General features: G+C 34.9%; 11 protein-coding genes across 12 annotated transcripts in view; 7 read left to right on the top strand and 4 right to left on the bottom strand.

Moving 5' to 3' along the window:
* LOC125864209 (acyltransferase Pun1-like) overlaps positions 1-8 on the bottom strand; it is a 2,374-nt gene extending 2,366 nt beyond the window's left edge. The window contains exon 1 of the mRNA XM_049544122.1: positions 1-8. This exon is cut by the window's left edge and continues 409 nt beyond it. Within this exon, the coding sequence (XP_049400079.1) occupies positions 1-8 (8 nt within the window).
* A 19,477-nt stretch (positions 9-19,485) lies between these two features.
* On the top strand, positions 19,486-21,705 carry LOC125866090 (uncharacterized protein At5g39865-like). Its single transcript, XM_049546383.1, has one exon. It carries the CDS (start codon positions 20,194-20,196, stop codon positions 21,496-21,498), a length of 1,305 nt encoding a protein of 434 aa, XP_049402340.1. The 5' UTR covers positions 19,486-20,193; the 3' UTR covers positions 21,499-21,705.
* Positions 21,706-22,145: 440 nt separating this feature from the next.
* On the top strand, positions 22,146-27,884 carry LOC125866099 (mitochondrial fission 1 protein A-like). Of its 2 annotated transcripts, none has more exons than XM_049546392.1 (5): positions 22,146-22,380; positions 26,378-26,516; positions 27,094-27,215; positions 27,378-27,441; positions 27,528-27,884. In XM_049546392.1, the coding sequence occupies exons 1-5, from the start codon at positions 22,282-22,284 to the stop codon at positions 27,611-27,613; spliced, it is 510 nt and encodes a 169-aa protein (XP_049402349.1). In that variant the 5' UTR covers positions 22,146-22,281; the 3' UTR covers positions 27,614-27,884. The 2 variants fall into 2 exon arrangements, with proteins under 2 accessions (XP_049402349.1, XP_049402350.1); XM_049546393.1 differs by lacking the exon at positions 22,146-22,380 and adding an exon at positions 24,910-25,107 and having other exon boundaries at positions 27,528-27,880.
* A 763-nt stretch (positions 27,885-28,647) lies between these two features.
* LOC125865680 (probable O-methyltransferase 3) lies at positions 28,648-30,116 on the top strand. The gene is made up of 2 exons (XM_049545886.1): positions 28,648-29,426; positions 29,823-30,116. Exons 1-2 carry the CDS (start codon positions 28,653-28,655, stop codon positions 30,114-30,116), a joined length of 1,068 nt encoding a protein of 355 aa, XP_049401843.1. The 5' UTR covers positions 28,648-28,652.
* A 936-nt stretch (positions 30,117-31,052) lies between these two features.
* On the bottom strand, positions 31,053-32,813 carry LOC125865281 (putative UPF0481 protein At3g02645). Its single transcript, XM_049545488.1, has one exon. It carries the CDS (start codon positions 32,773-32,775, stop codon positions 31,198-31,200), a length of 1,578 nt encoding a protein of 525 aa, XP_049401445.1. The 5' UTR covers positions 32,776-32,813; the 3' UTR covers positions 31,053-31,197.
* Positions 32,814-34,675: 1,862 nt separating this feature from the next.
* LOC125864208 (serine/threonine-protein kinase WNK8-like) lies at positions 34,676-35,692 on the top strand. Its single transcript, XM_049544121.1, has one exon. It carries the CDS (start codon positions 34,676-34,678, stop codon positions 35,690-35,692), a length of 1,017 nt encoding a protein of 338 aa, XP_049400078.1.
* A 338-nt stretch (positions 35,693-36,030) lies between these two features.
* On the top strand, positions 36,031-53,392 carry LOC125865960 (uncharacterized). The gene is made up of 28 exons (XM_049546232.1): positions 36,031-36,421; positions 36,673-36,751; positions 37,361-37,436; positions 41,047-41,111; positions 41,192-41,236; positions 41,320-41,420; positions 41,501-41,642; positions 42,218-42,279; positions 42,398-42,471; positions 42,550-42,620; positions 43,634-43,721; positions 44,030-44,102; positions 44,188-44,283; positions 44,964-45,072; positions 45,421-45,514; positions 45,604-45,687; positions 45,771-45,927; positions 46,125-46,318; positions 46,823-46,867; positions 47,078-47,106; positions 47,186-47,307; positions 48,385-48,432; positions 50,378-50,502; positions 50,588-50,916; positions 51,015-51,960; positions 52,081-52,134; positions 52,763-52,876; positions 53,053-53,392. Exons 1-28 carry the CDS (start codon positions 36,040-36,042, stop codon positions 53,095-53,097), a joined length of 3,849 nt encoding a protein of 1,282 aa, XP_049402189.1. The 5' UTR covers positions 36,031-36,039; the 3' UTR covers positions 53,098-53,392.
* Positions 53,393-53,924: 532 nt separating this feature from the next.
* On the bottom strand, positions 53,925-56,719 carry LOC125864956 (inosine-5'-monophosphate dehydrogenase 2-like). The gene is made up of 4 exons (XM_049545103.1): positions 55,629-56,719; positions 55,183-55,362; positions 54,149-54,406; positions 53,925-54,033 (listed from the first exon to the last, which is right to left on the bottom strand). Exons 1-4 carry the CDS (start codon positions 56,610-56,612, stop codon positions 53,962-53,964), a joined length of 1,494 nt encoding a protein of 497 aa, XP_049401060.1. The 5' UTR covers positions 56,613-56,719; the 3' UTR covers positions 53,925-53,961.
* A 3,696-nt stretch (positions 56,720-60,415) lies between these two features.
* LOC125865927 (beta-glucuronosyltransferase GlcAT14A) lies at positions 60,416-63,578 on the top strand. Its single transcript, XM_049546189.1, has 4 exons — positions 60,416-60,998; positions 61,349-61,424; positions 61,731-61,846; positions 62,945-63,578. Exons 1-4 carry the CDS (start codon positions 60,506-60,508, stop codon positions 63,457-63,459), a joined length of 1,200 nt encoding a protein of 399 aa, XP_049402146.1. The 5' UTR covers positions 60,416-60,505; the 3' UTR covers positions 63,460-63,578.
* Positions 63,579-64,503: 925 nt separating this feature from the next.
* LOC125865518 (lycopene beta cyclase, chloroplastic) lies at positions 64,504-66,386 on the bottom strand. The gene is made up of 2 exons (XM_049545716.1): positions 66,287-66,386; positions 64,504-66,191 (listed from the first exon to the last, which is right to left on the bottom strand). Exon 2 carries the CDS (start codon positions 66,081-66,083, stop codon positions 64,560-64,562), a length of 1,524 nt encoding a protein of 507 aa, XP_049401673.1. The 5' UTR covers positions 66,084-66,191; positions 66,287-66,386; the 3' UTR covers positions 64,504-64,559.
* Positions 66,387-66,468: 82 nt separating this feature from the next.
* LOC125866344 (L-galactono-1,4-lactone dehydrogenase, mitochondrial) overlaps positions 66,469-69,870 on the top strand; it is an 8,012-nt gene continuing 4,610 nt past the window's right edge. The window contains exons 1-2 of the mRNA XM_049546695.1: positions 66,469-67,645; positions 69,192-69,442. Coding sequence (XP_049402652.1) covers positions 67,019-67,645; positions 69,192-69,442 — 878 coding nt within the window. The 5' untranslated portion in view covers positions 66,469-67,018. The remainder of the gene's footprint in view (positions 67,646-69,191; positions 69,443-69,870) is intronic.

Below are 69,870 nucleotides of genomic sequence, written 5' to 3'. Positions count from 1 at the left end.
GACGCCATTATGCTTTCAAGTCTTGAACAACATCAGAGCTACAATTTATAGCATTTTAGTTTTAAAGACGTATTCAAGATTTGGAGATGATGAGTGCTAGATCTAAGATATAAATTTGGCATTTAGGTTCTTATCACTAAAAATCATTAATTTAAAATTATAGGTTCAAAATTATTTTCTTATCGATCCAACCACTTGGAGAGGTGTTACCAATTTTAGAAAGGAAAATAAACAAGATAAATAAAATATTCAAATTTCTAATCTCACTTAGAGACTTGCACCCAATCATCATTGCACGTCATTATATGATACTTTGAGTGTAGGTTCACACATATATATATATTTAAATATATATTTTTTAAAATATAACACTACTATATATGGTTTCGGAATGAGGGCATGGATTCACGTGAACCTGGTGACCTCCTCCTGGATACGCTCCTTCTTAGTTCTCTTGTATCTGTCTAGAGAGAGAGGCAGAGTTAAATTTTTAATTTATAAGTTGTGAAATGTATTTTTTTTAATTTACTAAATGTTGAATAGATTATTTGTACATACCTCTTCTGTTCGGATTTAACTGTCAAATTTTGACTTGTTACACCTATTAAAATATAATAATTGATATACTGAGTTTACCATTTTACCCCTGTTAATCGATAGGGTCCCAAACATATTTACTAATTTCATTTTTCAAAGACATTAACTCAATGTTAATAAATTGATGGCACAATAGGAGGGAAATTGTTCTTTCTTGATTTGTCAAAAATAACAAGTAAAAGTAGAGATCAAATTATGAAATATTTGACAAAGTAAATCTGAACGGAGAGAATATTAAATAATTTTTTTCAACATAAATACAAAATTTGAGCAAAGTTAATGAATTTTGTGGAACTTGTAATTTGTATTGTGGCTCCACCTTTGTATATATTAATGGGTAATGCTAAATGGCCAGAAATTTTAAAAAAAACTATAATATCTTTTTTCTATTTTTTAGTTAAAAAGTATTAAAGTTAAAAGGGTAAAAATGTTTGAAAAGGTAATATAACATAGGTAAAATATCATTTTGGCGAATTTTTCCTAGAGTCTATTCCTATCTTGTTTTTGGAGCTAATTAATTCCATGAAAATTGTAAATTAAGAAAAAAATTTGAATTAAAGAATGGTTAGTTTTGTTACGCAAGCCATTAATCATTATAGGCTGTGGGTCTATTCTATGTGATAATTTCGGTAATAGACATGTGCCTTTGAATGATTGCTACTGCTGCAAGGCTTAAAGCCATTCACTTTTTACTTTTCTATCTTGGTATTTTATCCTGATCAATTTTTGAGTATTCAGTTAAAAACCATTTTGTGGTAAAGTTATAACATGCTAAATTTTGTTGGGATGTTTTAAATAAATAAAAAATTACAAAAAAAAAAAGAAAGAGTAAGAAGCAATATTAAGTAGAAAGAATAATTCATAGACAATATAACTAAGAAAATTGACTATGAAAAAAATTAGAAAATGTGACTAGGTGAGGTGCGTGAAATAAAAGAGTGTTATTTTTTTGAAGTTCATAGTAGTCTTTTTGAGATTACCAAGTGTATGTTTGGTACGAAGGGAAAATGTTTGATTTTCTTAATTCCTTTTTTGTATTGGATTAGAAAAAAAAATATTATTCCAATTTCCAGGAGTACTTAGATATAATCTAAGCAAATAGTATGACATCATACTAGAATTCCCACCCTTCAACACATATTTGAACCATGAGTCAGGGTCAGGATCAAATCTTGGGTTAAGGTTGAGGTCGAATCTTGAATCGGAAGTTTGATAGTAATTGAGCCCCGGGTTAGGATTGGAGATCAGAATTCGGGAGCTGGGTCTCGGGCTTGGGTCCAAAAGTTAGATCTTGGGTCAGGGTCGGGAACATAAGTTGGATTTCAAATCAAGGTAGGGAGTCGAGTCCTAATCCTGACTCGAGGGATCGATCCCAACCCAACTCGGGACTCGAGTTTGGATCCCAGCCCGGCTCAAGACTGGACTCTTGACCCTAACTTGGGACCCTCGATCCAAAGCAAAATGAGGAAGAGAGATATAAAGTGGATTTTAATTTGGTTGGGGAAGGCCCATTAAAATGAGCATGGTAACGATCGAAATATCCAAATAGTACAAAATAACATAAATACAACTATAGTGCCTCGATAAAAAATTATTGAATTCACGTGATACCTATGTTACATGGTAAAGCGGCTTCCTTGGTACAATAAACAACATAAAGCAAACAACTAAAAAACACAACACCTATTGGAGATTACATAAAACAACACAAAAATCAAATACTTTATAATTGAAGACTTGTAATTGGACTAGCAAACTCAAGAAGCTCTGAATCTCTTTCAAATATAGCCATATCTTGTTCATCCAACATGACTATAACTTCAACTCCACCTCCACTTTGGTTATCCAATAAATAAAATATAACGATCCGTTTGGTCGTTTTAAGTACTAGAGCTTTTTATTTCATAAAATACTTTCCGATAGATTCTAAATTGATATTTTGGACTATTTGTAACTATAATTATAGAATTAATGGATAGTTTTAATAATTTATTTAGTTGGTGGTTAAAGAAAATAACATTAAAATTAATAGTGGGTCACTTTTACTACTTTTATAATTAGTTAGGTATACAATTAGGGTAATAAAAGTTAAATCAAATGAAAGGAAGGTTATTATTATTTCTATCCCAATACAACTTATGTGCGAGAGAACTCAACTTTGATGTCGTCAGAATTTGATAAAAACTTCTCGAGGTAATGCATAATTAAGATGGGTTAATCAACTTTGATATTTATATGTTAAAATTGGGAATATTGGGTTCTAGGTGTTTTAATTGTGTTATATTTTGTTTTGGTTTTCCGTGGTTAATTAAGGTTACTGGTGCCTGGCGGTAGAACTCAACTTTAATTTTCAATTCTTTCTATAGTTATCTTATTATAAATTAAGTTTTGATATATTGAGATAGGTGTTTTATTTAAAAATATAAATAAAGGAAAAATGACTGAGTTTTGAAAAAATCGATTAAACTTATAGTTTAAGAGAAATCGAATTTCCCAAAGAACAGAGTCGCCACTTAATTTTTAGTAAAAAATCAAGAAAAAATATAAGATTTTTCAAAAGATTTAAACAGATAAAATCAATTGAAAATAACAGGGTTCGAAGTTCAATGTACATTCCGAGAAGGTGTTAGGCCCTCGGAATGCCCGCTAACTTGCGGTTGACCGGCGATTTGACTAAAAATAATTGACTAATTTTAAAATTTTAGCTAAGTAAAAGAACTTATCATGAATTTAACTAATTTTGAAATTTTAACTAAGTAAAATAATGCATTTAACTAATTATTTTTTGAAATTAACCAAGTACAAGAACTTATTCACTTTAACTAATTTTTTGAAAACTTTAACTAAGTAAAAGAACTTATTTACTTTAACTAATTTTTGAAAACTTTAACTAAATAAAAGAACTCATTTATTTATTACTATTATTTTTTTTTTTTATCAAGGGGAATAATTAAAAGAAACTTTTAAAGGGAAAACCTCAAGTGTTGACGGGACTAATAAAATGAAACTAAGCATGGAACATAAATATATAAAAGAAATCTAGTATTATTTATTATTATTATTATTGTTATTATTATTATTTATTTATTTATCTTAAAAGGGGAATAAACTAAAGAGTGTTTATACTAAAGGGAAGTAATTTCAAGTGACGAGACTAATAAGAAAAAAAAAGAGCTAAGTACGAAATAGTTTAATTCGGATATATATATATATAGATAAAAAAAAAAGAGAAATGGCTATCTTCGGGAATTTAATTAAATTCAACCATAAAAATAAATAAAACGTTAGTATCAACAAATAAATAAGAGCAAGGGAAAGAGTATTGAATTGGGGCCTTTGGCCCAAATTCCCCAAGTTTGTTGAACCTGTCCTATTCTAAAAAAATTCCGACATGATTTTGGACCCATTCGATCAAAATTCTGCTGTCGGGCCATTTTTTGGACCTTTTTTGGGCCCATTTTCGCTCCCAAGCATCTGTATACAGCAAAGGTATATCGATGTATACAAGCCATATTTTGATCCATTTTTGTGTATATCAGACTGTATACCGAGTGTATACAGTCTATATTGACCCCTGCAACCTGCCTTTTATTTTTTTTGAACCTGCATATCGGTGTTTTTTCCATGTATATCAACGTATACGGCTGTATACAGCCTGATCTTAGCTTTCCAAGCCAGTATTTTGCTTCTAATTTTTCAACAATAACCAGGGCTGACTCGGGACAACTCAACGATATGCAAGGGATGAGTCCAAATGGACTCGGACGGAGTTTCACATGCAAATAAAGAGAGAGAAGATTAGCATTCACACTTCAATAAATTCACAAGAATAACATCTATAGTGAAAATATAATAAGACATGGCTAAAACTATTTTCAGCATACACAAAGGGGAAATGGACCGTATGTCCACATATACAAATAGAGGACAACTAGTGAAAAACACATGAACGCTAATTCGGGTGTCATTCTTTCAACATAAACTAGGAGCAATGGAGAAAAATAACAAAAGTGTTGGGAATTTTTCTCCAAGTTTGATTGGTTTTAAAGAAAGTTCTAGACAGGATTTACATCTACCACATAAAGAGAGCAAACTAAGTATAAATTAGTATTGAATAGTCGTATTATCAAACCAAAGCAAACTTGTTCCTTCTAATTTTAAGGATAATAAGCCTAACTTTTAAACACATGTAAAGTAAGCTAAACCATGACAATTTGATCCAAGAAACAAATGAGCTATTGTTTTAACAATTTCAACAAAAAGGAACTAACTCCTACAGTGTATGCAAAATAAACAAATTACATGCCTTAAGGCTACAGAATCTTGACAGACACATACTTAGATTTTACGGGCATACATAAATAATACATACACTTGAAATTTGAAGCATCTTTATGAAGGCTTTACTAACGCAAGCCACAAATAAATACATGTACTGATATATAATGCTAAGAAATTTATTTAGGCTACTACAATTTTTAAAAAAAATTCGAACGTAATACATTGTCATGAATCATGGCTACTACGTGAAATCTATACACCAAACCAACTTCTATATGGCATACATTCAATCCTAGAGACTTGACTACTCAACATACATCAAGACCTTTTGAACTCTAAGAAATCAGAAGCAGGCAAAACAATAATAAACATCATATACACGATTCTTTGCTTAACTATATGAAATCAACACAAGCATGATTCCGAAATTGAAGAGACATATACCCGACGAAATCAAAACCCGAACAAATGAAACCAACCAAACATCATAACGAGGAGAAGGAAAAATAAAGGAGAAGAATAGGACACCATTCGCTACACATTGTGGCACCAGTCAAGACGCACGAAAAAAGCGAAGCTCGGCCTACACGACCTATCTTTAGGAAAAAAAACTAAATTTTTAGGACTCCAAACTCACACACAAGTTATAAGTGACAAGAGGGGTCATGCTTTGGAGTAAGGGGACTTTAGCAGGGGAAAACTTGTATGGAAATTGAAATGAAATCAACCCGACTTTGAGCAAAAGAAAAATCGAGAAGAATCATATTGAGCAAACAAACCAAATGCAGATTGATTAGCAATCGACAGTGAGTCAAGAACAATCTCGAATATTAACACATAGACAGTTCACATAGTAGAGAACCAAACAAACAACATGTTTAAAGCGAAATGCTTGAAAAAAAAAAGAGTATTACCTTCCAAAGTGCAGCGAACAGGGGCTATGAACAGGGGAACAACGACTTTACCACCACAACGGGACTTCGACGACTCCGATGAACAGTAAAGATGTCGCGCTTGGAAAAAAAGAAACCCGAACCTAAACACTCTCTATAATATTTTTAGACTTTGGTCTGTCTTTTCTTTAGAAAAACTTTGTGTTCCTATATATTCTTTTACTTGCACCAATTCAATTTTTCTCAACCCCCTCTTTTCAACTCCAAAAAAATCCCCCCTCTTCACAGTGAACAAAAGCAATTATATAGCAAGGAATTAGGGTTTCGAGTTTTGGAGGGAAGAGCTGAAATTCGGATAGCAACAAGGACCAATTCAAAATTCAAAATCCTTTCACCATTAAGGGAAACCCCTTTTCCTTGCAATTTCGACCCATTCCTAAAAAAGGCAAGGGGAGAAAGAGCGTGCTGCCTTTGCTGCTACAATATTAATGGGGATAGGGACGTTGGAGGAAGAAAACAATGAAGTCGCTGTCCTCTCTTGTTACTGCTGCTGGACCGAATTTTTGGGCTCGATTTGCTCGCGATTTGGATTGGGAATCTGCTGGGATTGCGTTTCTGGGAAGAAGACACTGTACAGGGGTCTTTGGAACTGTTTGTTGTATTGCTATAAGTATTGTATAGGTGGGGTCTTTGTGGGTATTAAATTGTTATTGTTGTATTGTATGGGTTTTAGTGGCTGGAAATGGGCTGCTGAAAAATGCAAATAATAAGGCCCAAAATTGGTCTTAAGGTGGGTTGAAGGTGAAGTGTAAAGAGTGGCTAGATTTGTAATTAGAGAATAGCCAAATAAATTGATGATTTAGCCGATTAAATTAAGAATGTAGCCAAATTGAATTCATTTGGTAAATTCGGCTAGTAATTAAATAGGACAAATTAAATTAACTAACGAGCTTCTTAATTTTAATGGAATAAAATAGTTGACTTAGTTATAAACTAACTATTTCAGAAATACAAGCTATCTTATAACTAAACTAGTTAACCAAATCTTTAAGTAAAACTAAATATTTTTGAGACGATTTTCGAATGTTCCTAAAATATATCAATTATATATATAGACACATAATTATATAATAATTAACTTAGTTATAAACTAATTAACTCGAAATATAAGCTATTAGTTAATTTAAACCAAATAGCCAAATGTTTAAATAAAACTAAAATCCTTTTGAGACAATCTTCGAACGTTCATAAAATATACTAATTAGACACATAACTATATAAAACATCATATTTATTATTTTGAAATTTATAAAAATGACAAAACTACTTAAAATGACTTGAAAATTATTTTGAATTTTATAGAGCCAATTATTTCAAATCGTTTAGAATTTAGGAAGCTCGATGATTAATTTATATTGTGGAGGACCAAAATTGTGTGTCAACAATAGGTACTTAAATTTTAGGTGTATTGAATTATTTAAATTCCATTAAAGTTATGCTAATTGGAAGAATTAAGACCTACCCTTAGGATTGAACTTGAGGAAATTAATTATAGAATTAGGTGAGTTCTTGGGTTTAGGCTAGACATAGAATAATATGAGTGTTTATAGACTCGTTAACTTACAAATTATGCACATATACTTTGTAACACCCCAGAAAATTTTTGAACTAAGACCCGAACCTTTCTTCGTAGTGGGTGAGATTTTTGCAAGGAATTAAAAATTTCTTAAGTGTTAAGGTCATTAGATGTAGCACCTTGAGTTCCAAAAAGAATTAAATTGGAAATAGCAAAATCTGAAATTTTGTAAGTTAAGCTAAGTATGAGTTTTGGGTCGACTTCAAACGACCATAACTCATAGCTCAGGATGATTTAGGTGTACTACTATATACCGTAGGAAAGATATTTGAATTATCTTTCCAACGCCGCCGAGTTTGCTAAGTTTTGAGGTCGGATGAGGGAGATATGACCTTTTGAAGTTAGGCTGTCCAGTTAAGGAAAGTTAGCCGAAAATAAAGAGGGGTATTTTGGTCTTTTCCTTACCCAACCAGATTTAATTAGTTTTTAATAATATTTCAAGGGTCTAATCCTATTAGGTTCAGTGTTTTAATCCTAAAATACGCCTAGGGTTTTAGTTGAGAATTCAAGAAGAGAAAAGAGGAGAAAAGAAAAAGGATGAAAGCGTTCGTCGAGATTCTTGCATCTTGTTGCGGATTTTCGCCATGGGTTTGATCCCTAAGAGGTATGTAAGCTTCCATAGTGTTGGGTTCTTTCACCCACACGCCAATCATGATTTATTCAGCGTAATTTCGTTTTTGAAATTTATGGATTTAAGTTCTTGATGAGTTCTTGATAAGTGTTCTTGAAGTTTATTAAGTTTTGAAGTAAGATTCTGCTTAGGTCAACTTTAAACGACCATATCTCTTAGAATATTAAGAGTTACGTGAGCCATAACCTATCCAATTAAAGGTAATTGAATCTACTTTCCAACCCCACCAATTTCACATCAATCCAATATCTGAGTAAAAAGTTATGACTATTTTAGTAACCTATACAGTGCTGTTACGAATTAGCCGACGGGAAAATATTGAAAATAATCGGTTTTTGTCTTTTTACCTCCAAGAAAACCATCAACGAATTTCTTGACTAATAAAAAGCTCAAAACAATCAGATTTTCATCTTCACTCATGAAAATCATAATTTTTGGCTATAGAGATTTTAAGAAACTAACTCGAGAATCTCAAGAAAGGTCTTCTTGATTGTTTACCTTCAAGCTAGGGTTTCAAGGCTTCTAATCAAGTTCTTCTTCAAGATTCTTAAAGATTCTTCAAGATTCTTCAATAATCTTGTTCTTCTAGGTATGTAAGGCTATCATAGTGTTGGACTAGTTCGTCCTCACACCCTACATCTACTTTCAGATCAGTAAAAGAGTAATCTAGGAAACTTTCCCTAGATTTGAGTATTCTTGAGATAAGTTGATTTTGAGTTCTTGAATTCACGTTTCTTTTAAAAGTTATATTCCTAATTATCGAATAGCTATATTGTTATTGAGATCCTTCATATCATGAATCATAACTCTTGAATTCATAATTCAAATTCAAGAGAGAGTTAAGAGTAGAGTTCAAGGAAGCCTTTGAGTTCAATTGTGAATCCTTTGAGATCAACTATCGATTTGAACTAAGTTTTGAGGAAGTAAGTCAGAGAATGAGAAGAGTCACATACATGAGTTTCATAATGTTATGTAGACCTACGAGTCAAGTCGTTCATGCCCATAAATTCCGCATGAACTCCAGAAGTTGAGTATCTTTGAGAGGAGTAGTATCTTCAAGTTCTAAGTCTTGAGTATTGAGTTCCTAATCCCCTTTGAGATTATATTTCTAAGCATGGGACTATTACATGTTACCCATAAAGTCTTTGAGTTGAATTGTTCATGCCCATAATTCCGCATGAATCCTATAAGTCGAGCAGTCTTGAGAAGAGAAGTATCTTTGAGTCTTTGAGTTGAGTCGTTCATGCTTATAATTCCGCACGAACCCTCTGAGTTGAGCATTCTTGAAATTAGTAATATCATTGAAGTTCTTGAGTTCCAAGTATTTGAGTTCTATCTATGGTTATTGAAAACCTTGCATTGAGTAGTTCATGTCCATAATTCGGTATGAACCATATTTTAAGAAGTCTTTTACAAACGTTTTAACTTTGTTTTAAGACTTAAGTTTTGAGTTCAGTAAAGAGTAAAGAGTAAAGTTTGAAGTCTTTTTCTTCAAAAGTATATGGGGACTAAGTATTCCCAAAGAGTTTATAAATGTTTTCACATTTAAATAAGAACGGAAACTGAGATTTCCAAAGGGCCTTCGGGCTAGTTTTCAGAAAAGAGTAATAGCTTTCTAAATGAAGCAAGCAGGGAAACTGAGATTTCCAAGATAGCCTTTGAGCTAAGTTTTTGAGCAATTATCTCAAATCAGCAGAAAGAAGTATGTTTTTAAAACATAAGAGCTAGTATATTTTTGGGAGTAGTATTGAGCACCGATATGGGGGAGAGTTTAGACAACTCACAGCCTCCATAAACCATGTAGCCACCATGGGTAGAAAAGGGTCATACTTTTTAGATGAACCTTTTTCGAAATAGACTAGTGGATCCATTAGGCAGTTCAGGTCCTATACCTTTGGCCGGGTATAGGATGCGCTGGCAGCGTGAGGTAGATCGCTGTATCATCACTATAGCTCTTATGTGATGGTTGTCGGTTAGAGAAACTCCCACAGAAGTTATTGTATTTTTATATACATCAGTTTATTGTATTTTTATATACATTTCAGAGTTATGTTGTATCCTTGCATACACACAGATTTGACAGCATGTTTTTAAACAGCTTATTTCTTTATATTGCACTTGTTTTAAATTGCTTTATATTGAAATGAGTTCAGTCATATTTAGTTGAGTATTCAAAGTTGAGTATCCAGAGTTGAGTATCCAGAGTCGAATATCATATCTTTGAGTCGAATATTATATCCTTGAGTTGAGTATCTAATCTCGGAGTTGAGTATATTATCCTTGAGTACTTTTGAGTTGAGTAAGTTTGAGTAGTTTTGAGTACCCTTGAGTATTCCTTGAGTTGAGTAAGTTTGAGAAGAGGTAAGTATGTTTCATTTCTAGCAAGTTTCAAGCTTATGTTTATGTTTTAGAATTCCTCTTACATGCTCGTACATTCCACGTACTGAGCCATTTGGCCTGCATCTTTTCATGATGCAGACACATGTATTCAGGATCATCAACAGGAGCTTCGTTGATACATCTGAGAGTTCGAGTTAGCTATGGTGAGCCTCCTTGCTTTCGGAGGATTTCATTTACCTTTCAGTTATATATCAGTTGTTAAAATGTCGTGGGTCTTGTACCGACTTCCATCTTTATCAGTTAGAGGCTTCATAGATAGTCAGTATAGTTGAGAAGTCTGTATCATTTATTTTATTAAATGTTTTAAAGACTAAAGTTGCCTTTTTATGGCGAGTTGTATATATTTTATTATACAGAGTTTTCTTTGGACTTAAAGTTTGTATTTAAGTTTTACGAACTTTTATTTCAGTTTTTAAGCTTTGTATGCTTGAATCAGTTTTCCGCTTGTAGTCAGCCAGGATGAGGGTTCGCTTGGGGACCAGCAATGGTCTTCGAGTGCCGGCCACGTCCAGGGTGTAGGCTCGGGTCGTGACATACTTGATAGATTGGAAATGTTCGGAGGCATTGAGGAAAGGAAAAGCATTGGAGAAGTAGTTTGCTTGACTTCGATTCTTCGGTGGAGGTAGGTTATGGTTTATTCTATTTGATAGATAGACTCTTAATAGTGATTGATATGCATTGAGTGATATTGTGAAGTTCTCTATGTACTTGACTGTGTGGTTGTGTAGCTTGGTTGTGTGGTTTGTGGTTGGTCTGAAATCCTGAGACCGTGGAATTTATAATCTTGAACCCTCTCTATAGAAGTGATGCCTTGAATAAAGAAGGCTTGATGAAATATTGTTAATGAAGTGAAAATTGGTGATAATAAATGATAAATTAACGATATATTGGATCTGATGCCATGAGTCGGCATGGTATCATTGGATCGGAGTGTCACATTCCGACACAGTATTATTGGATCGGAGTGTCACGTTTCGACACGGTATTCTTGGATCGGGGTATCACGTTCCGACACGGTAACATTAAAGAGGAAAACATATTGAATTAACTGAATGTACTCAATCTCAAAGAACTCAATTCCTAAAATAGCTTAGTTTGGAGGCATGAGTCCTCATGTGTGATCTTGATATTGTTGACTGATTACGTACTTACTTTAGTGTTGTTGACACTGGTTCATGTTGTTTGTTGCTCGCCACCTGCTAAGTGTCATAGTTGATTTTATACTATTATTCATTACATATTAGTTTTTATTTTGGGTTGGCCGGTGATATCTACTTAGTACATGTTGCCTTGTACTGAGCCCTACTTGTGTTTTTCTTTGTTTTCTTTTTGTGGAGTGCAGCGAGTGTACCAGTGACTTTGACTCGCTCTCAACTCTATCCAATCTCCAGCACATCGGGTTTCAGGGTGAGCTATTCATTCTAGCTCGTGTTGGATTCTCTTGGTCATGACATGATGTCCTTAGGTTTTGGGCATAAACTATTTTATTCATTTATTTTGGTGTCTTTAATACTCTTAGACTTAGTATTTGAAGATTAAATGTCCTTGATGTGATGACTTTCAGGTTTTGGGGATAATGTATAATAGACTTTAAAGGTTGATTTGATTGGTTACTTTAATAAGTTTTGAGCTTCCGCATTATGATTTGTATTTCATAAGTTTAACAAGTAATATATGTTGGTTCATTAGTTCGCCCACTTAGAAGGTTAAGTGTGGTGCCACTCATGACTCATTTTGGATCGTGACATAAAACCACTTGTTAAAAGGCCTAGTTCCCATACTCACTCTAATGGAGCCTTCCCCAACCAAAGTCCACTTCATAAAGTGGAAATGCAGTCAAACTACTACAAAAATAATTATCAATTTCATTGCTATGAAATGGTGTATTTCCCTTTTCAATTGATTCAATTACTTTTGAGATAATCACATTTTTCTTAGTATGAAGATTCAATTTCTCCTTCCTCATTTCACGTACCAATTTCAAATAATTTACGTCTCTTTCGTTATTTATTTCCACGAAATAACTAGATAAAATATTTCCACATGCGTCATGTGACAAAGGTGTGTTGAGCCTTTGACGCATGTTAGCAAGTTGAAACTAGGAAGACGGTTTAAATGAACCCGAATTATTCACTTTTCTAGCATCTATAACGCATTTGTAAAGAAGAGAGCTCACACCTTCTGAGCGTGGGTAGGATTTTGTACTTTTGATTCATGCGCAATTTTGGCTTTTAGTGCATTTAGTTTATCAATGGGGAATACAAACCTTTTTCCTAAATAAGTTGATTCTTCAGACTTGATAGTTGATACTATTGAAGGATTTAGATTGAGGATAAATAGAGTCTTCAACAAAATGAGAATGAGATGGTGGTATTGCATTTATGTCACGACTCAAAACTCCCCAATTGTAGAAGAAATTACTTGCGGTGCAACCATCTCCAATCTTATGTAATAAGCATCCACTAATTGCTATTCCTCCACAATCAAAATGACTTACCTAATCAACATGTCGTGAATCTGGATTAGTCATGACTCACGAATAGGGAAGGGAACATTATTAACCCATCGATACATGACTCGTCTATTAATAATTCAATCTGTTTTGTTCCGTTTAATTAAGCTCATCCAAAAGTTTGAGCTAAATATATGGTATAAATTGACCTAATAAAATATCATCAAGTATTCTTTAAAAACTTTTGTTTTTGCTAAGCAAAATAGCTATTAAACGATGACTTTGATTTACTAGAAACATCAACATATTGTTTTTAGCTTGGTGGAAACAAAATCCTTTTCCTCAGGATCCTATTAAATAGAAATAGAGAACGAAATAACTAGAAAGGTTGTTAGAATCCCCCTCTTCTAGAAGGATCATCTACAAAGCTATTCGTTTTATCTGTATTCAGACCAAAAGCTGACATAGATGTTATGGGTAGAATTCTTTTTTTTTTCGAATTTTGTTCACATCTTAGATCTATAAATTGACTCATCTCCAAAAAAGAGCCAAATGAAACCAAAGTTTCTTGTTCGGTTTTGAATTAGAGACATTAAAAATAATGAATCGACGTTGATTATAACCCCTAGCCTTCCAAGCTAATGATGCGGGTTCTTAATACGTTATATAGAATCATAATAAAGAGAAAAATATATATATTAGGTAACAAAACAAGTATATATATATATATACTGAATATTGAATAATTAAAATGATTTGTTTTTCAACATTTAAATATGTATAATTTATGTATATGTAAATATAATTAATATACAATTAAAAATTAAAAAATTTATATAAATTTAATAAAATAAAATCATTATTTAAATAAATGAAACTTTTATGTTCGCTAATGATCGTATTGGTGTTAGTGACTAGTAATAGTAGTGATGGCAGTTATGATGATGGAGGTGGTTGATATGTATCATAGGGATTGGTTTGATGGTGACGATAAAGTTGGTTGATGTTAGTAGTTACCTGGGTTGTAGCCAACTTGCCTTCATTGTGGGAATAAAGGTTGATCATCTACCGGAAAAACAACATGTTCAGCATGAGTGTAAGGTTGTCTAAAAATTTGAGACATGGGACAATGCACATGAATATGTGATAACTCAACTCCCATATCATTACAATCAACATAATTATCATCATCCTTATTCAACCTTCCAGCATAAGGATAATATAATGAAAGTGTTGTAGAAAGTGATTTCTCAAGAAGTTGAGATATATGTGTAGGTTCATAATTGCTAATTTTTGGATAGAAAAATGCCATAGAAATAGACACATGAACAACTTGATCAACAAATGAAAGTTTGTGAGATTTCTAATTAGTAGGAGTGAGAATAGAGGGTTTGATTATTTTCTTGGAAATCAATTAAACAAGTGATGACACCATTATGCTTTCTATATTTGGTTAAGTAAAACTATTCACTAGAGCTACCATTTATAGAAACAGAGACTGAAATATAATTATTTTTGTGGACAAGGGTTAAAATTGTCATTAAACTATGCGAAATAGACCACTTATATCATTCGTTACATTTTGGGATAAAAAATGCCCCCACTATTATCCTAAGAGACCACAAATATCTTCAAGAGTTAACAACCCAAAATTTTAGTGACGTGGCAAACCACGTGGGACTAATCCCTCCACCTAAGCATTGCAGACTAGGATTCACTTCAAAAAATTAGGCCTTTAGCGGCGATAAAAAATCGCGGCAAAAGCCCAGAATATCGCCACTGAAGATTTTCACTGATTTTTAGCATTAAATTATAATTTTGTGTTTTTTTTTCTTGATTGTTTTTAAAAAATCACAAATGATATCAATCAAGGAGGAGTTTGAAAACACTATATGTATTATTTTTATGTCATATGTATATGCATGCATAAAATGTACAATAATGCATTATGTAGTACGAGATTTGAGTCGAGAAGTAATTTTGATGATTTTCGTAATAATATTGGATTTTTTAAAATATTGATAGTACATGTTATTTATTTTAGAAAATTAGGTTGCAACCGAAAATTAATTATCATATTTTTTATTGAAAAAATAGGTTTTACTAGTGAATGACGATTGCAGCCTTAGTCACCACTAAAAAATCACTCAAAACCTTTGTGGCAATATTTTGGGATTTTGTGGTGACTTTTATCGCCGCTAAATGTCCAGTTTTTAAAAAGTAAATCCTAGTTGGGAACGCTTAGGTGGAGAGTTTAGTCCCATGTGGTTTGTCACGTCACTAAAAATTTGGGTAGTTAACTGTTGAGCGTATTTGTGGTCTTTTGAGATAATATCGAGGTATTTTTTATCCCAAAATGTAATAGAGGATATAAGTGGTCTATTTCACATAGTTTAGGAGTAATTTTAACCATTTTCCATTATTTTTATAATTTACTGAATGCTGAATATATTATTTGTACATATTAAATATAAAATTTAACACAAATATAAAATTTGAATTAAGTTAGTGAATTTTGTCGAACTCTGCTGCTCCGCCCTCATATATTAATAGAGTTTATTCCTATGAAGCGTGTATTTATTTGACTGATCGAGTATTATTTTATAAGACAAAAATTCAACATATATATAAATAAATTAAGACAAAAAAATTACTCAATTAAAGAATGGTTAAATCTGGTACGCAAGCCATTATGAGTATGGATTGTGGGTCTATTCTATGTGATAATTTTGGTAATAGACATGTGAAAATTCTTTGGCTCCAAAAAAAAAAATTGTAACAAACAAATTTTTATTTTTTTTTCTAGTGTTTTTTCATATATATAAATTTGGAGGTTTTGTTGTAAGAGAGAGTAAGAAGCAATACTGATGTTGATGTAGAAAGAGTAATTCTTAAATAGCTTAGTAAAATAATCCGTGAAAACAAAATAGAAAGTGTGAATAGTATTATAATGAGATATGTGAAATAAAAGAGTGTTATCTCTTTTAAATTTATAGTAGTCTTTGGAAATTTATCAAGGGTGTGTTCAGTAGGAGGAAAATGTTTGATTTTCTTACTTATTTTTTGGTGTTCGATTAGTAAAAAAAATATTATCTCCAAAACATTTAGGTATAATCTAGACAAATAATATGACATTGGATTTGAATTCCTACCCTTTAATAACACATATACGAGCCTCAAGTCAGGGTTGGGGGTAAATCATAGGTCAAGGTCGGAGTCGAGTCCCCATCATGAGTTAGATAATTGAGTCTAGGGCAAGGTCAGGGATCAGAGGGTGAAAAGTTTGGTCTTGGATCTAGGGTTTGGAACTGAAGTCAGGTCTTGGGTTGGTGTTAGGAATAAGAGTTTGTACAAGTCGAGATCGGGGTCAAGAATAAGGTATCAAGTCAAGGTTAGGCCTTAGGTAAAGGTTGGGAGTTGGGTCCAGGTTGAGGTATGGAGTTAGGTTTCGGATCGGGGTAGGAAGTTAGGTCTTCATCCCAACTCAAGACCCTGACCCAACCCGGGACCCAACTCTCTACCCCTACCTCGATCCAAGACCCGACTCCCTACTCCAACTCGGGACCCTCGACCTGAGAGACTTGATTGTCAACCTCAACCAAAGACCCCGACCCTGACCTGGGACCCCATTCCCAACAATTATCTCAAACTATTCTCCTAGAAAATGTAAAGTAGTTAAGAATCTCAACAAATAAAGGATAAACATGGAAAGAACCCCAAACAATTATTTTGAACTTTGAATAATTCACTTACTCTATATTATAAAAAAAATCCAACAATTTATCTATTATCGACTATAGGGAATATTGAACGTATTTTATCTCGTTTGTCAAAAAGAGCCCCACGGCCCCCACCTATCTCTTTGACTTCGGAGAGCCACTAAATAATGAGGTTAGGCACCTACTTGAGCCACTAAAATCATTCATTTGGCTAATTTTTACTTTTTCCATTTTAAAATAATTGTCATTTTAATTTGTTTTAAAGAAAAAAAGGGTCTCAAATAAGTGTTACCTTAATAATTCAAGTTTAAAAAAAATTCCAACTATATTCTTATACTTCATCTTTTGAATAGTGTTTAGTTTTCAGGAGACTTAGTTTTCAAATGGTGTAGTGAGGTTGTTCCTCCCTTAATCAAACGTCCTGAGTGTAAGCTTTGGATATGAAAAAAATCCTTGGTAGAGAGCGTTTTCCCCATAATGGAGCCCTAGCAGGGCAAATCAAGAATAATCAAGCTCCGATATGGATACCAGACACTGAGTGGAAAAAAAATATGTAATGACATGGGACTTTGGTTGGGGCAGGCCCATTAAAGTGAGCATGGAAAATGGGCCTTTCAACAAGTAGTTCTATTTATTGGATAACCAAAGTGGAGGTGGAGTTGAAGTTATAGTCAGGTTGGATGAACAAGATATGGCTATATTTGAAAGAGATCCAGAGCTTCTTTGAGTTTGCTAAGTCCAATTATAAATCTTTAATTATAAAGTATGTGGTATTTAATCTTGTATTATTTTGTAAATTTTATTTTATGTATGTTGTTCAAGTCCAATTTAATCGTTGTTTTCTGTTCTTCAATGTATCAGAGTAATATATATAGGTTTACGTGAATCAAATAGTTTTTGTCTGAACTTTTGTGTATATATAATATATATTTTGCATTAATAATACAATAACTAGTAGTCTAGTACTCATTTTTCCATTTATTAGGTTGATATCTAATCCAATAAAATAGCATATTAGATTAGAAATTAATGATATTCATTAAGCAAGAATGGAGTGGAGAAATGGTCTTCTATTAATTGATAATTAATGAAATCGTGTGCTTATACTCCTTCTATCAAATACTAAAAATAGTTGTTTCATATTAGAGAAATTCAAAAAATTAATTAAATTTTTTTCTATATTATTCTTGTAATTTTTTTAAAAAAGTGTTCACATTTATTTGTAAATATTTCAGGACGTTTTTAAGGGGTTAATTAGTAAAATTATTTTTTTATTCATGATTTCTTAATATACGTGTAAAAAATAAAGTAATCAATTAATATGAGACTGAGAAAGTAATTGGTAGACAATTGAGTTCACATGGTGTTAGCTTAATCATTAATCAATGCTTACTTTTTTCTTCTGACAGTTGCTCAATACTTGTACTATCTTAATTAAGGATTTAGTAATAATTAACATTAAATGAAACGTGGTTATAAACCCCACAGCCATTACTAAATTATATTTTATGAATAATTATGCATTTGATTTTTGTGATATATGATTCAATCCTATTTTTAATCAATTAAATTAGGGAAACTTAGGCAGAATAGCTAATGTTTACGGAAATTCTAATGTGCAGCTATTGTTTCGCCAATTTTGTTATTCATCTAATTTGTATAAATTAGGAATTTGTATGATTCAGTTTATGATTGTATAAATTTAGAATTTTGTATATGATTATCCTAGATATTTGTATACGATATATGAAAAATTCATTAAAAAAATTAACCTATTTGTATATTGGCAAACGAAATATACAAACGGAATTCTGAAAAATTGCTAAATATATAAATACATACTTTATATATACTTATCCTATTTGTATATTCGTAATCGAAATATAAAACAAACAGAAATATACAACCACAATCTCTATAGCAAACAAAACTAGAACAATGAAACCCAATTATCAAAACTATATTTATAGAGCCTTATTATGTCTATTACGTTAGCTCCTGAAATTTTCTCATTAAAATATGATTTTTGGGCTTTAATGTAGGAAGTATGTTATGTTTGACTATTTATATATAAATAAATATATTATCGTTAATATAAAGTGACAAATAACATAACACATATGAACTGTCAGAGAGATGAAAAGTGCACCAACTCAATTAACTAAAGGTTTTGATGTTGTAAGTAAGATATCATTGTAACTAGATCAAATTTTTTTATTAATAATAAATGTCATTAACCCTTATATTTTATACATCTGACATGTTTTTTTTTTTTTTTTTTATTAAATTAACTTATTTTGCAGGGTGATGTTAATATAAAATTTAACAAAATAATGATTCAAGAAAGCGATAATATTTTCATAAAACACTTGACTTTATCCATATATTATAATAGTATTTCCTAAGACTTTTCCTAAATAAGTGCATCTGAATTAGTCATAAGTAGATTGATTAAGCAGTTAAAACAAGAAAATATTCTTTTAATACTTATAATAATCTTCTTCTTCTTTATTATTATTATTATTTTTAAAAATAGGATTTTATTACGTCAGAAATTTCTCATGTAATTTAATATCTAGAACTTTAATCCAAAATTTCTGATTAAGAAGGAAAGAGTACTCATCAATGTTATCTTTCTACCATAACTATTGTTGGTATTTCTAAAATATCATCAAAGTTTTTTATAACAACATCCTTTGTATCGATACTTTTTTAACGAAATATTATTATTAATCATAATTTCTGTAAATTGTTACTCCATTATAGAGAAAGCGTGTTATAAAAAGATTTGACTATATTACTATTCTCATTTAATTAATTAAAGTTTGAAAGGTGGCTGTTAGTATGTTAACTTCCCAAAGCAGACCATAACTTGCATTTATTTTCAATCTTTTCTGTTATTCAATTCATCATCTTCCCAACTGTACTTTGGCATCTATAGCCCCTTTTATCCCAAAAAGAATTTCTTCTTTCTGTCAAAAATATCACTTTTTTCCCTTGTAAAATCTCCTGCTTTCTGCTAAAAGATTTTCATTTTTTTGTCTTTTCACCTCAATGTTTTTCTGCCACAAGATTTAAATGTTTCTGTTACTAAATTCTTGCTTTCTGTTCAAAAAATTCTCTTATTGTTCCTGCTAAAACGACCTCGTTTTTGTCCATTAAGTTCTTTGTTTTCTGCTCATTAAGTTCATTTTTTTCTGTTGAGTTCTTGTTTTGTGCTAAAAAGATTCATTTTTTTTCTGTGGGGTTCTTGTTTTCTGTTTAAAGATTTCATTTTTTTTATGTTAAGGTGTTGTTTTGAGCTAAAAAGATTCATTTTTTTTGCTGTGGGGTTCTTGTTTTTTGTTCAAAGGTTTCATTTTTTTTGTGTTAAGGTGTTGTTTTGAGGTAAAAAGATTCATTTCTTTCTGTGGGGTTCTTGTTTTTTGTTCAAAGATTTCATTTTCTACTGTTAAGTTGTTGTTTTGAGCTAAAAAGATTCATTTTTTTCCTGTGGGTTCTTGATTTCTGTTCAAAGATTTCATTTTTATTTGTGTTGTTTGGATTTAGTTCAAAAGATTCAAGCTTTATTGATTAATCCATTAATGGGGTGTTCAGCTTCTCGTTCCTATGACTTTGTTACGACAGATCCACAAAATCCATGGAATTCTTCATCTTCTTCACATTCACAATCTCCATATTCATACTCAGATTCATCTTCAACTCCAGTTTCAAGAACCCTTTCTCTTCCTACTCCTTTGGTTCATCATCCTGCTATGTGCAAAGGTGACACACATCATTTGGTTTCTCTTACCTCTACTACTTATGGTTCCCTTGTTTTAATTGACCCCCAAATTCCAAACCCTAACCCTAACCCTAATTTCCATGATGGAAATTTCAAGAACCCTACTACCCAAATGACAAAATCCCAAAATGGGACTGAACCACAAGACCCTTTATCTCCTGATTCAGTAATCAACACTTGGGAGCTCATGGAAGGACTTGATGACTTTGATTTCCATATGGTGCAGTCCAAGATTGAGTCCCCTAGAAAGGTTAAGTCTAAGAGTCTTGATATCCATAGTGAATTGGATACAAGTGAGTTGGAAAAAACCTATGAGTTTGTTGAGCACTCGGATTCGAAGCCGTTATGGAAGCATTTGTCTGAGGAACAATTGCTTGCTAAAATGGATCCTAATGTAGCTTCAAGCTATAGACAAGCATTGTCTTCCAAAAGATTTGTGTACAAAGAAACAGAAGATTGTCCAAAGCCCGAAATTGTTAGTTCAATAGAGTTAGAGTCGAGTAACACAAGTTTGTTGGCTGAAAATGATTTCCATTTAAAGGGTAAGGAGGATAAAATACAGCCTGAAATTGTTAGTACGATAGAGCTAGAGTCGAGTAATGCAAGTTTATTGAGCTCATTGTTGCCCAATAATGATGCCCATTTAAAGGGTACAGAGGATAAGATTGTTCTGTATTTTACTAGTTTAAGAGGAATCAGGAAGACTTATGAAGAATGCTGCACAGTGCGAACGATCTTTAGAGGTTTTCGGGTGTGTGTGGATGAAAGAGATGTATCTATGGATTCATCATATAGGAAAGAGTTGCAAAGCGTTTTGGAAGGAAAAGTGGTTAGCTTGCCGCAGGTGTTTATTGGAGGAAAGTACATTGGTGGTGCAGAAGAGATTAAGCAACTTCATGAGGCTGGAGAACTGGCTGAGCTCGTGGAAGGCTTTGCAGTAAAGCATTCTGGTTTTGTTTGTGGAAGCTGTGGCGATGCAAGGTTTGTACCCTGCCCAAATTGCAATGGAAGTCGAAAAGTATTTGAAGAGGAGGAAGGGAAGTTGAGGAGGTGCCCCAGTTGTAATGAAAATGGACTGATTCGATGCACTGGCTGTTGCCCGTGAATATTGATTCACATTTGCCATGTACATGCTTCCACTATTTTATTCGAGGTCTATGAATTTATGTTACTACTTATGTACTGATATTGAAATGTGCAGTGTCCTCTTGTAGACCGATTTCAAGCGTCCATATTCTCTAGCCTTGGAAAATTTCATGTTCATTTTCTTTTTGAACAACTCGAAAGTAATAAAATCTCTGCAGTATGTTCTTCTTTGCTTGCCCAGTTCTGAGCAAATATGTGATATGGTATGCTATTGTTTCTTCTATTTTGAGTGGAAGTATTCGTGGGACTCTTTAAGAGATTTTTCCCTCGGTAAGCTACATTATCAAATATTTCGACATGTTTGTTTTCTCTCTGCAGCATGTAGTTAGTATCAACTGTTTTAAGCTCATGGATTTATGTCGGAAATTCATTCTTTGGTTTACTACCTCTATTTAGATACTGTTAACTTTACATGGTTGATATCATTATTTATGGATTATGACATATGAACTTGATAAGCTGCTTGTTGGAGTGAAAATACCAACATCAATTTACAGTCTTAAGACTATGATGATAACCAACTTCTCTGATTAGGTCTTGAGTTAGTTCAGACAGATTTGGACTGAAATTGAATCACAATATGCTATTCTTAACGGAGAGAAGTATTTATCTGTAGATGTTTGTCATTTACTAACATGGTGCAATTTCATCAGTTTAGAATGACTAATAATATCTGTAGATTTCTTTCTATGATAGAGTGATTTGTCTCTTTGAGTAGATTATTAGCTATTCTCTTTTCCACATGTTCTATCTTGCATGTCAGACCATTTGGCAACCTCAAGTGGTGGTGAAGTCCAAAAGACCTGCAGAAACAAATTCTACGGATAATGTTTTCCGGAAGGTAATGTCCCTTTCTCAGACTGAACTGAATTGGGAGTTTTCTTCTTATGATTTTGAGGATACATACTTCAAACAAGATGACTGTAAAGCTCTTATGCCATAATATTCAGGGCTAGGTGACTTCGTTCTGCTTCTGTATTATCTTCTCTTTTTGTGGTGCAGTTATTTCAATGTTTTGTTTGGTATATCATGAAATTTAATGCTTTTATCCACCATCTGCTTGCTCCATTGGTGCAAGACCTCTTGCAGTGTACAAATTTCTATTAATTTGCTTGTTGCTTTCTCAGACACATAACGACACGTGAGTCCTTTCCATTTGCCTTAGCCTTGGTGGGGATGAGTTATATAATACTTGTGCTAGCTGAATGTTGTAGCATGTATCTGGTGAAATAGTCGAGGTGAACGCAAACCAGTCCAGATGCCTTATCTTTAAAAAATGAATTTGTTTGATGAGTTGCTTTGAAGTTTTCCCATATTTTTGTGGGGTGTATGTAAGCTGGTAGTATATATCAGCAAGTTGGTGTTTTTCGATATAAAAACTTGAAGTTGGTCAGAAGTCAATAGTAACACTGATTCAAGTAGAAGGCACTGTTGTGGTTGAAAGGCTCCCATCCTTTACTGGCTTCTTATGCTCTTCATGGCAAAAACACTAGGTGGTTTCTTTACATCTGTGAAAAACTTCGATAGATAGAATTAGCTAGTACTTGTGATGGTGGGAGGTAGCAGGTACTCGTGAAATTAATCGAAGTACAACAAGTTGAATACATGAACATACACTCAAATTTGGCCTCCAACCGGTATGTAAGCACTCCAACTTTGAGAGTGCACATCTAGACACCTCAACTTTATCTCAACTAGCAACTAAACACTCCAATTCGTTCCTACTGTGTCTTGCGACACTCAATGCTGACATGACACATGAATTTTTCTAGTGTCAAGATGATTATTTTGTAAGTTGGAGTGTTCAGTTGACACAACGGAGACGAGTTGAGGTGTCTAGATGTTTGCGTATTTGTTTAGTCTTAAAACTCAAATTATAAATTTTCAAATTGACAACTGAGAAGATGCTGAACAGTAACCATCACTCTGGACAAGGAAGAAAAAGATGAAAATGAGAGGTGCATAAAGACATCCTAGGGATGGTGGCAATACATTAGAAATCTATCATTATGTCTGGTCCACAAGACCAAAACCTCATTATTGTACCAGAAATTAATTGTTTGGCTAGCATAACTTTGGACAAGATTTGAGCACCTAACTTGTAGGCCAAAATATGTACTTAATGTTCCATTCTAATTGAGGGTAAGGTTTGTCAAAAAGAGAAAATAATGAGTATACAATCCAAAAATTTAAGCCATGAGTGAAGTGGCCCGCGATATTATAAACCCCTTTATGAAAATATTGTACGATCAAGGATAAATGTATTTCTCCAACATCTTTATGGATTACACGTGGGGTTGTTGACTGATTATCTTTGATACATATGAAAGAATCCGAGCATGTTTAGAGAACATAACGAGAAACATATATATGCAAACAAGCTTATCGAAATTTAGCTTTAAGACGTATGAAAGAATCTGAGCGTTCAATCCAAAATTTTGTAAGTAGTTGATGGAATGACCCTAAGACAACATAAACTTACTTTGAAAACTTTGAGACATAAACAATTTCAATGAAGAGCAATTGTACTTCTCTAACAAAAGAGCACTTTATAAAAGAAGAAGAAAAAAAAAAGGCACATTATTAAAAAACTAAAATTTAAAAAAGACATTTTATTAGAATTGAACCTTTTATTCCAACCTGTCTGTAAAAAGGCATACAAGTTTACCAAGCCCCAAAGTTAACTTTTTTTAGCATTTGGTTGATTTATTTCTAAAAGCTTCTACTTTAATTTAAACATTTAAAATTCCCTCTCTATATGTTGGTTCTTTAACAAGGTGAGATAAATGAAAATAATTAATTAATAATGAATGGAAATACACTAGTATCACTTACTATTTCTTAGTTTTAAAGCATTTCTTGATGTTATGTTAAGAGTTTGTTATTGTGTGATATAACTAACGAAATACATGTTAATTAAAAGTCGGATTTTTTTAGACATAATACATAGATGAACATTTTAATTTGATCTTAACTAACAGTTGGATATTTCGACTCTTGTGTCAATTGAACATTCCAACTTACAAGATAATCATCTAAACACCTCTAAAATTTATGTGTCACGCAAGCATCGAATGTTCACGAAATATATTGTAAAAATGAGTTGAGGTGTCTTAATATGCATTCTCAAAATTTGAGCGCTAAGTTGTAACCAAAATGTTTATCTATGTCTTATGCCAAAACTAATCGAAATCTCAAGAAACCAAAACAACTTGGTTGATATTTTACAATAATAAGCAACAAATCTATAAAATTATAATTTTATTATTTGAAATAATTAGTTGAACAAGTATTAACAATTTTACCTACATGATGCTTAAAATTAGAACCAATAAAGTGAACTATAATCCCGAAAATTTAGCAAAATATCAGTTTCTTCCCCAAATATCAGTTTTTTCCATTTTTAGCTCCACCATTAACGCTAATTAGGGCTTTGAAATTGGTGGATTACAATTTACAAACCCCAGAATCGAAAATGGAGGTAAAAATCAACCGATTCTTTGGACCAATTGTTACATTCATCAATGGAGGGGACCAGCTTCCTTGGACCTCACCTGACATTATTGTTGTAAGCTTTCTTGAATAAACCATTCTTATAAATTTCATTAAAGCATTGATCTTTACATTCATATTTCATGTTTTTGATGATTTGGGATTTTGGGGTTCCAGTAATTTGTGGTATCAGGTATATTTACTAGCACTTTCTCCTCTCTACGTGACATGCTTAACAACACAAGGCTTGTATCTATAGTTTAAGATGGTAATATTCAAAAAAAAAAAAAAAAACTTTTTTGAACTCCGTGCCAAGTTAAAGGTAGAGAGTATGATTTTTGTTGATAAGCGGGTGATTGTGGTTGGAGCCAGTGGCGAATTTAGAGCCAAAAAATAGGGCACCGGCACCCATGGTCTCTTCGTAAAATTAGATATTTTATATGTATATTTTTTAAGATTTTGTATAATATTATATTCTGACACCCGTACTACAAGAAGTCTAAATGGTCCACATGGTTAAATGTTGAGCTTTTGACCTTGATGATTAAGAATCAATTCTCACTTCAATACATTTTACTTGGTGCACCCATGTTCAAAAAATCCTAGATTCGCCTCTGGTTGGAGCTAAGATTTTAATTTTATGGTTTTGACATTTAGAATGCCGACTTCAAGGGCTAGTGATTGGATTCTTAATACGTGTACATATTTAATGAATTTTTTAATACGGATATACCGTTTGAGCAAAAGCTAACTGTTTCGACCAAACCGGTATCTTGGCTTTTCTTTGTCATAAACATGCTAGTTGGTAGTTGGACATGCCTTATTTAGTCTTTTGCATGATTTGACTATTTATATAAGAAAACTGTTGCTTTGGGTTGCAGAAACTATGAAGAAAGTTTTGATTTTTACTAACATCAAAAGAATTTGTTATTGAGAATAAAGAGTTGATGAGAAATATGTTGCTTTAGGCTGTAGTAACTTTGGAGAAAGATCTGTTTCTCTAATTAACAGTAGAAAATTGTGTTATTAATAAGGAAGAGTCCATTGGTTGATATTGTTCTTGTTAGTGAATTTGAAGTTTTGCATTGGAGACACTGTGTGTTATTTTAATGTTGTTACTTATAAAGATGAAGTGGTGCTTTTCGTTATATCAGCATGCAGTAGTGGCCTTACTTGTTAGTTCTTATGAATCCCTGAACATATAAAACTTATTTGGTCTAATTTTTGTCTCACAACATAAAATACAAGAGAAAGTTGAATGAATTGGCTTGTATTGAGAAAATGAAGCGATAATTGTACTATGTTGCTTTTGGTGCTTAGTCTCATGTGCCTATGCATATTGATAGGGCTGCGAGAGAGAAGTTGCAGATGCTAACAAAGGTGCCTCAGATGAAGGAAAGAATGAGAGTATTATGAGATTGTCATGGGCACTTGTTCATTCTAAACAACCTGAAGATGTGCAACGAGGGATCGCTATGCTTGAGGGTGAAAATTAGTCAGATCTATTTCCTATTTTATGTTACACATTGTTGCTTGACTTGCTTCTACATATCTAGTAATGTTTGTGAATTGTGATACTACCACCGACGTCTATCTATTTTCATCATTTAACTCCTAGTTTCCTTATTCATGGACATATACGCCTGATGCTCTTCTTTGTCTTTAAAATTCTAAAGCAACACACATTCATGAAGTTTCCATACTTGAAGTACATTGTTGAGACAATTTCTATTGTTTCTCTTGTAGTGTAACAGAATTGTTGTTTAGTAGTAGAAACTATATTATACTGCTCCATATAAATGGTCTTAGGAAGTAAAGTTCATAGAGTCAAGAACATGTAATGGACTACTACAATCATGTTACTGTTGAATCATCGCAAAATTACTCTGGATTTTGTTCATTGGTTCCTGGTACTGTTATTTTCAACTCTTTTGGGCTTTTGTTGCTTAAAATCTTTTTATTTTTGTGTTTGATTGGATGTTTATGTGTCTAATGAATAACGTACTTGAGGATTCGATCAATAGAAACCGTCATCTCTCTGCTTCTTCTTTTTCTTCTCCAGCTTCACTTGCCAACGCAAGTAGTCCACTACAGCAGCGAGAAAAGCTTTATCTTTTAGCTGTTGGATATTACAGAAGTGGGGAATATTCAAGGAGCAGAGAGCTTACAGTTCAATGTCTAGAGGTTTGGTCCTAATCCTTTTACTGTTCTTAGTCGTTTGCTGTGAACTCTCTATTCACTCAGATATCTGACTCCCGAAATCAACTTGTTATTTATCGATCATTTGAGACAATCAGAATTCGACCACCCTGTTTAGTTTTACTTAAGGTTTTTTCTTCCCTTTAGATTGCACCTGATTGGAGACAAGCTTTATCGCTTAAGAAGGCTATCGAAGATAGAATAACTAAAGGTAATGACCCGAGACTTTTTCCCTTGCTTGCTCGATTTTGGATAACAGCATATTAAATTGGATTCATTTGTGTCTATGCAATGCAGATGGTGTCATTGGTATAGGAATTACTGTGACCACTATAGGACTCATTGCTGGTGGGATTATTGCATCGTTGGTCCGAAGAAAATGATCTTCACCAAAACAACTCTCTTGAGGTTATTGACACAAAAACCTGAGTTTCTATTGACAAAAAGAAGATGAACGAACCATACTAGTTCGTTTCTTTTCCATTTCCTTGCCTTCTTCTTCTGTTCAACTCGTTTAAAGGGAGTCAGTAAATGTTCTATAGAATAATGCCAGGCCATATGGCTGAAATTCTTGTGATTTACTGTTTGTTTGGTTAAAGACTCACTTTGGAATTACTAGTTATATGAAATGTCATGTAAATTTGGCTTCGATATTTGTTTAATAACTGTGTGTGAAAAACATACAATGACTTGCCATCTATAAACTATTCATATTAGGAATAGTTTTTAGTCCAAATTTACATTAACAACAAATTCATGAAGGGGTCAAACTATGTATCCTTAGGTATATTCGGATTAAGGAAAAACTCTGAGAGATTGCTTCGAAATAAGATTCGTGCTGGTGGTGGGACGGCTAGTATATTTTATAAAAATGTTGAAGAACCAAATGCAAAAGCCATAAGGGTAAAATAAATATTCTTCTCATGAATGCCAATCACAGTTTAAATATGTATCATTTCTCTCAAGTGGCATTGACTGCTTGGATAATAATAGTTCCAAATACAAATAAACAAAAGGGAGGCACAATAGCATCTTCTACCCCAAACTATGGCATATTTGTCCACTGAATATTCTTTTTCCATGCATACAAATAAACCTGCAAAATATGTTGCTCGGTCTCTTTAAAAATGTTGTTGCATCCATGTCAGATCAATAGATCCGCAATATTTTCTAGAATCCAACATGCTCCCCTTTTGTCATTTTTTAAGAGTCCGAGCGAATAGCTGCAAAGTCTAGATAAACAATGAGTGTATATTACTAGCAAAGCTTACTCTTTGTGCTTGTCAATCAGTATCCCATTCTTCAGGTATAGTTTTTCTCTGATCACGTGATCCGTCCTTCCTCCCTCTTTCATCACAAGGCGTAGTCTGACTCTGAGAAAATTAATTCACAACTTTTTCCACAGATTGTTGAAACATTTACATGGCTGATCAGAATGAGAACCTTACTCCTAGTGAGCTTCGTCAAGCTGAAACACAGTCATGGAACCAACTCTATTTCTTCATAGAACATGCAACATTGAAATGTGCACTTCAATTGGACATACCTAATGTCATCACCAAACATGGCAAACCAATGACAATATCAAAGCTCATGTCTTCCCTCCCTATTAGCCCTTCAAAATTTCCCTATTTTCACCGCCTTACACGAATATTAGTTCATTATGGCTTCTTGATTCTACAAAAACATGATGATAACGACGTTGATGATGATAAAGGGTGTTATTCGCTTGCACCAGCTGATCGTTATGTAGTAAAGGACGGACCATGGAACTCGATGGAAGATCAAGATACTTTTTTCTTTAAAGCATGGAATTGTTTAGGTGATTGGTTCAAGAATGATGATCCAAGTGCATTTTATACAGCATATGGAGACTTATTCTGGAGTAAACTTTCGAGTGATCCGAGTACTGGTAGTTGGTTTAACGAAAACATGTCTAGAGATTCGCGATCATTCATGAACGTGTTGATTGGCAACGAGTTTAAGGATGTGTTCGAAGGATTGACATCTTTAGTGGATGTTGGAGGAGGGACTGGAACCGTCGCAATGTCCATAGCCAAAAGTTTCCCTGACATGAAATGTATTGTTCTTGATCTTCCTCCTGTTGTGGCTAACTTGCAGGGAAGTGAAAACTTGGAGTTTGTAGCAGGGGATATGTTTCAGAAAATCCCCCCTGCTAATGCTGTCTTACTCAAGGTAAATAAACTAAACTTTTCGCTAATAATTCCCCTGTATTACTAGTTTCTCTTAAACAACATATCCAGTGTAATCCCACAAGTGAGGTCTGAGGAGGGTATAGTGTAGAAAAACCTTACCCCTACCTCGTAAAGATAGACCCTCGGATCAAGTAAAACATCTCAAAACAGTTTGAAAAAGAGAATACATAAATGAAAGCAGCATCAACAACGACATATAGCGTTATAAAAAGCAATAGTACATAGAATACAGAGAAAGAACAGTAACAACAACGAACTAATGAAATAACCGAAGCTCATGAAACATAGATAATAGCAGCAATTGACGAACAAGAAACTACGAGAATACTAGTCTTGTCACTTCTCTAATTAACTTTTGAACATGTTAATTTTGTAGTCAATTTTGCATGATTGGAATGATGAAGAATGTGTGAAAATTTTGAAGAACTGCAAGGAAGCAATAAGAGGAAGTGGAAAAGTTATAATTATAGACATGGTGATGGAAAATCCAGAATTGGATGATGCATCTGTCCAAGCACAGCTCTTCATAGACATGTTGATGATGGTTTTTGTGGGTAGCAAAGAGAGGAACAAGAAAGAATGGGAGAAACTTTTCTTAGATTCTAGTTTTACTAGTTACAAAATTACTTTGACTCTTGGTTTGAGATCTATCATTGAGGTCTACCCTTAGATCTCTCATGATTATGTTGTATAAGTGGTCTGTTAGAGGCGGATTCAGGATTTAAATTCTACGAGTTCAATCTTTAAGATTCTTAGCATTGAACTCGGTGTAGTTTTAAAGTTATGGGTTCTGACCTTATATAAATTTATGTTTTGCATCGAAAGTACTGAGTTTAGATGAATTAGATATTCTAAAACGAAGTTTTATCAATAAAATACTAGTCATTTATTAGTGTATAGTTCTAATTTTTTTCTAGGTGGCTTTTCGGATACTTAGAGTGAAAATAGTAGTAGGTATCCTAGAGCTTTTATATTATACTTTTATATAAAGTTTTCTCTGTTATCAAGTCTTGTATATTCTGTTATCTGCAACAAAAAAAAATTCCTGTTCTATACTTGAAGAAAATCATGATGCAGAGGTATCAATCCATATGATGCAGAGGTCTTTAATCAGAGGTATCAATCAAGAAGTCGTTTCTGCGATAAAATGCAGGATTATTTTATCATGTGTTTGGTTAGAGGTATTAGTTAGTCTCGGGATTCGTTTATCCCATCCCCCATACCAAATCAGTTCACTTAGAATACTACTCGGAAATGAGATTGATCTTTCGATTAGTTAGAAGAATATTGTCAACTGGTCTAATGATCATTGTAGTTCTTGATCAGTATATTATTTATCTGAACAGTAATTTAAAGGTCTCAGTAAAACATTTTCATAAAAAAAGCATAATACATAAACAAACACTCAAACTTAGCCTAAACTGACAAGTAAACGCTCCAACTGAGTATGCACATCTAAACATCTTAACTCGTCTTCACTTTGTCAGTTGAACACTCCAACTTACAATATAATCATCTAAACACCTCCAAAATCAAAGCGTTAAAAAAAACAATACTATTCATGTGCTTCAAAGTAGCAAGTTTACACAAGTAAAACAAAAAACAAAAAAAAACAAAATTAGTACTAGTTTGTATGCATAAACAAGAGTACACAGATCAATCAATGCCATAGAGCAACAAGGTGAAAAATAAATGATAAAATTCAACAAACATGACAATCTTGAAGTGGTTGGTTTTGCATCCTATCATTACTAGTTGTTTTTTGGATGGACTGCATAAAAGGTTTGGATGCCTGCTAGAAATGTATCAGTAACTTGCAAACCAATGACAAAAAGTGCTGCAATGAATGCAAAAACAGTCCATGGAGTGTTAAAATGAGTGTTATTCCATTCAGCAATCCATATTTTCCCTTTGCTATTGTAATGTTTCTCAATTTTGTCTTTCACATCAACAAAAGCATGTGGATTCGGCACCAAATCTCTTGCTAACTCATTGAACAGATCTGCTACTTCTTGATCACTTCCAAGAAAGTTAAGTAGTATACCTTTTGATCTCAGCTCCTTCACGTCTTCAGCATGATCGATAAGTGAATCCATGAAACTAACATAAGACGTAATTCCAAAGTCATCTGGTGTATCAGGACATGCTTCATACGCGACTAAGTTTAAAAACTGTGACTTGGTTGAATCATCTATGGTTATAGGTGGAAGTGTTAAAAGAGCTGAGCAATGAAATGAAGTGAACTTAACCTCTGAAAGACGACGACTCTTTCCAGGCCTGAAACGGATTCCTGCTCTACGTAGCTCCATAGCTGAACGATACGAGCACCACTCACCCCTTAGATAGCATCCACCTTCTGAGAAAGCCTTTGTGTTTATGAGATTTGTTTTTAATAGCTCAAGGAGATGAGCCGGAAGCCATGTTTTTTTCGTGCTTTCTTCTTTGCTAAGGGCAGGACATTCTCCTCCACAAATCTTGCTAAGAAAGTTCATAGCTTTTTCAGTACAGCTTTCAGGATGTAGATCACTAAAGAATTCAACAAAGAAATCCTTGATACTTTGAATGAATCCTTTACGTTGAGAAGGGTTTGTATGTGCACTCGAGATGAACGTTGTTATCATCTTCATTCCTACATTGTCCTTGAGCTTACATCTCATTAACACATCCAGGACTTCAAATGGTAACTGATTTTCAAGTAAGAACAGATCACGACGAATGAAAGCTATATCATGGCTCTTCATTTTCAGCTCTTTATAATTACTGGTCACAATGCAGTGAAGGTATTGAAAGATGAAACATCCATCCAGGAACATCATCTGTGCAAACACCTCATCGTTGTAATCTTTGATCGATTCCTCAGCATAACACTCCTTGACAACAGGCATAATGTCCTTGACCTTTCTGTAAAGCTCATCAAGAGACACTGAATTTGTCGAAAGCCATGATAAGTCCCCGACAAATTTTTTTTCATCAGTTAACTGAATAGCAAGTAGCTTCTTGTACTTCTCCATAGGTTGAAGTTCTAGTTTTCCATGGTGAAATGGACCGATAGAAACCACAAGAGGCTCATAACACCTTAAGTTTGATCCAATATCGCGATGCATTTTTGGGACCTTTTGAATTTTTGGATTCTGCAATGAGCCAAGGTAATCTCTGCTCTTCTCCAATGAATTTAGCCATTCTCTCTCATTTTCACTGATTTCATGAGAGTTCGAGTTTGAACCTTGACTAATTGTGATGAGATATTCATCAGGAAATATTTCATCGCCGTGGATACTCCTACCTTCTTCTTTACTAAACATTGTTCCTTTAGAAGATAGTTTGTCCATTTTTTGTGAAATTATGAACCACAATCTTGATAGTATATGATTGAAATTGCTTGAACTTTAATTTTATACACACTTAAACTGAAAAAATGGTCTAATATTTTATGATATAGTTTTACTTTATTGGGCCAGGTGATTTTTCTTCATTGTCAAGTCAGGTATTTTCCACATTCTTATTCCTAAACAGATACATTTTCAGCTTTCTTCTTAAAACAGAAAAAATAAAACAGAATAGGATTAGATAAAGAGAAAAAGCAGTTAGTTTAATTCTTTACCTGCCTGCTAAGAAACATAATCCATGATAAAAAGGGAAAAAGAACAAGGATAACCAATAAATAACTAAAGATGCCCCATCTATAACTGCTTAAGTACTTCTTGGATGTGATAGTTTACTCGAACATGAGACATCTGGTTAAGAGTGAAGAAATATTTAACATTTCATCACATCCTTGATAGTAAAATACCGTCATTAGAATGTCACTTGTAGAACTTATTTTTCCGACTTCCACTAGCAAAGTCATTTTTAACAAACTTGTTTTCCTAGATAGAAATATTTTTAAATGGAGATCAAATAATAAAGGGATAATGCATAAGTACTCTTGAACTATGACCAAAATTTTAGCGACACACTTAACTTAACTACAGTCCTATTACCCCCTCCCCCCCCCCCCCACCAAACTCACTTTTTTCATTTTTTTTTGCGCACCTTTTATGCTGACGTGGCACCTTCAACTAGGTAAGTTGGTTGTGTTTGTACACATGCGTCTGCCATCTTGTATTTAAACTTTTTACGTAATTTTTTTTTACTTTCATTCATTGTTTTTTCTCTTTTATTTTTCTATTGATTTTATTTATTTTTTTTAAAAAAACTGTATTTCCTTTTGAATTGATTTCAAATTTTATTCCAAATGTTTTGTATTTAAAATAAGTTAATTTCGAATGAATATCAAAATAGGTGAAGAAAATCAAATAGAACATAAAAAAAAAATGTTAAAATTAAAGGACATTTATCATTTTTTTTAAAGAATACAATTAATTTTCTAAACATAATTAAAAGTGAAAAGATAAGAAATTAATGAAAGAAAAAAATAAAAAGTGAAAGTGAGGAAGAAATTAAAATAAATATTTTACTTAGAAAGAAATAAAAATAATTAAATATATATCAGTATTAATATCAGTAATTTTGTGTATTGACTAATTATAAAGTTGCCAATTAAAAAAGGACAAGTGCCCAATTTTTTCACTCATCACTTGCCTTCAAGAGAATGTGCAAACTCGATATGTCACGTCAATTTTAATGGTGTATTTATTCCATTTTAAAATAGTTTAGGAAGGATAATATGACTCTAGTTATATTAAGGATAATAGTTAAAGGGATACTTATGCCGTTATGCGTTATCCCAATAATATATAACACTAGTTTAGTCAAGTTACCTTTTTAGTTAATATTTTCTATAGATCCAAACCTGATGAATTTAGTTGGTATTTAGATTAATAATATCTTTATTAGGTGTTTGGCTTAATTGTATAATAACTATACATTTACTAAAATATTCTTAATTACTACACAAAAATAGTCGAAAATCACTTCTTTTTCTTAGTTATCAAAAACTTTTGTTTCCCAAACCTATTCAAAGTAGGATTAATTACTACCCGTTTTTTTTTCTTCTAAATATCCCATATAATAAGTTTCCAAAAATAGTTTTTCCGTAACCTATTCTAATTAAGATTACAACGTATATCTGTGTATATATATAGTATATTACTAACCCTTCAACCATCACTTCCATCATATAACTTTTTTTTAATTACCAAAGTTTTTCAATCAACACAATAAATTGCTAGGTAACTCTGTTTCAATCTCTGTTTTCTTCAACCTTGAATTTCATCCTACTGTATTGCGATGAATTACGAGTCATATAGAGTTGTAGAGAAGTCTCCTTGTGGTAGATACATTAGATACAATCATAAGTTGGGTGTAGGAGCTTCAAAACAAGTCTACATTGGTTGGGATCGCGTTCAAAAACTTGAGTTAGCGTGGAACAAAATTGAAAATGGAAATTTGTTCAATGAAGAAGCTAGTATGTTGAAGTCGTTAAATCATGAAAGGGTTATGAAGTGTTTCTCTTATTGGTTTGATTCTGAGTCCAAAACTATGAACATGATCACAGAGTTATTCCCCTCGGGGAGTTTGAAAAAGTACCTGAATAATGTCGTTGGTGTTTGTGGTGATTTGGAGAGTATCAAGAATTGGGGCAGACAGATTCTTGAAGGGTTGAGGTATTTACATAGTCAGAGTCCGAAAATCATTCATAGAGACATTAAGTGTGATAATGTGCTTGTTGATGATGATGGAAAGAAAGTTAAGCTTGGTGATTTTGGGTTGGCTGTTCGTATTACAGATGGTAGTTTATTCGTGAAAGAGGCGAAAGGTACCCCTGAATTCATGGCTCCAGAGTGCTACGATGGAGAATACAACGAGTTAGTGGATGTATATTCGTTTGGAATGTGTTTACTCGAGATGGTTACTGGTGAGTATCCGTATATGGAATTCAGCACTCAGGTTCATATATTTAAGAAAGTGTATGCTGGTGTAAAGCCTGCGTCTCTCGAGAAGGTGAAGGACTCAAGATTGAATGAGATAATCGAGAAGTGTATGCTTCCTGCATCTGTTAGGCCATCTGCAGAAGAGTTGTTGAAAGATCCATTCTTTATATGTAACGATGGATCATCAACATCGGAGGCTCGTGCTCCTACTGTCAATCGTGTTACTAGTCATCCGTTCAAGGGATTACATTGTTGTGCTAGAGTCGTTGCTTGGACTCTTAGAAAATGTCAACGTATCCGTGTCAAATTCTCCAAAAGCTGTGTATTTCATGCACCTGCTTCGAAAGTGAAGAGTCTGCACAACTTAAGCTAGGGATATTAGGAATTTGTATTTGATGTAATGATCAATATTTAGTCCTATTCTATTTCATATTTCAAATCTTTTTTCTATATTAAACTCCGTGCTTATTAAAAACTAGATAATCAAATCAAAGTAGAGAGAGTAGCTTCTAAGAGAATGGCTAACATTTTAAAATGGCTAATATTGATAACATTTGTAAAAGAGGCTATTTTACTCACTTTTCCTAGAAGCGTACTAAGGAGTCCCGCCAATAATGAAAAATGAAAAATAAAATAAAAAATAAGTCCCGCCAAAGGTAAAAACTCACAAAATTCACAATTATTGCGCCACCGCAGAAGCCATCCATTGCAGTGTCAGTAATGAAGAATTTTAAACGAGCACCACCGCCGCCGCCGCCGTCGGCGGCAACGCTAGGTCCTAAACCGTCAAAGCATGTGGTGCATATAGGTGGTATTCCGGTGGAGTTTCCTTACCAACCCTACGGGACACAGTTAGCTTTCATGAATCGAGTCATTGTGACACTTGATCGAGCACATAGGGATGGACATTCTCATGCGCTGCTTGAGTCTCCTACCGGTACTGGAAAGTCGCTTTCCCTTCTTTGCTCGACTCTTGCTTGGCAGCAGAACTGCAAGTCGAAGAATCGTTATTCTAATTTTACTCACTCTAAACCCGATCCGCAAGCCCTAGCTGATCCTATTGGTCACGGCGGCGGATTTATTCCTGAAACGCAGCCCTCAGGTACTTCATCTCCGTTATTTTGTTACTGATTTGTATGATGATCATCAATTGAAATGTAGGAGCCAATTTTTTTAGCTATGCTTCTGAATAAATAATTTGTATACATTACATGATTTTTTAAAAATAATATGAAGTTTGAGCTAAAGCAATTGCCTCTTTGAAGGTGTATACATTAAATGCCGTGAACCACTTCTGACTTTAAGCTGTTGTAGAGTATCAATTACTAGACATTTCAGTTTCTGTATTTTCAGGCAACCCGGACACAGCGCCACCTGCTGCAAGTAATGGGACGAAAAAGAAAAAAGCGGCACCAACCATCTTTTATGCCTCGTAAGATTCATATTTTTGAAAAAGTTTGTGTGTCAATATTACTGGTCCCTTTATAAAATTGAATCGTTCAAGAGATCCTTACATGTGAACCAAGACATTAGTGTATGAATTTATACCCTTTTTAAGAAGCAGCAAACTATAGGCAAGCAAATTGGTGGAATTTGTGTATTGAAAATCAGGCCATCTTCTTTTTCTTTTTCAAATGTAAATTCTCCATCACACACACACACTAGCTCCAAGTAGGTGTGTCACAAAACTTCACAGAGAATTGCATCTCCAAGGAGGATACAACGCTCAAACAATATACTCGTATGTTTAGCTTGCACCAAAAAGATTTAGGTCTAAATAACCATTCTTCAATTTGTGTACTGCAATGCATTTATCAATAAAGTATCTTTGACTTTCACTGGTCATGTTATGCACATAGGTACAATTCCCCAATGTTTCTTCACTCTTTCCACGCTGCATCCTCTCCATGCTACTAGCTATATCTTTTAATGTTCTTGGCATTACCCACATTATAATTTCATATGTTTAATCATGTGGCCTATCATAATTTTGTGTACTTGGACCATTGTGACTCTTTCTGCAATTGAAAAATATTCTTAGGAGGACACATTCACAAATTTCTCAAGTGATTCGGGAATACAGAAAGACAAGTTATCGGGTGCCAATGGCTATACTGGTAGGTTGCCTGTTTTCTTTCAATAAGTTATTATATTCTTTTCCAATCTTAGTCTTACCCACATTTTAAAGAGTTGGATCACATATATTTCAGTTGGGTAAGTAGGAGGTTTGGTCTATTTTTAACCCATAAAAATATGGACAAGTATGGGTAAAAAATGGGTATCCATATTTTACTAGAAAGCCAACTCAAAAATTGCATTCTAATGTTCTTATGTTGTTTGCTTATATAAGATGATAGAAGAACCTTCCACTATGAAAAGAATTTGCATACAACAGAATAGCCCAGATTTGCAATGAAACTAATAGAGCTTCAAAATCAACAATGTGAAAACTGCAAAAAAAATAAATTAAAACTGTCTAGTGTGTAATTAGTGATTTTGTTCTATCAGAATAACAACAACACAATACTCATAAATATGAAATATGAAAAGGAAATGAAAAAAATAAAGAATGAAAGTTACCGGTGAAACAGACAACAACAACAACAACAACATACCCAGTGAAATCCCACTAGGTGGGGTCTGGGGAGGGTAGAGTGTACGCAGACCTTACCACTACCTCGTGGAGGTAGAGAGGCTGTTTCCGGGAGACCCTCAGCTCAAGTACATCAAATCTAAGTGAAAGGAGAGATATATATAAAACATAACAACCAATACAAAAGATAGTGTATAATCAACAAATGAGGCAATAATATCAAGAAAGAAATGTGAGGAGTGAAACGCAGTAAACAACATAAGGCTAGGACTACTCCAAACGCTAACAACCCATACCCTCGCCAGGGAAGACAACACGCTAACCCTACTAACCTTCAACCTTAATACGCGACCTCCACTTCTTCCTATCTAGAGTCATGTCCTCGGTAATGTGAAGCATAGCCAGGTCTTGTCTAATCACCTCTTCCCAATACTTCTTGGGCCTACCTCTACCCCTCTGCGTACCCTCTACCACCATTACCTCGCACCTCCTCACTTCGGCGTCTGCGCTCCGTCTCTTCACATGTCCAACCCATCTCAGTCTCGCTTCCCTCAGCTTGTCCACTACAGAGGCCACTCCCACTTTCTCCCGGATAACGTCATTCCTAATCTTGTCGCTCCTAGTGTGCCCACACATCCATCTCAACATCCTCATCTCCGCAACATGCATTTTTTGAACATGTGCGTTCTTGACTGGCCAACACTCCGCTCCATACAACAAGGCCGGTCTAGCTACCACTCTGTAGAACTTACCTTTAAGTTTCGGTGGAATTTTCTTATCACACAATACTCCAGAGGCAAGCCTCCATTTCATCCAAGCAACCCCAATGCGATGTGTGACATCATCGTCGATGTCACCACTCCCTTGGATTACAGACCCAAGATACTTAAAACTTTCTTTCTTAGGAATGATCTGTGCGGCAAGTCTCACTTCCACATCTGTCTCATCCAACACATCACTGAATTTGCACCCCAAATATTCTGTTTTGGTCCTACTCAACCTGAACCCTTTGGACTCCAGCGTTTGTCTCCACACCTCCAACCGCGCATTAACTCTGTCCCGCGTCTCATCAATCAGTACTATGTCATCCGCAAATAATATACACCATGGGACCTTCTCCTGAATAGACCGCGTCAACTCATCCATCACCAAAGCAAATAGGAAAGGGCTAAGGACTGATCCCTGGTGCAGCCCCATCTCAACATGGAAATGTTCTGGGTCTTCTCCAACTGTTCTAATCCGAGTCTTGGCTCCACCGTACATGTCCTTTATCGCCCTAATATAAATCATCGGGACTCCTTTAGACTCCAAGCACCTCCAGAGGACATTCCTCGGTACTTTGTCATAGGCCTTTTCAAGGTCAATGAACACCATATGTAGGTCTCTCTTCCTTTCTCTATATTTTTCTACCAGTCTACGCATAAGATGAATGGCTTCGGTAGTCGAATGTCCCGGCATGAATCCAAACTGATTCTCAGAGATGGACACCCTTCTTCTCACCTTCATCTCCACCACTCTCTCCCAAATCTTCATAGTATGGCTCAACAATTTGATATCCCTGTAGTTGTTACAGTTTTGGATATCACCCTTGTTTTTATATAACGGAACCATTGTACTCCACCTCCATTCATCAGGCATTTTTGTTGTCTTAAGGATAACATTAAACAGCCCAGTTAACCACTCTATGCCTGCCTTGTCCATGCTCTTTCAAAATTCTACCGGAATCTCATCGGGTCCAGTCCTCTTCCCCTGCTCATCCTACTAATAGCCCGTATAACCTCCTCGATCCTAACGCACCTACAGTACCCAAAATCCCGAAGTCTTTCAGAGTGCGCTAAATCACCCAACACAATGTCTGCTTCCCCTTTTTCATTTAAAAGTTTGTGAAAGTAGCTTCGCCATCTTTGCTTGATGGAGGTCTCTTCCACTAGTATTTTGCCTTCCTCATCTTTGATACACTTCACTTGGTCCAAGTCGCGCACCTTCCTCTCTCTTGCTTTTGCGAGCCTATACAACTTTTTATCCCCACCTTTGTCCCCCAGCTCGACATAAAAGTGTTCGAAAGTTGCCGTCTTCGCCTTCGTAACAGCTAACTTAGCTTCTGTCTTTGCCTTCTTATAGACTTTCTTAAGCGTCCGCTTCTCTTCCTCGTCTACGCACTCCGCCAATTTTGTGTATGCAGCCTTCTTCGCTTCCACTTTGCCTTGGACTTCCCCATTCCACCACCAATCTCCTTTATGGCCTCCAAATTTACCCCTTGACACCCCTAACACCTTAGAAGCAACTTCCCTAATGCAACTAGCTGCTTTATTCCACATGCTGTCTGCATCCCCCCTACCACTCCAAGCCCCCATCCCCATCAACTCCTCACCCATCTCCCGAGAAAGGGCAGGGGTCAACCCACCCCATTTAATCCTCGGTCGATCCGGTACCATCTTCTTCCTCCTATCCCTCTTAATTTTCATGTCCATCACCAAAAGCTTGTGTTGGGTAGTGAGGTTTTCACTTGGGATGACCTTGCAGTCCTTAAAGAGACCTCTATCACCCTTCCTAAGGAGTAAGTAATCTATCTGGGTCTTAGCTACCGGGCTACGAAAGGTAACCAAGTGGTTCTCCTTCTTCGGAAAGCATGTGTTAGCAATCACCAACTCAAAAGCCTTAGCAAAATCTAGAAGCGAAGTTCCACCTCCATTTCTCTCCCCAAAACCAAAGCCTCCATGAACATCATCAAAGCCCCTAGAAGTTGCCCCGATGTGGCCATTAAAATCTCCACCAATGACAATTTTCTCGGTATTCGGTAGACCTCTAACTACCTCATCCAAATCCTCATAAAAGAGCTTTTTGGCCTCCTCGTCCAAGCCCATCTGTGAAAAAGAGAAGAAATTAAGTTTTTTGTCTTTAGGAGATTAAAGTGGGTTAGGACCATTTTATCCAATCCATTTTTTACCCATATTGATATGGGTTGGTTGCAATTCAATCCATTTTAGCTCAACCCATTTTCAATCCGCCTAAATCCTATCCAATCCGCTCATTTGCCACCCGTAGTTGTTGCTGTTGTTGTTGTTATTGTTATTGTTGTATGTTTCTTTCAGCTTGAGATTTTACTTGTTTCCTTTCTGTTCGTCATCTTTCAGGCTTCACGAAAACACTACTGTACAAATGTGAATGTACGAGGTGCAGACAACATTGATGAAAAATGGTGATTTTTCATATATTCATACAAAATATGCTTTTCTATCTCTTTTGTCCAATGTTGTAATGTTATGACTGAAATTGCAGTAAGTTGTTATTAAAGGATCAGGAGGCTGGATGCTCAGAATTCAAGTTAGTTTGACTTTCAACTGTTTATATCATCTATTCTTCTCTAGATTAAAAATTGAGATGTTAATCATCTAATTTCTGAACAGAAATACTCATAAAGTAAAAGGTCATCCATCCATTCAGAAAGGAGGGTGCCACGAGGCTCATGATATTGAAGATCTTGTTAAAGTTGGACAAATTGTCAAAGGTGACAGCCTCTGTGTAAAGTTTTCCCATTATTTTCCATGCGAGAGTGAACTTATCAGCAAATTATTATTCAATATTCAGGCTGTTCTTACTTTGGAGCACGTTCCATGGCTGATGATGCGGAGTTAGTGTTCTGTCCATACAACTATATCATCAATCCAGTTGTTAGAAGAGCAATGGAAGTAGTTATAAAAGGAGCCATCATTATTCTCGATGAAGCCCAGTATGTATAGATATAAACCACTTGTGGAATGGTCATTGAATTTTGCCTGCTATGAAATGGAAAACTATATTAATTCATCTTTAGGTCTTGGGAATGGTCACTTTGTATATCCTACAATAAAATACTCTTTTTGATCAAAGTTGATAGATCTATTTTGCTTATCAATCATTTTCAGTTTGATCAAATTTTCAGAGTTTCATACACTGTTTCATCTTTTGAAAATAAACTTCAGATATTGAGAACACTATAAGAATTGCTTCAAGTTATAATTCGTTCCAGTTCAACATGATGAAGACACCTGTTAAAAGTTTTACTTACTGATCATTTTGTAGTAGACTCTTAGTGGGCTAATTCATGAATTGAATCAAATGGGGACTTTTTATCAACCAGAAGTGAAACAAAAGAATTATTTCAAGACAGGATGCCTAAAAGCACTGAAAGTATCAGATAAAAGTGATAATGCTTCATGAGAAGTATTGAAAAATTGATGTATCGTAAATTGAAATGAAGTCTATACATATCATTATTTTGACTAATTCTTTGTATATTTGTTTTGTTTGGTGTGCTGTCTGCAGCAATATAGAAGACATTTGTCGTGATGCTGGTAGTGTTGATGTTGAGGAGGATATTTTGCTTCGTAAGCACGGACTAGCTTTTCGTCATGCCCTTTATTAATCTTTCTTTGGGCCAAATTGGAAGAACACTGTACATCATTTATTTTAGTTCATCTCTTATCAGTTCTTGTTTTCTGGAAGAGTTGCAGATGGAACTGGAGCAACTCATACAATCTGATACAATGATTTACCAACCTTTGGTAGAAATGACACAGGTGATTACTGCAAATTTGAAGCTCTGTTGACAGCTTATAGAGCTTTTCCATCAGTTTGTGTATCCATGGTTTTTGCAGGACATAAGGAGTTGGATTTCTAGGAAGAAAAATACTTTAGAAAAGCACGGCTTCCAACACTATGCCTCATGGTGAGTTATGGTTTGGTTACTGTTCCTGCTTCAGATGTTAAGCAGACAGGCAAAAATAAACATGTACTGTGAACAGATCAAGTTTGTTGTCATCATTATCATATGTTGGAGCATTAGATAGCAAAAGGAGTATCCATTACTTCTTTTAATTAGGCTCTTTTGGATAATTGCAAGAGGTAAATTGAGTATACAAGAATTAAATTCTTTCATTTCCCTTGTATTTGGCTGGGAAATACTTGATGTAAACTTGACACATACGATGGTATGCTATGCTTTAGGATGTGGAAGAACTTTATCAATAACTCCATTTATCATCTTAGATAGGGAAATATTTTTTTTCATTTAAAGTGATATTGTGCCTTGATTTGTAGAAACTAAATTTTGCATGACTTTCTTTAGTGTACATCTTAGGATATTGAAAAAAGGGGACTTGGAATCAGTTACTCCCTTTAATTTTGAAAAGCATGACTTTATCAGTGTTTAGATTTTCATTTCTTGCCTGACTTTGGTTATGTCATGTTATAGGACATTGATTTCTAATTGTTCAGTGACTACGAAAGATCTTAGGTTTTTGGCTTACTTGAACATTTATAGCTGCTGAAGTTGAATTATAAATCACAATTGTATATGGTGTAAAGCCTTCAAAGTTGACCTTCAACCACAATTATATATGCGAAAGAAAAGTACTCAAAATTCTACAGTTCGATTACAAATTAGACTAATCATATTTTCAAACAAGATGAAAGCTATTGCAAATACTTATTTAACTTGAAGTTTCTGACTCAAGGTGTTTCATGATCAAACATTTGTCCAGGCAACTATGCTTCTGGACCCCCGGGATTAGTCGGGGCTCAAAGAGACTCGGACACCCGGTGCAAATCAAAAAAAAAAAAAAACTATGCTTCTGGTTGTAACTAGTTCTCCCAATCTACCTGTGCATGTTGTGTGTGTATAGTTACTTTGAGCAGCATATATACATTTATGTATCTCATCTGCTCCAACTTAATTTGTAGTTGGACTGGTGACAAGGCCTTGAAAGAGCTACAAGAAGCCAATGTGACAAAGCAATGCTTTCCAATTTTACAGGATTGTGCCTCGAAGGTAAATTCTTGCTGATGCTGGTCTGTTTAGATTTAAAATATTGAATGTAGATGGCTGGTTTTAAAAGTCCCATGTTGGTTGAGGAAATGGGTTGTGACCTCCTTGTTTGGTCTTGAACAACCCTTCCCCATGAGCAAGCTTTTGAGGTTGAGTAATCATCATCATTCCACGACTTGCTTTTAAGATTGAGTTAGGCCCAAAGTTCATTTCTTCACAGTGGAGTGGTATATGAGGACATGTATAATTATCCTAATCATTGCTCTTGCTCTCACCCTAATCTCTTACCGTTTTTCTTTCTTTCCCTGAAGGCCATCAGAGCTGCCTCTGAAGCTGAGCCAGGGACAGATCATTTGAGTGGCATGGCAGCATCTGTATTAGAAGGCACTGCACCTTATTTTAAATTCTAAATTGCTTATCTTTTAAAGGAACTTTATATATATATATATTGACTATGAGAATCATTCAGGACTAGTCTCCTCACTCAGTTACTTCTTCTCGGGAGATGGGCTTCATGTGTGTGATTATCAGCTAGCTTTACAACGCTATGTCAAGAAAAGTCCTGGTAAGTACTGATATCTGTGAGGAAGATGCTGGTTATTGTTCCTGTCTTCAGGAATACAAGGTCTCCAGTTGATCTTGTTAGACTAAATTGCATAGATCATTTAACCTATTTTGTGATAAATTTACTCAACATCGATTACAGGTATTCGTAATGAATTGTAACAAGAAATGCTTTGCCTGCAATGATAGGTTTTTGTAATAAACATGTTTTTGAAGTGTTCTTTCTTCAAAAGAACTTGGTATTCTAGATGCTTTTGCAGGGCATTAAGGATCTGAGGGTTTATTGAAAATTTTCTTGATCACTAAAACAAGTAGAGATACTTGGTGATTCGTTCTGTTTTGTTCTGGTTCTGTTCAGTTAAAGGAGGTGAAAGCCCTTTCACTCCATCATGGGAACAGACGAGAAGGAGATCTCTATGCTTCAGACATGCCTATATAATGTGAAGTGCCTCAAGCTTCATCCACCATGCAAAAATAATAGGAAGAGAAACAGATGTTTTTGTTTGCTTGTGACATGACGACCAACACTGATGGAAATTCTACGAATATAGTCATAATGCTCTCATCCTTAGGCTAGAGAATCTAATTCATTTCTTGATCTTTGATTTGTTAGGCTAGAGAATCTAATTCATTTCTTAATATTTGATTTGCTTATGCTACTATAACTCTATGAATGTGCAGGAACTGCTGTTGGTAGCTGGACACAAACTTTTAGTTTGTGGTGCCTAAATCCAGCCGTTGTGTTCAGAGAAATTGCTGATTCTTGTCTATCAGTGATCCTAACATCAGGGTATGTTCAATATCATACTGCCTATGGCAACATCATTCAAGCACTAATTATTGGTGGTGTTTTGGACGATTTAGACTATTCCTCCAATTTGAAGCAAACTTAATAACCTGTCAAGCAAAACTTTAAAGTCAGTGGTGTATGGTTAGTTTCATGAATATTTAACATATGCCAAATGTTTCTAGTCTCTGTTTATTTTGCTTGTTTATTATCTATCCTTGCACATCCTTATTTTTGCCTTCTCCTGCCCTTGTACTTGTGGTACCTCTGAATGACAATTTTGAAGAACTGCTGCTGTTGAAGTTTCAGTTTTTTCTACGCTGTTGTTCATCATTACTTCTTTTATTACAGGACTCTATCACCAATGGATTCATTTTCCTCTGAACTTGGTGTTACTTTTGGTACTTCTCTGGAAGCTCCACATGCTATAGACGTTGAATCACAGGTATTTTAACATTTGACATTGTTTTGGGATCTGCTGGAGTTCGGATTTTAGTTTAAAGATAAAACTCAATGGCAGTCTATGAATTACAGTTATGGGCTGCTGTAATCTCGAGAGGACCAAGAAATTATCCGTTGAATGCAAGTTTCAAAACAGCTGATTCATATGCTTTTCAGGTATTATGTGATATTCATGCTAAGTTTTTGTTTGTCAATATGTACTTCCCTCCTTGTCTGACATTGCAGCATTCACCGTGAAGGATGCACTTGGCACATCTTTGGAGGAAATATGCAAGATTGTTCCAGGTGGTTGTCTAGCATTTTTTCCTAGCTATAAGCTGATGGACAAACTAAGCAGTCGCTGGAAAGAAACAGGTCAATGGGCCCGACTTAATGCTCGAAAACCCATTTTCACTGGTAAGAAACATTAAAAGTCCATTCTTTGGACATCAGTAGGATATTTGCCTATAAACAGGCAGCAAGAGTGTAAAGATTATCCAGACTATTCATTGCATGATTTTTCATTGATGCATTAGAAATTGATCATGTTTGTCAATTGTTGATCTTTGCTGGTGCAATTAATTTATTTTTTTAATGGCTTTGTTTTTGTTTAGAGCCAAGAGGGGGTCAAGAAGAATTTGAATCAGTTTTGAAGGGTTACTACAGTTCTATTAACCAAAGGGAGAAACTAGTGATGGGAAGAAAGAAAAAGGCAAAAGGGTCAGCTCTTAGTGACGGTACTCCACTTGAAGTTTCAAATGAAAACAAGAAAGAGGGAGCTGCTTTTCTTGCTGTTTGTCGAGGAAAGGTACATCAGGGTTACTTCCACCTGTCAAGTTGTAAGATTTTTCTACTATTTGAATCATCACAAATGGCTATCTTGTGGAAGTTCAGTCCCATTACACTGTCTGGTCCAACTGCCCACATGGCCAGTTGGCAACATTGATCTGATCACAACCCATCCTGCTCTTCTATGCTCCAAGTCGTTGCAATATGTAATTGCCTTATTTACAATGATCAGCTTACAATATTAAGGGAAATTAGTCTCTTGCATTTGACATGACTTGCAAAATTCCAGTATGACTTGAATACAACTGTTTTAAAAAGTTAAATAATACTTTGCAAGAGACTAAGAAAAGAGCTAGGACTAACAAGAAAGGATTTTTATTTATGAATAAGCTTTTAGGCACTTTGTGCATCTCTTTCTCCACATTGGAAGCAAAGAAAATGAAATTTGGCCACTCACTTTTTTCTGTAAGACTATTGAAGCTTGAAAAGATTGCACATCTGAATATGCAAGTGGGTTCTGCAGGTTTCTGAAGGCATAGACTTTTCTGACGAGAAGGCTCGTGTAGTTGTATCCTTTTTTCTGTCTTTGAATTATGTTACTATTTGTCTCCTAACTCCTGGAATCTGATAGAGGACGGCTGAAATTCTGGAAGCAAATCCTTATATTTCTATGCGAAATCTTATTGGTGGCAATTCTTTTTCATATTGCAAGTATATTTGCATGGGATTTTAGCTCCATAGTGTTCGGTTGTTGTTATTGTTTTCTTAACTAAATTAGATAATTGTTGGGATTCCCTTTCCAAACATGTAAGGAATCTCTCTTCATATGAATTTCTATTGATTCATTTATGTTTTGGTGACTAATATGGAGCTCATTGTCCATCAGAAATGATATAAAAGTCGATCTTAAAAAGAAGTTCAACAATACTTATAAGTCATCCAAAAATCTTCTGAGTGGGAGTGAGTGGTATTGTAATCAAGCCTTCAGAGCTCTTAACCAGGCTACAGGTAGGCAATGCCACTGTTAACTTTCTAAACATTTCCGTGTTGAGAGTTCTTTTTTTAATCACATATATTGCAATTAGCAAGAGAATATTCTTTGACTTAAACAACATTGTTATCACATATATCACAGATTCATCAACTTGGTGTTTGTCATGGACCATCATATCATGGATACTCATACAATCTGTTTCTTTTTGCTTTCATTTCCATCATCATACGGCTTGGTGAATATAATGTCTCACATCAGATTCAGCAAAATCCAGACCCCACTTGAGTATCTGCTAGGCTAATTTTGAGTCATTTTTGCTATCGCAAAACAACTCAGATTCACTTAGTTATTTAAAAGGAAAAGAGTTACCATAATCTGATTGTTGACTTTTACAAAAACTCAGTTTGATCACATTCCTTGTTCTGCACTCATTTTCCCTGAAAAATCCTCTTGATCCGGGACTTATTTCTTTGTGTGAGAGTTTGCCCTTTCTGTACATGTACTCTTGTGGCTTGGTCACGTGTCTATCTCTACGAGTTTGTATTTTCCTGTTGAATGTTATATGTTTAGGATGCTATCTATACAAGTAAAATATTTTGCAATGAATTGCTTCATGTAGGGATGCCTGCCTAACTTCTTTGGATTCAAGTACAATGAAAAGCTACAAAAGTCTCTTTAATGATATATTTTTGTAACAAACAGATAACAAGAAATAGTAGTTTAAGTGAAGAGTGATGTCATATAAGATCATGCATATAGCTTCAAGAGGCAACTAATGTGTGCAATTTATTTCAAAAATGTTATAACACTACATATGGGATATGTAAGTATGGATCAAAATAAAGTTAATGGACATTAAAAAGTTTGGAGTATCACATTCCAAAGTTTTTACAAAAAGATTTCACTTAATTATCACTAACTGAAATTGAGAGAAATTGTGTTCAATCATGCTTATTTTCCTTCCATCCATTTCCAAGATAAAGACTTCCCAATAAAGTTTATCTTTGTTGTATGATTAGTTTGTAATCCACCAAATTCTCTTAATGATGTTAACATATTGGTTATGATATAATTGTTTTTATGCTTTGTAGGTCGTTGCATTCGCCACAGATTTGACTATGGAGCTGTGATCTTTTTAGGTACTTATATTATTCCTTCTTTGATTGCGTAAAAGAAAAAGAAGAGAGATTTTTCTTTGCCAAGTTGGTGAGTGAAAAATGTATTTTTTATTGCAGTATAAAAACTTCTAAGTGCTCATATTTTGTACTTAGAGGACACATTCTAACACTCATATTCAAGTTGGAGCATATAGATCAACAACATACTGCTGAAATCCCACATGTGGGATTTGGGGAGGGTACAATGTAGACCTTATCTTACCTCACAAAGGTAGAGAGGTTGTTCCAGATGGATTCTTGGCTCAAAAGGGAAGTATCCTACACGTGCTTGTAAGAAAGGAGACAACAAAGTAGCAAGACACCAAACAAATGCAGCAATGAATGATAATACACATTGATGAATAAGAAACTATGTGATAACTATGCAACATCGGTTTGTATATTTATCAAAAAAAAAAACTATGCAACATTCGGTTACCTGCTAACTTTCTATCCTAATCCTCAACCTCAATAACTTCCTACCTCAGGTCATGTCCTCAATTAGCTGAAGTTGCGACTTGTCCTATTTAATCACCATGCTTTAATTCTTCTTCTGCCTATAGTTACCTCTCTAATTTCTTGCTGCAACTAACCTCTCTTTACCGACGCTTCGCACCTCCTTTTCACATGCATGAACCATCTCAGTCTCCCTTCCCTCATCTTGTCACTGATGCCACTTCCACTTTACTCTGTATAACTTCGTTCCTAATCATATCTCTCTGAGTATGCACATTCATCTAAACATCCTCATCTCCGCTACCTTTATATTTCTGAGCGTGAGTGATCTTGATTGACTAACACTCTACCCTGTACAACAATATTGGTCTAACCAAGCTCAATTCTCTCTTCTTGCCCATGTACTGCTCCAACAATCTCCTTACAAAATGGATTGTTTATGTAGTTGATCACCGCGGTATGAATCCAAATTGGTTCGCAGAGATAGACATACTCTTCCTCATCTTCATCTCGACCACCCCCTTTCAGACTTTCATAGTGTGCTATAGTAGCTTGATACTGCTAAAGTTATTCTAGTTTTGGATCTCACCCTTGTTCTTGTACAACCTAACCATTCTACTCCACCTCCTTTCCTCTGGCATTTTATCTGTCCTAAATATGACATTGAACAACCCAGTCAGCCACTCCATACCTGCCTCGCTTGCTTTCTTTCAAAAATCCACGGGGTTCTCCTCTGGCCGAGTCTCTCGTCCATTTCTTATCTTACAAATAACCCCCTTACCTTTGCAACCTTTATGCATCTACAATACCCAAAATCTCTACGTCTCTAAGCACCCAATTGTAAGTCTCTTCTTGGAGCATATAGATCATGTGACCCAAATTTGTCAAAAATAATAATAATTGGAATTTGGTCCTTGAGTGCTTTAGTGCACATATTCACCAACTAACCTTTTGAAGTAACAAGATTTAGTGGAGACTAATTAGCAGTCTACTTTCTAGCCTAGTGACAATAATTTTGATATTCTTGACCTTATCATATAACATTGAGTTAGAAGTGATGTGTGTCACAATTTTGACTATTGCAAATCATTATATGACTTTTCCAAACTTCAACTTTTCAAGTATATCTGAATGACTCAACAAAGTTTTCATGGCATGCCATATATGAAACAAGAAATATTACATTTTCTTGAGATAGACTATTTTATGGCTTTGTTTTTTCTTCAGACTGTGCATTTCAATCATTCATCACACGATCTTTTTTTCAGTAATCTCGACTAGAACTCTCTCTCTCTCCACCCTCCTTTTCCACTTTTTTAAGTACTTCTAATTGGTTACAATTTGTTGCAATGTTTTGAGAAAGAATACATTAATGTCTTTGATAGTTTTGAATAATTTGATGATTTTCTCTATCCTTGCTTATTAGTTGTGTTATCTCTATATCCAATATATTTCTTCTTCTTGCATGTAGATGAACGTTTCTGTGAGGCAAGGAATAGAGCTTATATTTCAAAGTGGTTGCGGAATTCAATAAGACACCACAGCGGCTTTGACAAGTCAATGGAAGAGCTGAAATCCTTTTTCAGAGATGTCAAAGTACTCATTGAAGTTTTCCCAATATTTTTCTCTTTTTGATTCTTTTTAGTTATTAATTCAAACCTTTTCTAAAAACTTTAAACAGGAGCGTGTTGGCAAGGCAGCCAGTTCCATACAAAGTTCTGTTGTTGATGTTGAAGAAAATGCTTTTGTCACCAAGAGTATAAGAATCAGGCAGAAAAACCAGGAGTTCAGCACTTCTGATGTGAAAGGGCTTAAGGAGGAAGAAAATGGTGCATTGATTTGTCAAAAAGCTCCGCTCCTATGTCAATCTTCATGTATTGATACCATGTATAATACATCCTCCACTAAAATGAGAATTGATGCCCCTCATTTGATGTTAAGTGATGATGAGGATTCTGATGGTCGCAGAGGTTACATTGATTTGGAATGTGATTCAGCATTTTCATCTAGGTGAATCATGAATCTTTATTGCGTTGTGTCTGCTAATTTCATTCCTTTCATTCAGTTCAAAAAATTCTGCGAGCTCACTACTGAATTCCTATTTGCAGGTTCTCCGGAGATCCATTGATAGTTTCACACGCTGCTGACCCTCAATTAACTATTGTAAAAGAAACTCCTGCTACTGATGACATTATTCACACTTCTAGTCCTCAATCCTTCTCCAAGGATGAATATTCTTCCTCCACCATCATTCAAGCATCTAGTGACCTTTCAGATCACTTGGCAAATCATCCTACAACTCAACAAAAAGCTGAGTTGGGTTGTAAATCTCCCTGTTTGACGATTACTCCTCAAAAAGATGTCTATACAAAAGCAAACATGATATCATTTGATGTTGAATCGCCAATTAACTCGAGCGTCAATTCTCATGTCGGGAAAAGGATAAAACGTCTGGATTTGTCATCCATAGTTCATCTTGATGCAGAAGAATTTGATACTCAGATGACCAAGATTCCTATGCATGATAGTTCTACATGTAGATCAAGGAAGATTAAAGATGCAAACCAGATGATTGATTCTAGTTCCAGAATTAGTCAGTTAGACAAGGAACTGGAGAAGTCCAAATCTCCTTGGTCATCAGTCCTGAATAACTGTGAGATATCAGTCGTGCAGTCTAATCTTGCTATGTACGAAAGACTACAGATATTTTGCTCACTTTGCAACAATCCACTAGGGCTTCCTCAGAATAATTTATTTGTTATGTGCTCACGAACTTTGTCAACAAAAACTCACTTAAAATCTCTTTGGAAAGGTCTACCAGAAACCCCTGATCCGAGCAGACATAGTATACCTATTCTCATAGCTAACTTTTCGTCTGTTGATCAACGCATCTATGAAACAATCAGTGACAATTTATCTGTTCAGGGAATTTGGTGCAAAGAAGATGGCTGTGTTTTCAAAACTATTTTCTGTCCCTTCTGTGTAAATTCCAGACATTGTCTTGGTGTACAAGTCATGGCTTCTGATGCGTCTAATGTCCAGTTACTAAATAAGGTATTTATCTTTCCACCACTACAGTACTGGTTGCAGGGTTTTAACTGGTTCAGTTTCTATCCTAAAACTTGAACATTTTCTTTTGATATTTTCTGTTTTCACCATTTGTTTTCTGTGAAGGTGCTGCTTTATTGTGATTGCTTGGTGATAAAGGAGCCTGAAGCATCAAGAAAGGTCAGTGAGTCCTTTGCTCATTCCTTGGAACAAGTGACCTAGAATGTGTGTGGGAAATAATTAAGCAGAGTTGAGTATCATATAATCTGTCTATTGATAGGTCAATGCATCATGACTTAGATAGTGATCATGCAGATCAAGGGCTAATACATGATGTTGCCTGTGAACTAATGTAGTTCTGAATCATTCACCTCTAAACCTGTAAATAGACCATCCAAGTTTCCGTTTATCTCAATTCTGTTACGGATCTATTTCTTTGACGTCCATGAAGATATTGCGTAGCATATACATTATTTGACCCAGTCTTTACCGGATTCATCCTGTTTCTGCATGCGCATGAAACTTAATTCCTCAACTGCCAGTAAACCTACTGTTTGAGGCTGGATATAAACTCTAGGTAGAAGAATGCTTGATTATTTGCCGCTTAAAATCCCTACACCAGAGATACTAATCTCCATCTAGTTACTTCGGAACTAGGCTGATGTGTTGATATGCTACTTTTTGGTGCTTTCTAACAAATGAAACAAACACCAAAAGTTTCAGTGGATCACTAGATTATTTATCCTGTTAAATTTGTGCCTTTTTTTCCTTCTCTCTTACTGATGTTGCCTTTATGAGCTCAATTTAGGAATTATCTCCATCCAACAATTCAAGCTCTGACAGAGGTCTTAATTCCATTGAGAGTTTCACGTTTACTCCTGAACAGCAGAACCTTGGAGGATGGAGAACTACAAAATCCAAGGTTAGGACATATATTTGGATATAGTTTAACATTGTTAACCTAATGGTCTATCGAAACCAACCTCTCTACTTTGAGGTAGGGGTAAGGTCTACGTACAGACCCCACTTTGTGAGACTACATTTGATATGTTATTGTTAGCCTAATATCTACATTCATTACATAAATTAATCATGCAGATGCGATTACCAAAGAGGAGCATCTCATCTAGTGCACAGAGGTGATGCAGAACGATTTTTGGAGTTCACTAAATAGATGATACTTTATGAAAATGCTACCACATTATAAAGACTAACAATTTCTAGGACAAATCACAAGTTGCCTACAATATGAACTGTTTATGCAGAGTTCGATACAAGATATTAACAGTCAGTGATCACTTTTGTGTTAGGCAAATAATTAGATTCCAGTTTTTCTCCATTTATATTGACAGGAAATAGAGTGTACATATTGATCAGATACAGAAAATTGTGTTCTATATAATTTATTCAAGTTGTGCAAAGATGAGATATCATGTTGAAGGCGAATCACAAACTAAAACAAGTTTTTGTGGATGATCAACATTGATCGTCTTATTGTGACTTGTTCGTTGAAGTAAAGATTGGATTTTGTAATAGATGATGTTCCTTGTATATGTTCCTTTCAATTGGTTTGTCAAGACCTTGACTCTTGTATCAATATTGATATCCCACTTGAAAATGTAATGTAAACTTGACTATGTGAAAAAACACATTATAAAAGATATATGATTAAACATTAGAGATTATTTGACCTTGTGCTTTAAATATAGTCATTGCAAACATAAATGTACCAGAAATTACTTTTGAACGAATTCGAATGCTTATCCTTCATTTTCAAGGAGAAACTTAAGAACTATTTTCATGAGATTTGAAGGCATATTACTCTTCTCAGCAATTTACGAGAGTGACAGATAAATTAAGTTTTAATTTTAGAACAATGGAAGAAGCTTTTTCAAATTCATCTTATGAATTAGGCCATCCATTGCTGAAATTTATGGTTTAATGTTTGACAACAAGATACTTGGATCAAGTAATAACCGTTTACATTATTCTACAACAACAGCTAAATCAGAAGTATTTTTTCTCATAACCGACGAGACCATGAACCCCTCCTTCAACTTGTGCTGCTCCTGTTCGGACCTGAAGAACCAGAAAGAGAGTTAAAAGTTGGATCCCAATGAACTATGAGAGCTAAGATGATTATGCTCTTTCAATTCGTTACAATATAACAATGACCGAGGACGAAGATACAAACCTCTAGCCTCAATGCGCCTGATCTTAAGAGATGATGAGCAGACTGCAGTGAGGAAGCACCTAGATCTTGGAATCCTTGTTTTACAGCTTGCATTGTATAAGGAACGAACTTCAGAACAGAACCCTTATCAGCAACTGAACCAACGACACCCTGAGCAATCTTTAGTTTAGCAGTATCACCCAAGTATCTTGCATCGCTCCCTTTTGTCATTGCTTCCAAGGATCCCATACCTCGATACTTTTTCACACGGAGACCATTCTATCCTTGCCAAAAAGTTGACCAAAGTTAATAATAGCACTAAGGGAACATTTGAGTAGAATACACTTGCAAATATGAACACAGAATGACCAAGGTACATTTAGCCTCGCAATACAAAACTTACAATCAAACTGCTTTGTTGATGAGATAATCAAAACTCTTGACACAGAAAGCCAGATATACAACGATTGCCCCTCAAGTTAGGCATTAAATTCTTGCTTCTGACCAACTGACATTTCGTGCCAACTTTGAGGGGCTATGTATTTGGCCTTAAACACAATCAAGTGAAACACCCCACATCATCTGACATTCATAGTTAATTATTTTTGGGAAGAGAAGAAAGGAATGAGTACAAACAATGATTTCTTAAGATGGAGAAAGTACGATCTTAAGAACCATCAAAAACCATTTCTTAGCTTCTCATTCTATCTTCAACATCTAACTGTTTTCCAAAGACTGGTTTCATTTTGAGTACAAACAATGATTCTTTTTTGGAGAAATGTGACAGTAAACAACAAAGAATAATTCTTAGTCTTCTAGTTTTTTGTTTTTCAGTCTTGCTATGCATTCTTGATTTAACTTTTCAATACATAATTTAAGTGATAATGCCCTGAGTTCTCATACCTCCAACGGAGAATTTTCAATCAAGGGAAGTTGGATAGGCAACAGTATGCTAAGCCTGCAGGTTCTCCAGATACAGCTAAAGCACTCTTTAGGTGTATCCTGAAAGGAACTTTTGCAGACAGAGTATAAAAGGATTGAGAATCCTGTAGTACCTTATTTTCATAAGTGCCAGGAGCTTCATTGCTTCCAGCCAAGAAGCTCCCCATCATGACAGTTGATGCTCCAAGCGACAATGCCTTCACGATATGGCCAGAATTAGAAATCCCACCATCAGCGATAACAGGGACACCATGCTGCTCAGCAATTGATGACACCTTGTAAACAGCAGTCGCCTACAGAAATTGACAGAGAAATAAGTTCCGCGGAAAGAGAGAAAGCAAGTTTAAATTCAGTTGTACAGTCAGCTAGGTTCCTGGATGCTTTCATACTTCATTCCTTCCCAATCGCTTTACTTATGCTCATGTGACATGTCTATATTGATAGTGACTATCTTCGTATTCAGTTACACAGAGGGAAAATTAACAAAGTAAATCAACTACAATGAACTTATACGAAAAACAAACTACAAAACAAAAACCAGCTCCATCCAATAACTCACCTGTCCGCGGCCCACAGCACAAACTTCTTGAGTGGTACAAATGGACCCGGATCCCATCCCAACTCTCAATCCATCTACATCCTGCTTAATCAAGTTCTCTGCTTGGTACTTAGTGACTATATTTCCACCAATTACATCCAAGTCAGGGTAAGTATGTTTCACATACTTGATCATATTAATCTGATACTCTGAGTTCCCTTGCGAGCTATCAATCACGAGAGCGTTAATCCCAGCTTTCACCAAATGCTCCAGCCTCTCTTTATCTGAATCCCTCGTCCCTATTGCTGCCCCCACCAAGAACTTCCCGTCTATCCCTAAAGACGGCAAACCCAATTTGGGAAGCGAATTCATTCTCTCCAAGTCAGTAGCTGTCACCAAATTGACCACTTCCCCGTCCCTGTCATTCACTAATGGTACAAAGTCCAGCTTTTTAGATGCAATGTAGCCTGCTACATCCTCAAAATTATAGCTTGAAGGCAGAGTAACCGGAGAAACGTTCATGTAATCAGAAATTCTAGCTTCCTTATCACTCAAACCCTTCCAAGTAGACTTACATACAACACCTAAAACTTTGGATTCCTTAGTTCCTGACTCAGTGACAAAAATACAAGGAGAGTTACCAAATTCATCAGCAGAATGGATGGAATCGGAAGGGGAAGCAAAGATCAAATCCGATGAGAAAGGGATTTGATGAGACTTAGCAGCACGGACTATAGAAGCTTGTTGCGAAATGGTGTTGTTGTAGTGAACAATACCTATACCACCTAGCGCCGCCATTCCTATGGCCATGGAGGTTTCAGTGACGGTGTCCATCGGAGAAGCTACGCAAGGGATGGAAAGGGAAATGTTGCGGCTGAGCTGCGTAGAGAGGTTGACGGCATCGGTAGGGAAGTCGATGAAACCAGGGAGGAAGATGACATCGTCGTAGGTGTAGGAGTAGCCTTGGTTGAACAACTTCTCTGCTGAAAATCCGTCGTCGTTCATGGCGGCGGCAATGGCGGCGGAAAGGCTTTTAAGGGTTTTGCTGGTCAATAGAATTTCAAGGTGAAATCAAATAGAAAGTGATAAAAGGGAGGTATTATTATTGGAAGAGTGAAATATTTAATTCTATTTTTTTAGAATTTTTTTTAAAAAAAATCATGAATTATTAGGTATATTTACTTATTTAGTCATAATATAAGTTTAACATAATATATAGGCAGTTAATAATATAACAATTAATAATTCTAGTAAATTATTTAAATTTTAATTAGTTGAAAAATAAATATACTCCAAACAAAAAATTCAATAATTGAGTGAAGAAAAATAGTACTAATTTTACACTTTAAAAGAAAGTCCATTTTATATATATAAAAAAATTCCTACTCATTAATTAGTGGGATTTGTGATATGTGGTGGTCTTATTCACAGAAGGAAATGGACTCATGACTCATTTATAATCCACTATTAACAAAAATATAAATCTATTTTATGATCTTATAATAGTACATTGGATGTATTATAAAAAAAGAAGAAAATAATATGTTCCTTTCAATTTATGTATGATAGTGTTTGACTTAATGAAGATAAAGAACGAACTTTTTGAAGTTTTGTAATTTATAACTAGGTCATTTATAGTAATGGAGATGAAAGAAATTTGTGATAAGGTGGAAATGATTTTGGTGAAGGACAAGAAATGAAAATGAGATTGAGATGGTTAAGATATGTAAAAAGGAGATGTACGAATGTGTTAATGTAAAGGTATGAGATGTTTGTTTGAATGATTTCAGAAGGGGTAAAAATACCGATGAAGTAGTGAGAAGAGGTGAGTACATATGATATGATACAATTTTAACTTAATGAGGACATATGAGGTTGTGGATGATACATATCAGATAGAAAGTTAGTAGATAGTATATCGATGTCTCATTTTTTCCTTCCATATTGGTAGTTATCAAATTACTCTCGTAGTTTTTTGTGCTTTGATTAATGTAACGTTTTGTTGTTTCTTGTACTTTAATTGTGTAATATTTTGTTGTAATTATCAGAATGATTTGTCATATTTTCTATAGTATTTTATCATAACTTATTCATTGTTGTTATTTTCTTTTTCATATTGTTTTGTGTTGTTTTTTTTTTCTTGAATTGAGGGTCTATCAGAAATAACATCTCTGTCTCCAGGATAGGAATAAGGTCCGCCCCACTGAAAACAATATGAGTAACAATGAAATGAGAAGAAGAGGTGCCTCAAGTACCCCATTTAAAAAGAAGGGTCGACGATTTTGGGCCTGTAACTTTCGTTGTTGACATATGTTAAATATTTTTAAATTTTAAATATGTTATAACAAGCATCAAATATGTAATTAAAGACAATAAATAATAAAATGGGTAAAGGGACGAATTTACCCCCGAACTTTAATAAATGATATGCATATGCCCTCCGTTATACTTTGCGTCCACATAAGCCCCTGCCGTCCAATTATCGGTACACACATGCCCCTCTCACTAACGGCCCCCTCATTTTGGACACGTGTCTTAATTCTAATCAATTACCCGTTTGACCATTCTTTTTAACCCATATACTAAAAAGGACAAATTACTTAACTACACTCCTTTACTTACCTTAATATCCATTTATCTCTACTTATTTCAAAATTTTCAAAAATTCCTTATTTACCTATGTATCTCGCATGTATCCCGTGCACAACGCTATGTATCCCGTGCACAACGCTATGTATCCCGCTATGTGGAATGTATTAAATCTAATGTATCCCGTGCACAACGCTATGTATCCCGCTATGTGAAATGTATTAAATCTAATGTATCCCGTGCACAACGCTATGTATCCCGCAAACATCATTTTTAAGAGATTTTTGATAAATAGAAAACTAGAAGGGATAAGATGTTATTTAGTACTTATAATATGTGGTTCCTATAATTTATACTACTAAAAATCCGTCCCATAAACCCAATTGAGCTAATTTTACTATAAGAAAATTCCACCATTAACCTTTTTTTTTTAATCATTAGCTCCATTTTTCCACCATTTTTAATCTCTCTTGAACTTCTTCCTCTTCAAAATTGAGCTAATTTTTCATGTATTTAAAGATCCCCTTTTAAGCAGTAGAAGGAAGCTAAGCAACAATATCAATGTCAAAAACAATAGAAATTCCACCTGGGTTTACAAAAATTTTGTGCAAAAGAATCAGTGTTGATGATAGTTACATGCGAGATGATAAAAGGAAAGTTGGGTCTGTTAATGAACTTTCTGGTAAAAGGTGCAGTTTAAGAGAAAGAGTTGCCCCAAATCTCTATATTCCTGTCCAGTTCTAGCCCCGTCCACGTACTCGGAAACAGAGATCAGATGGTGAGCTTGCTACCTACCTACCTTTGCTTTTATAATTTTCTATCTAACTTCATGAGCAACATTCCCTATTTGGGGGTTTCCTTCTATGGCATCCGTATTAGGGTCTCTGTAGTTGCATTTTGTTGTTCATGAGGAGCATTCTAATTTGATTCAAAATAATGGAGAGGTTGGCAGCAAAAGAGGTTGGGTAGGTATTGGGTTTATGGGGCGGGCTTTTAGTATATGGGTTAAAAAGAATGGTCAAAATGGTAATTGATTAGGATTAAGACACATGTTCAAAATGAGGGGACGTTAGAGAGAGGGGTATGCGTGTACCGATAATTGGACAGCAGGGGCTTATGTGGACGCAAAGTATAACGGAGGGCATATGCATACCATTTATTAAAGTTCGGGGGTAAATTCGTCCCTTTTCCCTAATAAAATTAATATTTCCAAATATAATGTTTAAAATAAACTAGATAGATAAATTGTATGAAAATAAATAAATGAAACATCTAGAATGACATAATCATAATCTTGCAATGCAACATCTTAACAATAAAATATATAGGATGAAGTAGAAGGAGGAGAAAGTGATTGATTTTAAAACAACATTAGGTGGGAAATTTGGTCAATTGACCCTTAAATAAACATCACCAAAAAAGTGACTTAATACCCAACTCACTTTGAATTTTTTTGACAAATGGTGTTCTCTTCACTTCATTTTCTCCACACTTTACTTCTAAGAAAGGAACAAACCAAAAAACTCATCTACACTCTTCCTTTGCCTTTTGCTATTATTCTCTTATCACAAGCAAATTTTAAATCTTTAACTTTATGAGTTTTGAAATTCGCGATAACAATCTCAGATACTAATAATTAAGGTATTTAATATTTTAATACACTTAGTAAATTTCTTAATATATATATACATAGTTCAAATTAAAGCTATTAAATTTCACTGAATTCATATGGCATATTACTGTCACCAACCACCATTAGTTATGTACAATGTTTTACGTATGATTTAAATGAGTTAACAATCAAAACATATTTAAATTATCACTTTTTGCGAGTTTTACATTTCAATCATTGCTATTTTGTTCTTTTTTTCCTTTCATATGAATTATGACCATTTATGTATTAAAAGACACATAATTGAGTAGATAGTGATAGTTCGTATTAAAAAATAGAACAACTGATATTAGACTTAATCAATTTCGAGAAATGTTTTAATACATAAATAAAGATAATTCAACTAGAAAAAGGGAACATAGAACTCGCAAAAAGATAATAATTCAGATGTATTCTTGATTATTAACTTGAGCTAAAGTTATTAGATTCTGTCCAATCGGTACTTAAAAGCCTACCTCTGCCCTTGACACCAACAGCCATTAGCTACCCCACCCCCATGCCCACCCCACCACCCAATTACCCAAATATTAGAGCCACCCATTTCTTTGTCCTCCATTTCTAGCACAAAGAACAAGAGCCTACCTTCACTACACACAAAGTTCCCAACTTTCTTTGATCTTTCACCTCAAATCTTGAAATGGATATCAAATTTTTCATGTTTTCATTCATTCTAACCTCACTTTTCCTCATTCTTATCTACATACCTACCCAATTTTCCCACTCACCCATCACCATTTTCAAGCCAAAAAAAACCTACATAATCTCAAATACCACAACTAACCCTTACCCTGTAAAATTTGCTTACTTGATCTCTGCTTCTAAAGGAGATGTACCAAAGCTAAAAAGACTTCTTTTTTCACTTTACCATCCTGGTAATTTTTACTTGATTCACTTAGATTTAGATGCACCAGAAAATGAACACCAAGAAATTTCAAGATTTGTGAATGACAACTCTGTTTTTGGAGAAATTAATAATGTTTGGGTTGTTGGAAAGCCAAATTTAGTGACATATAGAGGACCAACTATGTTAGCTACAACACTACATGCAATGGCTATGCTTTTGAAGATTGCTAAATGGGATTGGTTTATTAATCTAAGTGCCTCTGATTATCCTCTAGTTACTCAAGATGGTATGGTGAGTGACTTTTTTTTTTGTGATTTTTGACTTAAAGATTGCATTTTTATCAATATATTTGTAAAAAAGAGCATTTTTTTTCATGTGGGGTTTTGAAATTTCAGAGAAAAAAACTGTTTTTTATGATTCTTGATTTGTGTTTGAGAGATAGATTCAAGTGATTAATCTTTTTTTTTTCACATTTTTTTAAAAATTAAAATGGTTAAAAGAATGTTTCTGAAAATGTGGTGAAGAAAAATAGTTTAGTTTTGTTTATTATATACTACAATAAAATCTATGAATTCTTTCAAACATTTTTTTTTTGTCATAATGTATTTTTTAACTTTTTTTGTTTCATGATCTCAGATCTGATCCATGCCTTCTCTGACTTACCAAGGGATCTTAATTTTGTACAACACACTAGCCACATGGGGTGGAAACTGTAAGTCCTTTTTTTTTCTCTAAATTTTAAATGACACAAATAACTATCATTTTTTCACGAGTTTCACGCATTAACTATCGGTTGTTTTATAGTGATAGTGTAGGAAAAGAGAACACTTTATCAGCTTCGAGGTGTGTTTTAATACATCGATGTGATAGTTCAGGTAGAAGCATGGAACAACTGATAGTTAGGGTGTGAAATGATTCGTTAAGAAGTTGTGTTTTTAATCATTAACTTATTTTAAATTGTTTATTTATGAAATTCCATAGTACATATCAATTAAAAAAAAAATCTTAATTTATTTAGGAATAAGAGAGGAAAGCCAATTATTATAGATCCTGGTCTTCATACTCTAAACAAATCAGAGATTTGGTGGGTTATCAAGCAAAGAAGTCTCCCAACTGCTTTCAAGCTTTATACAGGTTATTATTTATCTTTATCTTCTTTTAACTTTTTATTTATTATTTGTGGCTCCAAAAAATTCTAAGAGATTTTTATAATATAAAGTATAAAAAGTGAAAGACATTACAAGTGAGATGTGACTCTTGAAGAGAGCAAAAGACCACAAAAAGAGAGACTAAAGTACTACTTTTATTTAACTACCTATATCACCTAGGTGAGGAGCAACTTTTTCTCCTAAGACTATCTATTACGTTGCTTGGATCCTTCAAAAATATTGTTGCACTCACACACGTTGAATCTTTAAAAAATGCATGGGTCCCTCCAAAAATATTGTTGCATCCACCTGTGTCGAATCCTCCAAAAATGAAGGGTCACACCCAAGATAATCATAAAATAAGTTATGTTGCTCGGACCCTCGAAATTGTTGTAACACAAACTTGTATCAGATCCTCCAAAAATGCATAGTTTTTGAAGGATCCGACACACACCTCATTAGGGAAAAGCTAATTAACACAAAAGGGTAAGTAGTTGGAGAATGGACTAGTGGTTACTGGTTTGCTTATATAGATTTGGCAAATCCTCCCCTTGACAACTACAGTAGTTTTTAGAGTTGAATTAGGCTCAATGTCTATATCTTGTCATGGTATCAGTGTAAGACTCATCCTAATTATCATTTCCGATGTTGAGCCCCCCTATCAAATTGCTCACGCTCCATATATCCAGCCTTGGGTGGAAGGGGATCAAGAGTCTTACATCGGTTCTTTACGGGATGAGTGATAGTATTAAAAGATAATAAAAAAAAATAGTTTGAGCTACATTATCAAGAAAATGCACATGTTAATGCCGTTAACACATTCTTTGCACTTGGTTTAAGGGACATTTAGTTCAAGTGAGAATTTCTACATTATTTTGATGGCATCTTGATTCTGCTAATTTTTGAATTTGTTCGTAAGACTCAAGATTTGCTTTCAATATGGCTTCTTGTGTCTTCCGCTGTTTTCAACATGACTTCTTTATGACTGTATTTGCTTTACATACTTGATTTTTGATTTGTTTTACTTGAGCCGAGGGTCATGTTGAAATTTGTTAACAACTACCAACACAAAATCTATTTACAGGTTCAGCTTGGACAATATTGTCTAGATCCTTTGCTGAATACTGCATAATAGGCTGGGAAAATCTTCCAAGAACTCTACTTCTTTACTACACAAATTTTGTGTCATCTCCAGAGGGTTATTTCCAAACAGTCATATGTAACTCTGAGGAATACAAGAACACCACAGTGAACCATGATCTTCACTACATTACATGGGACATACCCCCGAAACAACATCCAAGATCCCTCGGTCCGAAGGATTACAGGAGAATGGTCTTGAGTAACAGGCCATTCGCTCGGAAGTTCAAGAACAACAACGTTGTCCTTAATAAAATTGATCGCGATCTTCTTAGAAGACGAAATGGACAGTACTTCTCAGCCGGAGGATGGTGCTCCAATGACGATGCTCGAGGTTGTTTGAATCTACAGGTTGAGAAATATGGCGTTTTAAAGCCTGGAACGGGTGCGAGAAGGTTGAGAACATTATTGAAGAAATTGGTATCTGCACCACATTTTGCTAAGAGGCAGTGTAGATAAGTTGGAAATGAAAATACTTTTGTTGGAAATATATAAAATAAATTGTGGAAGAGGATGTAATCATCCTAAGTCAATTCTTGATAATTGTCACAGTTCATTAGTTTGTATGAGAAAAGGAACATATTATTTTAGGTGTGTACATCCATCCTACGTTCCCTAGACCCCACTTGTGGGATTATACTGCGTATGTTGTGTTGTGTGTAGGTCTGTAGTCCAGTTTTATTGGTCTTCTTTCTTCACACAGTATGAATCATAATTCATGCTATATGATTGAAGATTAGAGGTGTTGTATGATCATTGCTGGTATTATTTCTGTGATCTGTTGTTTTCTGCTCATTGCACAAGGGGCAAGAATTATGTTGAAAGTGACTACATGGCAATAATTGTCTCTCAACACAACATATTGCATGTTGATTCTTGGATTGTAATGTTTGGGTGGGGGGTTTCCAATTTTATGTATCATATATTTCAATTATACTTGCCATCACTTGAGCACTATGGTTTTGGTTTATTATCACAACTCAACTTGTATATCGTTAGAGCTAGAGGGTTTAACTGAACTCAATATTTTTCACATGGGGGTCGATATATGTGAAGAATCACAAAATGTACACAAATATTAGAGTCTGAATCCATAATTTCAAAAGTAATGTGAGTTCACTTCTAAGACCTTTAAAAGTTGAAACCATCAAGTTTAACTCCTGGATTTCAGTACATTCAACTCATGCTAGAACTGCAATTATACTTTCACAAACTTGCAGTTTTACTTGTGTGTATATAAACATGAACATACAAGTTTATCTTCATACAACGACATAACGAAAGGGAGAAGTTTCTCATCATATCATTCCATTTCTCTTGTAATTTTAGAGACCACTAAACATTCTGCTTGCAGGAACTCTTACATTGCGATCATTGTTGCTCCAACTAAACCAGTGTTCGTGTCCCCCTTGGTTAGTCGCTACATGCTCGGCGAAAAGGGAAGAAAGGGGGATAAAAAGTAAAATGGCAAACACAATGTTACTATGGAAATTATTTGAAACAAAAATGAGCAGTATATTAACACATGTGATGTATCATTGAACAAGATCCTTGATAAGTCATTCTGTATCCTTTAACAAATTGTTAATCATAGTTACCAAAGGAACAGTTCCCTTGGTCATTATCTCTAATCTAGAAGTATTTGAAGCATGAGAGAAAAGGGACAGCCCGAAAAACATAAGTTCAGGAAGTAACAGCCGAGATGACAAGAAACCATGCCAATAATGAGGTTCTAGATCAAAAAAGGCATCGAAAAACCTTCTTGTAGCGGATAAATCAAGCTTCAGAAGAATATCCATACCAAAGCAAAAGAATTCTCTTTGACGTCTCCTTTCTATGGGCCACAAATCTTTCCAAACAGATGCCGATAACTCATTACCTAGATGGTCCTTATCAGAACCAAGGTACTGAATTATTGCATTAGCAACGACAGGAGCTGCAGCTAAGGTCCTTGCTACCATATAGCCCGTTGAAGGATGAACCATACCAGCAGTACCACCGATTCCAACTACCCTCTGAGGTATTACTGGAAGGGGGCCTCCCATTGGAATCACACAATGCTCATCTTCTTCAATGCTCTTGACTTTTATACCCAAGTGACTCAAACGAGCCACCATTCGTTCTTGAATATCATCCATACGTAATCCAGGACGAGCTACAAGGGAGGTTTCCTCAAGAAATATTCTGTTCGATGAAAATGGCATGGCATAGAGAAAAGTTGGAACTTTTCTGTTCCTCTCCTTCAGCTCCATATTATTATTAAGATGGGAATCTCGCCAATCCATGAAAAGCATCTTACTTGTATCGAAGGGATGTTCCTCCACTTCTGCCAATATTCCATAAGCTACTTGATACCCAGGATTATATGGCTTATCATACTGAACAAGACATCTAGAGAATCCCGTTGCATCAAGAACCACTGTTGCCTGAATAGTCACACCATCACTGCAAATCAGCATAGATTTAGCTTCCTCATGAATTACTTTTATAACTTTTGCTTGGTGGAATTTAACACCATTTAGTATGCATTTCTGCATCATTTTCGACTTCAGCTGTTTCCTATTAACCCTTCCATAAGGTCTATCAAGATTCTTAGTTCTATCATCATCAACATATACAACAGCACCTGACCAGGTCGCATCAAGGCAATCCAACAAATCCATGGCCTCGAATTCATCCACCCAAACACCATAATTATTAGGCCATATCAATTTAGGGGACGGGTCAATTGAGCAAACCGATAATCCAGCCTCCGAAACCTGCTGTGCAACAGCAAGCCCAGCAGGTCCACCACCAACCACAGCTAGATCTACAACAAGCCCTTTTGAAGGGTCATACATAGGAAGCTCAAAATCAAGATTTTCCTTCTTTATCTCAGGTACAAGCTCCAAAAGAGTACTACTCCTAGCTTTAACACAAACCCCTCTTCTCCAATTCTCACAAAATTTCCTAAAACCAAGCTTCAGAGGCTTTACAGAGCTAAAGGAGCTACCTACAGAGCTAAAGGAGCTACCTTTAACTGAAAATCCATGAAAGGGTTGCAGAAACTCAAGCTTATTTGGGGTTTTCAACAATATATCCATATTTTCAAACAAGGGTTCAAAGGTTCTTGAACTTACAAACAGGATTTCAAGAATTCCCTACTTTTCAATTCTAAACATCAAACTAGAACCAATAGTTTATCTAATAATCTGTACAATGAAAAAGGTCTTTAGAAATTTCTCAAGATTTGCCATATAAAAAAGAATTTCAATTGACAGAAGCTAATACTGGAGTAAGTGCTCACCATGAAGACACCTAGGTCACATAAGAAGTCTAATCCTTTTGTTGTTGTAAAATTTTACAGCAAAAATCTGGTGCTGGTGAAGGATATGCTTGTGGTGAAGATGAGTATGGCCTTTTGAAAGAAACAATGAAGTTGCTATCTTTTTCAACTATTTTGGTGTGGTGTGTGTGTGTGGTGGGGGAACCTTTTTTTTTATTGAATTTTTGGATATGAATTATATTTGTAAAATAAGGAGTAATATTTTGAAGTATAAGTTAAAATTAAAATTGTATTTGAGTGTGAAAATTGATTGACCTTCCATCATTGGGAAAAAGGGTACATATTGGCATATGTACAATCCCATAAATACAATAAATTTGATCATAAAAAAAAGGTTTTAAGAGAGTCAATATCTATCTTAATTACAAGGATGATCGAATTGGTTAAACGTGAGGGTCATCTTAATCACGAGAGTAATCAAGTTGATTAACGCACAGAGTCACCTTAATCATATAAATGGTTGAATTGATTGATCACGAGAATTGAATCTCTACGTGTACTTTCTTGATCGAGCTCGTTTCACGAGGCTTTCCTAGTCAACATTATCCCATCAAGGACTATGGTCCCATTTTTCCCCTAAGCCATAAAAAATCTTGAAGAATTAATACTTCCACCTTTCATCTTCTTCTTCATTTCTCAGTCCATAGTTGCCACTAAACCCCCTCTAAACCCCATCAAAACGACACCGTTCAAATGCTCCGTTCCTGCACTTCCAAACGCTCTCTCCAATCCCTTCTCCACCACCACCACCGCCGCTGCCGTCAGAATCCCCAATTCCCAATCTTCAATCCCCGTCACTTTTCATCTTCTCCGGGACCTCCGTCTTCCGACGCCGAGCTCCGGAAATACATCGGATACACACTGCTCGTCTTAGGTTCTGCTGCCGCCACGTATTATTCCTTTCCATTCTCGGAAAACGCGAGAGACAAAAAAGCTCAGCTATTTCGGTATGCTCCGTTGCCGGATGATCTTCATACTGTGTCTAATTGGAGTGGGACCCATGAGGTTCGAACTCGGACTTTTTTGCAACCCGAGTCAATTGAAGAGCTTGAAGGGATAGTGAAAGAAGCGAATGTGAGGAAGCATAAGATCCGGCCGGTTGGGTCGGGTTTGTCGCCGAATGGGATTGGGTTAACACGAGCTGGGATGGTGAATTTGGCGTTAATGGATAAGGTTTTGAGTGTGGATAAGGAGAAGAAAAGGGTTACTGTTCAAGCTGGGATTCGGGTTCAGCAGCTTGTGGATGAGATTAAGGAGTTTGGGATTACTCTTCAAAACTTTGCTTCCATAAGAGAACAGCAGATTGGTGGCATTGTTCAGGTGATTGATTGATTTGTTCCTGGATGTTTTATACAACTTATTATGTTGATTTCTTGTGGATTACTCCTCTGGTTCAGTTTGTTTGTCTTAAAGAATGCATCTTTACTCTTCAAATTTCAACTTTTCACCTGACAAGTTTAAGACCATGGTACATTCTACATATCTTTAGTTTAGGAACACATGATTCAAAAGTTTTGTACTTTCCTACCCTCTGTGTCCAAGTCAAACCCGGATGAACAAATTGAAATGGAGGGAATAGTTTATTTAATAGATAAAAGTGAAGTGATAGATAATTAGAGGGCTAACTAAAATACATAGTGTTTCCATTCCAAAATTTCTCCCATATATGTGATATTATCTAATTGGGATTAAGGTTCATGTTGATAGGCTTACATGAGGTGATTAGGTCCAATGATTGGTAGAAGTCATTTTAATCTTGCTAGAAATTTTTATGTCAGTAAAGAATGTATAAGCCTTTTTTAAAAATGAAATGGAGCAGAAAATGTTTAAACTTGTATTGTTAGGGAACATGAATGATTGAATATTGTTATGAAATGGGTTCAAATGGAGTGAAATGGACAACGAGAATTCATATAGCCTGATTGACTTGTGGTTGGCTGGTTTTTTTTGCCTCTTTTATACTTCTAAACTATTTTTTTTAGTTCTTAGAGAAGACTACGTAGTGGGTGCGTCCTTGGTATTCAATTCACTCTTAATTTGAATTATTTCAAGCTGCTACATTTGTCTTAACTCTTTCATCCCCAATTAAACTAGGATAATTGACTGAGGGAGTGAGAATTTTTGAGGCTGGGGTATATGTTTTATTATGTTTTGCCTTATTTGTGCTAGTGCTGAAGCTTTAGTTATGGCCTATACATGTATAATTATGCCTTCTCTAGGTTTACAATTCAAGTAGAGTTCCAAAGACCGTTTGAGGCCTGGTATACAGTATACTACATTTGCATACTGGCAATACTTTGGCTTGGAGAAATACTGGATGGTTTTGACTTTACCAAAAAAGAAATACTGGATGCTTTTGAGGGAGAAGTTCTCCCTGTGTATAGATTATAACTTTGCTGTATACTAACTGTTTTGTGGTGGCCAGAAAGTTGTCTCTAGTTTTGATGACATGATGAGTGTTTTGGTAAGCTTATGCATGTACTCTGTACACTTGTACTTTCTTGATGTACATCTACCTATGTAAATAAAAACCTTACTTTTGCATGATCAATCAAAGGAAAAATGTTCAGGCTGGTTCCGATTCATTCCATGTTGTGTTTCAAGGACTTCATCCTATGTGGTTTGTGAGCTATTGCATAGGAGCGGGTGTTTTACCCTGTGCGCACCCAAAGGGTAGCGGCTGCGGGTTTCACTTGTCATCCAAAAAAAAAAAGGACAGCATCTGCTCTTTGCTACTTGTTTGAAGTTTCTACATTATTCCAACTAGCAGTTACTTGATATATTGATTAGTCAGATGGATGTTTTTCTTTTGAGGATTGATTGGGGAAATTCTAAAGCTTTTGTTCCTTTGAATTCAAATTGTTAGGTTGGTGCCCATGGCACTGGTGCCAGGTTGCCTCCAATTGATGAACAAGTCATAAGCATGAAATTGGTTACCCCTGCCAAGGGCACAATAGAAATTTCAAAAGAGAAAGATCCAGAACTCTTTTATCTAGCTCGATGTGGACTGGGGGGACTTGGTGTGGTTGCAGAAGTCACTCTTCAGTGTGTTGAGAGGCAGGAGCTTGTAGAACATACATTCCTGTCTAACATGAAAGATATCAAGAAAAATCACAAGTAAATATTTGCTTTTTTTTTTTTAGTGAATTCTTTTCCCTTTTGGGAAGCTCTCATAGTTGTTACATTGGACCTTCTTGGAGGGTTTCTTTGATAAACAGCTTGTTACCTGTTAATATTAATGTATCCAAGCTAGCGACTTGCAAGCATCCCAAAACCCAGCACAAGGGATCTCATGGAAAAGAATTTAAGCTTTGTTGGTATTATTGTGAGAGACATATGCTTGTGTATTTGTGATTAGTGAAACAAGGATTGCTCATATTTTGAAATATTTGACTTTAAACTTCCCATATTCTACGTCAATTCGAGCTTGCTCGATCTTAGATCCACAAATCTCACTGACCATGATAAACTCCTATTCCTTCAACTCCTTTCAATAGATTCTTCTCAAACTCCCCGTCAGATGTGAATTTCAACTTCCATTTTTT

Source organism: Solanum stenotomum, chromosome 5 (assembly GCF_019186545.1).
Source record: "Solanum stenotomum isolate F172 chromosome 5, ASM1918654v1, whole genome shotgun sequence".
In the NCBI taxonomy this organism is placed as follows: domain Eukaryota; kingdom Viridiplantae; phylum Streptophyta; class Magnoliopsida; order Solanales; family Solanaceae; genus Solanum; species Solanum stenotomum.
Note: the sequence above shows the minus strand (reverse complement) of the source record. Positions and strands in the feature narration are given on the sequence as shown.

Coding starts and splice junctions, on each gene's coding strand:
- LOC125866090 (XM_049546383.1), top strand. CDS start 20,194: ATGGGGTGTTCAGCTTCTCGTTCCTATGACTTTGTTACGACAGATCCA.
- LOC125866099 (XM_049546392.1), top strand. CDS start 22,282: ATGTTCTATCTTGCATGTCAGACCATTTGGCAACCTCAAGTGGTGGTG. Junction 26,517..27,093: donor AGGGATCGCTATGCTTGAGG/GTGAAAATTAGT, acceptor TTTCTTCTCCAG/CTTCACTTGCCAACGCAAGT. Junction 27,216..27,377: donor TTACAGTTCAATGTCTAGAG/GTTTGGTCCTAA, acceptor TCTTCCCTTTAG/ATTGCACCTGATTGGAGACA.
- LOC125865680 (XM_049545886.1), top strand. CDS start 28,653: ATGGCTGATCAGAATGAGAACCTTACTCCTAGTGAGCTTCGTCAAGCT. Junction 29,427..29,822: donor CTAATGCTGTCTTACTCAAG/GTAAATAAACTA, acceptor TTAATTTTGTAG/TCAATTTTGCATGATTGGAA.
- LOC125865281 (XM_049545488.1), bottom strand. CDS start 32,775: ATGGACAAACTATCTTCTAAAGGAACAATGTTTAGTAAAGAAGAAGGT.
- LOC125864208 (XM_049544121.1), top strand. CDS start 34,676: ATGAATTACGAGTCATATAGAGTTGTAGAGAAGTCTCCTTGTGGTAGA.
- LOC125865960 (XM_049546232.1), top strand. CDS start 36,040: ATGAAGAATTTTAAACGAGCACCACCGCCGCCGCCGCCGTCGGCGGCA. Junction 41,643..42,217: donor ATTATTCTCGATGAAGCCCA/GTATGTATAGAT, acceptor TGCTGTCTGCAG/CAATATAGAAGACATTTGTC. Junction 42,621..43,633: donor TTCCAACACTATGCCTCATG/GTGAGTTATGGT, acceptor CTTAATTTGTAG/TTGGACTGGTGACAAGGCCT.
- LOC125864956 (XM_049545103.1), bottom strand. CDS start 56,612: ATGAACGACGACGGATTTTCAGCAGAGAAGTTGTTCAACCAAGGCTAC. Junction 55,363..55,628: donor GTGCTGTGGGCCGCGGACAG/GTGAGTTATTGG, acceptor CAATTTCTGTAG/GCGACTGCTGTTTACAAGGT. Junction 54,407..55,182: donor CTGGCACTTATGAAAATAAG/GTACTACAGGAT, acceptor TGGCAAGGATAG/AATGGTCTCCGTGTGAAAAA.
- LOC125865927 (XM_049546189.1), top strand. CDS start 60,506: ATGGATATCAAATTTTTCATGTTTTCATTCATTCTAACCTCACTTTTC. Junction 61,425..61,730: donor AGCCACATGGGGTGGAAACT/GTAAGTCCTTTT, acceptor TAATTTATTTAG/GAATAAGAGAGGAAAGCCAA. Junction 61,847..62,944: donor TGCTTTCAAGCTTTATACAG/GTTATTATTTAT, acceptor ATCTATTTACAG/GTTCAGCTTGGACAATATTG.
- LOC125865518 (XM_049545716.1), bottom strand. CDS start 66,083: ATGGATATATTGTTGAAAACCCCAAATAAGCTTGAGTTTCTGCAACCC.